Raw genomic sequence first — 72,089 nt, forward strand, 5'->3', positions numbered from 1 at the left:
ATCAAGGTCACCATTGACATAAATGTTGATTGGGATATTAATAAGTGGATTCTTCGCTAGTTAAACAAGAATACGAGGAGTATGTGCCATTTTTTTCACATCCAAATATTCCCAATTTATATATTAGGCACATAATTTTTTTTTTTCAAAATCAAATTTGTTTTATGGGAAAAAAATATGACCCTCAACAAGCCATTCAACACAACCCAAGTATATTGGAAGCTTTTCTATGGTCCCAAACATATGCATCTACACAATGAATATGTCACAAGAGTATTTAAGAGTACCATGTTATAAAAAGGAAGGACTACAGGAAGAATGCACTTCATCATCTGTTGCTATTGTTTAATTTTCGTAAAGTCCACAAAAGGTCACTAAAACATGTAAAATCCTTATTTTTAATATCACAGTTTAGGGTTAACTAAGTACTTATTAGCATGAGAAAATGGTTAATTTAATAACCTAATTTGATTGATGAGGTTTAGAAACACTGAGAATAATGATTGAAGGCCATACCTTTAGATTTTTTGAGTAGTTTTGGTTTTCGGGAATTTTCAAGGTCAAATAATAATATTTTTCAGTCATTCATTTCGCATTGGATATTAGATGTTCAAGCTTTTCAATAAATCCTAATATATATTTTTTGGTGATCTATGTAATTAATTACAAACTTTTGAAGTCAAGCCTCTTGCTGCAAATAGATGTTTTGAACATTCACAGAAATTTGTAATTTTTAAGGAAAATATGATAATATTTTTGAATGATTCTTTTTGCATTCAAAAATCTGATAATAAAGATGCATTTCAGCCTCAAAAATCAAAAGTTTTCGAGAGTTGGAGTGATTTTCCTCCATTACGGCTTCGTGGATTCGAATTTTGAAAGAATATTTGACTTTCTAAATATCGAAGTAATTGTTCTTAACTTGATTTCTCTCTTTTCTTAGATTTTCAAATTTAGGGTTTTTGAAACGTTAGGGTTCATGTGATTTTCTTAATTAGAGATGATTTCACCAAACTTTTTGGGTTTGAATGAGTTATATAAGCTAGATAAGGTGTTTAATCAGTTTAGTTTTTTTTTATATTGATATATTTTGTGATTTGATGTTAAGGTTTATTGATTGAAGATGGGTGTTGATGGAAATTAATAATGAAGGTTTGAAGTGTAGTTTAATGATTGAGTTATGTTTATATAAGTTAGATTAGAGATTTAATTGGTTTAGATTATTGATATTGGTTAAATTGCAATCATGGCCATGTTGAATGTTGAAAATTCTAAGTTGGGATTTGCTATGAAAGGATGTTATTGAGGTTAATTAATGATTTTATTGGATTATTTGAGTTGAGGAAATAATAATCATAACTTTGGATTAAGGAATTGAAATTGGGATGAAGGTTTTGGATAATGGGATTGAATTAATGTTGTGAGGTGTTCAATTTGGGAACCTTGTTTTGAATTCCTTGTTGAAGGTTACTTTATTTGTATTTATTGTAACCCACACTATGTATAGATTAATTGTGTTTAAGATGGTGAAAGTGCTATACTTGTTGCTCAAATTGGCAAAACAAACTTGGAGTTGAAGTAAGTGAGATTAATTTATTTTGTATACCTACTTTGGATTGTAAGGTGTTTTCTCTAACCTTATTTCTTAAAAGGTATTGCACAAAACTATGCTTACAAATAACACATGTATTTTCTTCTAATATGAATTTTGGTGAAGTGTGAAAGTTGTTAGGCTTATATGATTGTGATAACTTGCACTTTAAACAGTAATTGTTTTCTATTAATATGTTAAGTTGATACATATGTATTTATATTGTAATGAATATGTTGTGTAGTTTTGTTCAATATGTACTTGTTATTATATTATGAATTCTGTTGGGTTATAAAGGAGATGGGAAAAATTGTGTTGTGAAGGTCCTTGTTTAGAAGATTAGGCGGCAAGCTTTCACTATTGATCATAGTATTAGCACTTCTATTAAGATTAAATCTTGACCATGAAAATTTGATCCAAAGGTGATGAAGAAGGTAGAGGAGGGGAAGGGTAAAGGGGAGAAGCTGCTTTCATCCCCTCCTGCATTGCTTAATGCTAGATTATGGTTTAAGAGATGTCTACCCCTCCTTGCACCTACACCATTCTTTATTGAACTAGAGCATGAGGTAGGAGTGTTCAAGTTGTCCCATCCAAACCTAACAACTTACCTTATGTCTTGCAAAGCTCAAGCTCTAGAGAAAAAAGAGAGAGAGCCTCATGGTGCAAGCAAAAGAAGAGAGGACAAACTTAGACTTATGTGGTCAATAAGAGGAGAAGGAGAGAAAAGTGAAGGAGAAGAGAGAAAGAAGGAGGGTGTTGCGAAGGGGAAGAGGAGAAGAGGAAGAAGCCGTGGTGAAAGGAGAAGAGAAAAGAAGAACAAACGCGACTAGGGTCTTGACCTGTTTAAAGGAAGAGAAGGAGATGAAGATGCTTATGAAACTTAAAGGAAAAAAAATGAAATTTTCTTTTGTTACATATAGACTCCCTCCAGTTCAAAATATAAACTAAACTTTACTAGAGAGACTTAGTATTTTTTATAAGATAACATTCATTTTTGTCTAAGCATTTAATGGGTTTTTTTTTAATTTGATCCCCATACATTCTTTTTCCTCTTTGATTCATTTATTGCATCTTTTACTTATTTTCTTCATTAATAAGGGCATATTTGGAAAAAAAAATACATGGCTTACATATTTATTGTTTCAAACTGATTTTAACAAGTTTCTTGATAAATATAAATAGATAAAGTTTAACTTATATTTTAAACCGGAAAGAGTAACAGACAAGTATGAGCTACTCGTACTCATCTGTTACAAGAAAAAGACGAGTATGAGAGCTCATCCTTTTCTGTCTTGTTCAACAAACAAGTGAGTATGATATAATAGATGAGTGTGAGGGCTCATACTCATCTATTTTGTCTTAACAAATGAATATTGAGGCCTTTTTCTTTTGGTTTCGAAAACAACAATGAACGTTTTCCCTTTTTTTTTTTAAGTAGTGACATGAGGGAGCACATGTTAGTTGCATATATTCATGCCCATACGTCGCGTGGGGGGAGGTATTAGTGGGCCGGCCCAATGCAATTAGAAGGAAAACAAAAAAGGAAGAAAGCAATACAACCCTGAAAAGGCCGAAAAGCGTATTGGAATTTGTTTTTTGTATAAGCTAGGTAAATCCCCACACGACGTGGCTTATTAAGTCCAAAAACTCAGGTAAAAAAAAAGTCCAAAAAACCAAAACAAATCTGTTTCGGTCTTTTTGACTAAAGGGTGGCGATCTGGGGCAATTTTTCTCACAAATTAGCAATTTTTTTTGCCAACACAAATTAGAATTTAAAATGAATGAATACTGAAATACTTGTAAAGTTAAATTGCCACACCTAAAAAAAAAAATACTCGTAAAATTTTGTGGCGATTGTTATTATTTTTAAAAAATTAAAGTCAATATGTTAGTATTTAAAATTTTAGTGTCATATTTTTTATTAATGATATTAAAATTGGAGAACTAAAAATATATTTTAAAAAAATTAAGGAATTAAAAAATGATTGAGTGGTGATCATTTAATCAGTAAATCAGACTTTCATTAACATACAACATTGAGATTGAATACTTAGCAATTACGGAAGTTGAGGTCAAAACAATTACGAAAACTCCGATTTCATTTAAGAACTACAATTTTTTTTTTTTTTGGCATAGTAAGAACTGTACTTGAATGGGAGTGAGCATGACCATTGAGTGAGGTAAAAAAAAAAAAAGAAAAGACCCTTGAGGAATAAGTACCTATTTGATTAAGCAATGAGTGCTTAGATAAATGTGTTTGAATTTAAATAAGTGATTATAAAGTCTAATTTAACTTATTAGGCTAAATTTGTTGAAACTCCAATAAATTGTTATTTTATCTCTATCGCACATTTGAACATAAGTTATTAGGAGTTGTTTTTGCACTTGGAAAATCTCAATAGAGATTCAACAATGAGAATTTCTCCCATCTACCCTTGTTAATAATCACTATTAAATTAAAATTATATTTAAATAATAATTACTGCTTATAAGAATTATATTAAATTAGATTTCTCCTATCTACTTTTGTTGTTTTTTATATCAATTCAAACATAATCAACATTTTCAAAGTCATTTATTGGAAAAAGTATATAAACAAAAATCACAATTAACTAATATTGTTTTTAATTAGTGTCCTCGTAAAAATTATAATTATTTAAAATCACAGTTGTTCATTGTTTATCCAAACTACCATTAACAATTTGAAAATTTTCAAATAAAAAATTGCAATTTTTTTAAAGAAGATTTAAGTGGATATTTTCTTTTATCTAAAATCTAAAATTAACATATAAATTTGATAGTGGAAGTTTAAATCTCACCGTACTATATGTTTGATACACCCAGACGGATATAAGGAAATAAGAACGAGAGCAGAAATTTTAACTTTTTTACCCGGGTCATTTAGTGTAATCAATACAAGATCGCTGGTTCAAAAAAAAAAACAGAAATCAATACGAGATTCTCAAATGTCATTTTCTGCTACTAAAAGGTAACGTTCAACTGACTACACTTTAGACTACCAATACCTTAAATCTCATTTAGAGGGTGTTTAGATGAAAATAAAATCATGATTTTAAAAGTAATTTTACAGCATATAAAGTAAATATATAGAGGAGTTTACTTTAATTTATAAAAAAAAATTTTTAAAAAGCACTTTTATGATTTTCCAAACACAGAGGCAAAAATATTGTTTACTTTGTTAGTGTCTTTTATTTTATTTTGTCTGTATTTTTAACTTTTATGAAAAATAAAGAGTCAACCTTAAATAACGTCATTTTAGTTTTAAGTCATATCGTTTCATTTGATGTCAAGTTAACTTTAACTTTTAAATATATAGAGTATATATATATGTGTTTATATGAGTTGATGTTTTTGTTTCTCAGCGTGCAATGTGTAAATTCAGGACCTTGTCATTGTAAAAAAATTTTTAAGAAAAAAATTATTTCTATTCCAATAAAGTCTTCCAACTCCAAAGGCCAGTAGTTACTTAATTGTTCCTCTTCGATAATCTCCACTGTTGTTGGCAAACATTTACCAACCATTCCATGTTCACGGACGATTTAGTTCTTGCCAAGAAAATTAATGTCAAATCAAATTCCAAAAATTAAGTTAACTACAAAGAGGTACCTGGAGAATTAAAAAAAGAATCAGAAAATGAGGCGACAAAAACGGAAAAACGTGAGGTACAACTCGCGCCAGCTTTTGTACGTTATGCAGACCAACTTTTTTCTCCCTTCGTATTTTTTTAAGTCAGCTATCTCCGTAACAATTATGTGTATTAAAACTATTATTGCTAAAAACTCTCTTAACATGTATTTTGGGGAAAGCAATTATAAATTTAAAAAGCAAAGTAAATATTAAAATCTTATATTTAAGATCAAAATAAATATTTTGTTCATTTCTTATACTACCTCCTATCCTAAACATGAAATCTAATTGGTAGTACAATTTGCACTATGAATAGATCTTATATTTATAATTGAAGGGCTTATTAAATCTAAAATAACATTATTTAAGTTTTAAAAAGGCAAAGAAATTATATCTGGTATAGTAAAAAAATTTTGTGTATGTATATGTTTGTGTGAGGTGCGCACACGTATACACCCACACATGTTAATGTTTTATTTATTTTTGGATTAATGATTTTCTTATTGTTTTAAATTAAATTAAATTATTTTAATTATAATTAAATTGATTTTGATTCAAGTTACTCATCCAATCTTAAATATTATATAATTTATATTATAAAATAGGATATTAAGTTTTTCCTTTTATTTGTCTCATTCGGAGACTGTATGGAAGTAATATCGGGGGGCGTAGCTGGCCAAAAAAAAAATATTGTGGGGGGCATACAGGAAAGTGACAGAGACGTGGCAATGCAGTTAATGAGGTGTCGGCGGATGGAGAGACCAGGCGGAACGGAGTTCGGATCTAGAAGAAGGACCTCGCGAATACTTGGAGGGATGGGCAAGCCCTAAATTTAAATTTGCTTACTCATTTTTATTATTATATTAAAGTTTAAATTTTACATAACATAATTTTATGAATTTAAATTTAAATTGATTAAATGATCAATTGAGAAACTATTTAAATCTAATCTCTAATAAAATAAAATCAGTTCAAATTTTTTTTATATTTATAAAACTACGATCAAAATTGTAAACAAAGATAAAATGTTTTTAGCTTTGATCTTTAATTAATATTATTATAATATCTCACAAATTTTAAATTCTTTTAAGGTGAAACTTATTCAATATAAATATAGACTCAATAAACTTAAATATATAAATAATTTAATTCTCTGCAACATTAATGTTTTGACAATGTTTGTGACCTTTACTTACTATCTTGAAAATAAATTTCACAATACAAAGAATTTTTAAAAAGGTTTTGTTATATTACAAATTAAACTTATAAAGCTTTCTAATGATAAATCATTTGACCCATTTAAATTTAAGTTAAGAAGTGTATATGAAACAATCTAAAACTGATAAATTTAACTTTTGTAGATTAATTTCAAGAGATAATTTTTCCTATAACCAAATCATGCTAATAGCAAACTAAAATCTATCACAATCATATAAACTAATTTACTATATAATAAGGTTATCCGTGATAGAAAAGAACAACACCCAATTATACACTCTATTATGAATAAAGGAACTTTTTTTTAACTCATTCAAAAACAAACCATGATAGAAAGGACCAGTCTCATCTAACATAGTTATAAAATAATATATTATATAGCTCATAAATCAAAATAGTAAGACTAATAAATTCATATTAAACAAATCTAGGATCTTAGACCTCGGGCTAATTACCAGCATGCATACCACAATATATAGAACAAATAAAAGAATACAAAAACATGACTCATTCCAAAGCAAACCATGGTAGAAAGGACCAGTCTCATCTAACATAGTTATAAAATAATATACTCCCTCTGTTCCTTATTAGAAGAGACAAATAACCAAATTACGTTGATAAAAAAAACAGTTAAAATTAGTTGAGGACAATTAATATGTAAAAAGTATAATGTTTTTTCCAACAATGCCCTTATTAATAAGGAGAGAGAGTATGAGAGAGAACAATTAAATTATTAAAAGAAAGAGAAGTGGGAGGGAGAGTATGAGTTGGAAACAAAATAAATAAGGGTAAAATAGAAAATCAATACAAAAAATAGAGACAACTTTTAAGTGTCTCTTATATATTGGAACATGCCATAAGCATCAAATGTCTCTTATAATAAGGAACGGATGGAGTATTATATAGCTCATAAATCAAAATAGTAAAACTAATAAATTCATAATAAACAAATTTACAATCTTAGACCTCGGGCTAATTACCAGCATACATACCGCAATATATAGAACAAATAAAAGAATACAAAAACATGATAATGCATGAATCAATTACATACAAAGTGTCCTATAGTGGCAATATACAAGAAGCAACATAACTCATAGGTCAAGGAGGCATAACAAGTCGCTATTGTAGCTTTACTCCTCCTAAGTCTTTCCTGACGTCTCTCCTCTAAAGCTTTCACTAGAAAAATGTAAAACAACATGGATGAGACAACATCTCAGTAACTAAATCCCTACCTATCACACATATTAGCATGGGCTAGCAAGGTGTCAGGTGGGATATCCAAAGTTAATAGCAGTTAATAGACATTTATTTAACAGTTAAACTCACAATGACCATATAAGTCAAATATTTCCGCTAGTCTTATGCAGCTAATAATTTCATAAGAAATAACATATTTTTCATTTACTCAAAAAATATAAATATCAATGAAGGTTTCATGTCATATGCAATCCATAAACCCAAATCCATCTTTATATCCTTCTTATTTTTCGTCGATTGGACCTGTAGGCTAAGTTCTTTCCATTTGAATGGCTCTTCACACAAGCTCACCACACGAGTGATGTAAAACCCTTTACCTCAAAACATTATAAACTCGTCATAAAATCACTACTATGGTAGAAAAGGAAAGCTGTTAAAATGAACTACTATAGTAGAAAGAACTTTGCATATTTTTAGAAATTAACATTCAAACTTGAGTCAAACCCAAACTCTGTTGCATGCAACTAGAAATCATTCATTAACATTCACTAGGCCTCCAAGCCTCCGGCCCGGGTAACAACAAACATCACATCAGCCCATCTAAATGGTTTCCAACAAAATAAAATCAGAGTTTCATAAGACACTAGAAATGGCCTCTGGCCAACCAAAATAAGGAGATAGCATTATCTCCAGTTTACAACAAGGCCAGGTAATCAAAATATTTCCAAAAGGGATCTTAAATGTGGCAATATATATACTAGCCATACATATACAAGGGCTAGAGGCCTAAAGCTAACCAAGCTTAAGCCTCTGCGTCTCTTCCCGATGGCACTCGCCTAGAACCTTCACCTGAAAACATTGTAAACCATGGGGTGAGACAAACGTCCCAGTAACCAACCTTTCCAATTCAAGGTACTACTAAATAGGTGCTCGTGAGGTGTCAAGTGGGGCAGTTCACAAGTAATATTATAAATGATAGCCACAACAAGTAATGCAAGTGCAATGATGCAATCCCGTCAACCATATCCCTCACTTTGGGGAATTTTCAAGAGCCGAACTCGGTCTATCCCTCACTATGGGGGACGTAAGGAGCTATAAAAGGCCTATCCCTCACTCTGGGGGACGTAAAGAGCCAACCATCATGCATTAATGGAAGCCTTACCATGTGGTAGTAACAATCAAAACTCTCACCAATTCCCAATTCATGCATCATGCTCAAACTATAATCAAAGAGTAAATATTCATTTCACAATTAACCTCTTTCAGTGACCTATCTTTCACAAGTTACAAATTCAATCAATGTCAATTTAAACCCCACAAGACGGTTTTCCTTTTCAATATACGACATACACTTTGAACACAGTTGTTATCTGGAGCACAAAATATAAATCTACTCACAATACCACAAAAGCATGTACAAAGGATTAGAAAGTGGTTACCTCTCGCCTGAGCAAGGAAAAACAAACCAACAACACGGCCCCGTGCACTAACAAGGCTCACAACTGGTCTACACAAGCACACAAACACACAACCACCATGTATTAGCTTTCAACTAATAATGTGGCCAAAACAACAATTGGGGGACGTAAAATTCCTAACTCCAACCAAACTCTACCCAACTCAAAAGGGTATAACCACCAAGGCAACACTCCAAGGTCATAAAAATCCATTAAAAACCTTAATTCCTCTCCAAATATCAATTTAGGATTCAAGCCTCAAGGACCCACTATAGGAATTCAACACCCAATCACCCCATTTGAACAATTGAAATCTTAACAACATTCTAAACCGATTAAACATCCAATTTAACCCTCCTTAACATAACCCAAATCACAAAACTCAAAATCAACCTCTACATTATCATCTTCAATCACAAACCTCCCATTTCCATAAACCCTAGCTTCAAAACTGAAGGTTCTTTAAATCCAAGAAAACTACACCGATTAAATACTTAGACTAACCCAAAGCAATCAATTATACTCAAGACAATCGGTCAAAAACCTCAATTCCATAACAACCTAGAAAACTCTAGGGTTTCACCATAAATCCTCAGAGATTCCAAGAAAGAAAGTAGATTAGAGGTTAAAATCACTTACTTGAGGTAATGGATCCTTAGAAATGCCTTTCCCAAGCCACAACACCGAAACCCTAGCAGAGCTTCTCTCTCCTCCTTCAGATTTTCTAATTTTCGTACCAACAGACCCTCCCGCGACTATATAGATTCGGCACCTTTCACCATAGCGAACCCATAACTTCGCCGCGGCGAACTAATCCCGAGGGGGATTACTCGCCTGGAAACCTGACTTCACCGGGCGAACTCCAATCTTCGCCGCGGCGAAACCTTCCCGAGAGGGAAACCTCGCTCACTTGAACAATTTCGCCGCGGCGTCCCTCTGATTTCGCCGCGGCCAAACCTTCCCGAGAAGACACTCCCCCTGGAACTCCCTGTTTGCCACGGCGAAGTAAAACTTTACCGTGGCGAACATACCCTGAGAGGGGTCTGTTCACCTATTCCTCCAACATACCTCAATTCCAACCCAAACACCAAGATCAACATTAAATCACTATTCTATCCTCAAAATTAACCAAAAGAGGTTATTAAAACCCGATAAAACTTAGGATGTTACAAGTGATATGGACCAGTTAAAGACCACAGAGCACTCGGTGGACCATGAGCTATCCTCGAAGAACTAGTAGAGTAATGTAGTTCCTCGAAGAACTAATGGGACAATAATAGTGACCAATCATAAAGCTCCGTATGGTAGCCAACACCATGTGACGTTTATATCTGCATACTCCAATCGTCTCCTCCTCCACCCAAACCAGATGCACAGGATTTATAATCACATATTTATATGTATAATCAATCGAATTCCAGAATAAGAAATCATAGTCATAAGCTAGTAATTTCTAACAACACAAACAATTTCAACCTTTTTTAAAATAGCATCCCACAAGATAGTTCTACAAAACATAATACACGTATACAAAAATTGGTTATAAAACCACTTACCAACCTCACACCAGAGCATACAACAGATAGAAATTTAGTTATTTGGGCTCCTAGCTAAATTTTAAATATAGATGAGGCCTGTACTTAAAAATGCTATAGTAGTATTTATATCTACAAATAAAATTGAAACACTATCTCTACAATATTAGAGTAAACCATTCACAAATTTCTAGCCTTTAACCCTCTCTCTAAGACTTTCAACTGTTACTCAGAATTCTAGTTCGAAAGGCTTTTTTTCTCCTAAGGTTTGGGGGTAAGAACATATATATGAGGATTTAAATTCAATTCCCAAGTTCCGTTAACCTATATTATCCTTTAGTTACTAAATTATATCATTAGAATCATCAAATTTATAACCTAAATAAAGAACCCCTAATTCACAGCTTATATTTTATCCTTGAAAATCTCATATAAACAGATTTAATATGAGTTAAGTTATTCTCACTAAAGGAGTTTAATTATTGATCCCACCGTTGAATTTAATATCTTAGATATCATAAATCAATTCTCCAAATTGTAATCTGATCCAATGGTAAAAATATTTAAAAACGATAATTTACTATTCAGAGTTCTATCTACAAAATCTAGAAGGATGAGGCCAAAGTATACTTAATAACTCATACCTTAGAGATCATATTATGATCAAACCGTTGAAATTGATAGGTATGAAGTCTGGGATCAGTGGACAAAATAACATTTCATGAAATCGTAAATAGCACTTTACCAAGACTGTCTCAGTTTTGTGTGAAAATTATTGAACTTACTCTTAACTCTCCTTTATTACCGCCTATATATAGCCCCCTAAGAGCTCCATGTACCCATCATTTAGTTGATGTGGGGCTTCTTAATATTAGTATTTTAACTATCATTTCATCATTTAATTAATGTGAGACTTCTTAATATTGTCATTTTATTCATTTATTATTTTATATCTTTATACACATAATGAAATACATATTTAACCTCTATCTATTCTATTTTAATTAAAATTTACTTAAATCTTAGCAATACAAAAATTAGGAAGTTACACTATATACATTAAAAATTCACATTTTATTGACTTTACTTATGACCATTCCAATTTACAAATTGCGAGATCATATTTCCTTTTTCGCCTTTAGATGTATTTTCATTCCTTATTCAAACTTTCTAGTATATTTTGTTATTTAATTTTTCAATTAATTGTTTTGAATAACTTAATATTTATAGTGATTTTTATGTTTATTGTTTATATTCATAATTATTTATTTAAATCATCATATATTTTAATTTATTTTTTTGAATTATTGAATTTTTTAATAATATTATTATTGTATAAACTCAAAAAAAATTTATTTAATAATATTATATTCTTTTATTAAAAGTAATATGATAAAATAGCTCAATTTTTTAAGCATATTTTCATTCCACCAAATATAATATTTTTTTATCAACTCATTTTCAGTTTCAGCGCATACCAAACAAATTCTTGGCCGACAATTTTTCACTGGCTTCCTTTTAATTATTTTTCATTCATTTTCTTTTCAATGGATTCTGTTAGAATTCCATTTTGTTCTTCTGTATTAGGCTTAAGTTATTATTGGGCTTATTCTCAAAGCCCATTTCTTGTATCTGTTCCAAGGCCTATATATATGTGGATCGATTGGTTTGTAAGGAGATTAGAGGATGTATGAGTTTTAGTTGAATAATATTTTTTGTTCTCTCAATTTTCCTGGGCCACATTCAACATGGCATCAGAGCCTCATCTTTGCCCAACCCAAGAAAGTTAGCCCAAGAAAGAGTCTCAGGGTCTAGGGCTTGTAAATGCTTCGACCTTATGGACGGAGTCAGGCGTCCTGGAGCATCTGAGAAACCGTTCCTTGTTTTTCCGTCATTGAGGGCATATTGGAAAGCAAGATGAGTGAGTCGCCGGCCGCTAGTCTAAGTTTCACTCACCCTCTGTATCTCCATCCGTCGGATACACAAGGTGCAGCCATTATTTCCCAAATTCTCATCGGTAGTGAGAATTATAATGTTTGGAGTCATGCTATGCAGATCGCGCTCAAAGGGAAACAAAAATTGGGCTTCATCAACGGAACCTGCCTCAAAGAATCACAAGAACCAGAGTTTCAAGATCAATGGGAGCGGTGTAATGCCGTAGTACTATCATGGATCTTGAATTCACTTTCTAAAGAAATTGCCAATGGAATCATTTTCTACCAGAGTACCCATCTCGTTTGGACCGATCTTAAAGAACAGTATGACAAAATCACCGGTTCAAGAATTTTTTCTATCTACCGTGAAATCAACTCACTTCACCAAGGAGGACTGTCAGTATCCGTCTATTACTCCAAGTTAAAAGAACTCTGGGAGGAACAATCGGCGTTGATGGCAGCACTGTCCTGTGCATGATGCAAGTGTGGCGCTTCAAAAAGGAAGAATGACATCAACCAGCAACAGAAGTTGCTTCGGTTTCTTAAAGGTCTCAACGACTCGTACGCGGGAGCCAGGAGCCAGATCCTCTTAATGAGTCTCTTACCCACCATCAATCAAGCGTTTGCCATGGTTGCTGAAGACGAAGCATAAAGAACCATAGCCCAATCATCTAAGAACTCCCCGGTGGAGGGAATTGCAATGGCGACTAGAGGAAGAGGCCGAGGCAGGGGGAGGGGAAGAGGACCTCCTCCAGAGTGTGGCCACTGTCACAAGAAGGGCCACACGAGAGAAAATTGCTTCCAATTGATTGGGTATCCACCGGATTTCAAAGCCTCCAAGGGGAGAGGAAATCAGGATGCCACTGCGAAACAGACAAATTCAGATTCGAAAATTGAATCTCATTCGGCCAACACCGTTACTCCTTCATTCACCAAGGATCAATATGAGAAACTTCTCCAACTCTTAAAGAAAGATGCAGAAGAAACCGTTCACGCTCTTACTAGTACAGGTTTGGCTAATTCCCCTTCTCGTACACATCCACACACCAATTGGGTAATTGATTCGAGTGCCACAACTCATTTAGTAAGCGACCTTTCTCTGCTAGATGGTTATGAAATATACACTGGGTTTGTCAAAACAATTAAGCTGCCTGATGGTGATAGAGTTTCCGTGACTCATGTAGGATCAGTGACTTTTTCGGATGGAATTAGATTAACTAATGTCCTATATGCCTCTAGATTAAAATTCAATTTAATCTCTGTGTCTAGATTCACCAAGGAACATAATTGTGTTGTAGCTTTCTTTCCTAATATCTGTATTATGCAGGGCCTTCAGGTTGGCAAATTGAGGGCGACTGGTAGATTGGTAGATGGACTTTACATATTACAGACCACAAATCAAGAATTTGTTAGTTTTGTTGATGATGTAGGGAAGAATTTTAAGAACTTTGATGTTTCTTTGTTGCACAAAAGGCTTGGTCTTGCCCCTGTATCTGTCTTGAGACATTTAAATTTTGTTTTTGATAAAGAAATTAATAGCAATAAAGTCTGTGAGATTTGCATACAGTCTAAACAAATGAAATTGCCCTTTTCTCCTAGCTGCATTAAAACCCTTACTTGCTTTGAATTGCTTCACCTAGATGTATGGGGGCCTTATTGAACCCCAACACATAATGGGCGTCAATATTTCTTGACTATTGTTGATGATTTTTCCAGAAGTACTTGGATTTTTCTGATGAGACATAAATCTGAAACTGTGTTACATGTACAGGAATTTATAGCATATATTCTAAATCAATTTTCTGTTCATGTTAAGAGGATTCGTACAGATAATGGCCTAGAATTTTTGTGTCATGATCTGCAGCATTTTCTTAAAAGCAGAGGAATTATACATGAAAGATCATGTGCCTATACCCCTGAACAGAATGGCATAGTTGAGCGAAAACATAGAACATTAATGCAGATTTCTAGGAGTCTAATGATACAATCTAATATGCCTGTCAAATATCGGGGAGAATGTGTTAAAATGGCTACCTACTTGGTTAATAGAATTCCTTCTAAGATATTAGCCCATAAGACACCTTATGAGATAGTTTACCACAAGCTCCCAGATTATGATCTCATTAGAACGTTTGGCTGTTTAGCTTATGCATCTGATTTGACTGTCACAGATAAATTCAAACCTAGGTCAGTGCCTTGTGTTTTCCTTGGGTACCCCAACAATCAAAAGGGCTTTGTCTTGCTTGACATTTTCAGCAAGAGAATTTTTACAAGTAGGCATGTTAAGTTCATAGAAGATAAATTCCCTTTCCATGAGGCAGTAGGCACTGACCCAGGGGGAGTGTTTAAGCGTACAGATCTGTTTATGTTTGACCTTGAGATGAATGAAGAAAATATAGTAAATAAAAACACAGTACATAACAACAATGCGTCCAATGAGCAGTCTGTCAACCCAAATACCTTTGAAGGTGATGTTCTTGACCAGGACATGATTGAGCAGAGTCATTTTAGACCTATTAAAGAAAGAAGGCCGCCTGTTTAGGCCAAAGATTATGTCTGTAATATGTTGATAGGAGATAATACTGCAAAACAGAATCAACTCAATAAACCATGTGTATATCCCATTGAGCAATATATGTCTTACAAGCATGTTTCTGCTTCTCATCTTTATTTTTTACGTGCTATTGACTCCAATGTTGAACCTACTACTTACTTTGATGCTGTGAAGAATGCTAATTGGGTTAAGGCCATGAAAGATGAGATGAATGCTTTAGAAGATAATAAAACTTGGGATATAGTGCCTCTTCCCAAAGGGAAGAAGCCTATTGGATGCAAATGGATATATAAAATCAAGTATAGAGCTGATGGAACCATAGATAAATATAAGGCAAGACTTGTAGCTAAAGGATTCAGCCAAAGAGAAGGAATTGATTATCATGAGACTTTTTCTCCTGTGGTAAAAATGATAACTGTGAGAATTGTGCTTAAATTAGCTGCTGTAAATAATTGGAATTTATTTCAAATGGATGTCCATAATGCATTGTTACAGGGAGATTTATATGATGAAGTTTATATGTCAATTCCACAGGGTTTTGAGCGTAAGGGGGAGAACATGGTTTGCAGATTAAAAAAATCTTTGTATGGACTTAAACAAGCCTCAAGTCAGTGGAACTTTAAGTTAACCACTGCTTTAAGGCTTGGTGGTTTTGTTCAAAGTAAACATGACTATTCTTTGTTCATCAAGAGATTTGACACAGAATTTGTTTTGATTCTGGTTTATGTTGATGACTTACTGGTGACTGGTAATTCTGAGGACATAATAAGGGAAGTAAAGGATTACTTGCATAAACAATTTAAGATTAAAGATCTTGGAGAAATAAAGTATTTTTTAGGAATAGAGATAGCTAGATCCCAAAAGGGAATCATTCTGTCACAGAGAAAATATGCGCTTGATTTAATTGCTGATGCAGGATTAAGTGGATGTAAGCCACTATCAGTCCCAATGGGATAGAAACTCAAGCTGCGAGCCTATGAGAAAGGAAAGGATGATGATAAAGACCTGTTAAAAGAACCTGAACGCTACAGGAGGTTAATAGGCAGATTGATATATCTGACAATAACTAGGCTCCAACCAAGGCTCATTGGGCAGCAGGGTTGGGAGTAGTGAAATATCTGAAGCGGAATCCTGGACTGGGCATTCTGCTTAGCTCCAATACAGACTTGCTGATTACTTGTTTTTGTGACTCTGATTGGGGAGCCTGTGCTACTACAAGGAGGTCAGTGACTGGATATTTGTTGAAAATGGGAGACTCTCTAATTACCTGGAAGACTAAGAAACAGACTACCGTATCAAGATCATCAGCGGAGGCTGAGTATAGAGCACTTGGAGCTGCTGTGTCAGAAATAGTTTGGGTCAAAGGACTTCTTGGGGATTTGAATGTGTGTCATCCGCAACATGTAAAGATCTTTTGTGATAGCAAAGCTGCTATACATATAGCATCAAATCTAGTGTTTCACGAGAGGACAAAGCATATCGAGATCGATTGCCACTTCGTTCGAGAGAAATTGCAGAATGGATTAATCAGCTTGTATCATGTGAGCATTGGCGATCAGGAGGCAGATATTCTGACTAAAGCTGTAGGACAGGAGTGTCAGCAAAAAATGTTGAGCAAGTTAGGAACTATAAATATATATAGTTCCAAACTTGAGGGGGAGTGTTAGAATTCCATTTTGTTCTTCTGTATTAGGCTTAAGTTATTATTGGGCTTGTTCTCAAAGCCCATTTCCTGTATCTGTTCTGAGGCCTATATATATGTGGACTGATTGGTTTGTAAAGAGATTAGAGGATGTATGAGTTTTAGTTGAATAATATTTTTTGTTCTCTCAATTTTCCTGGGCCACGCTCAACAGATTCTATATACCAAACCGGCCATTTTTTTTTTTGCCAACAAACATGTATTACTAAGTAGAACAGGTACAAGTACAAAGCTTCAACAAAGCTCCAAAACAAAACAAACACAGGCAACCCAAACCAGAACAAAGAAAGTAATTACAGAAACAAGGAAAATTGAAAACAACATGAGAACAAGTGACGCAACATCCAACGACCATTGCTCCTGAAAAAAGGGTCGCAACACCCAATTTGACTGGTAAGGCCCCTTCATTGAAGCTTTAGCAACTCTATCAGTTACTAAATATGCTTATGTGGGAATCCACTCACGGGAATGATTCCTGAAAAAATTCCTTGAAGAGATAAAATCCTCAAGGAGGGGGACATAGCTCCAGCCCATAGATGAACAGTGATAATGGACACACTGAACAAGCAAGAGCCTATCCATAACAGAGAAGATGATCCATAAAAGGCCATTTGAAAACCAAAAATGAGAAACTCGAGCAACAAAGGAACCAGCCATACTCCCATCGGTAGGAGAAAAAAGGCAAACAACAAACACAAACCAGTCATAACTTCTTTCATAGTAGATCTCAATAGCCCTGCTATTTGAATTTAGGCCAACCATTCGAGTTCTTCCCCGCCTTTTTGTCTTCCGAACCTCATAACCCAGGACTCCCAAAATCCTCATCACTGAAATCCTTTGCTCAAGGAAATTCAGAACCACCGTTAGAGCAACAGAGAATCCCCAATTCCTAGTTTTCGTATCATACCTCACCGCCATCCTTTTAACTGTATGGAGAGAAAGCAACCATCTTGAGCAAATCCGCAGTACCAAGACCCATGGAGGCACCCACCGGAGGTCTGCTTCGAAGACCTTCACCATAGAACTTGACTTGCAACCCTTATCTCGTCCATCCACCAAACCTCCTTGATCATCACCTTCAGAGGATGTGCACCCAAACGGCACACACGATGGCCACGCCGTTGGGACACGAGAATAGACCCTCATTGGAAGAGGAGAAGAGACCCTCTGGAGAAGAGGGAGAGGCCGACGCCTGAGCAGCATCATAGCCGCAACTCGACGGAGCGAGAAACCCCAGGAGAGGGAGAGGAAAACCCTAGCAGAGGGAAACTTTTGAAGCAATGAATTATACCAAACCGGCCATTAGTGATTGAAGTCTTGACAATTACGGAAATTGAGGCGGAGAAGAACAATTACGGAAACTCCAATTTTAATATTTTATTAATTTAAGAACTGAACTTGAATAATGGAAGGGAAAATGGCATTTGACGACTAAAAGAAAAGTTTAAATCAGTTACTGCAATATTTTTCAAAAGATTTGCATGGAGTTTTTTTTAATCTAAAATTAACATAATTAACAATTTGAGAGTGGAAGTTTGAATCTTATGGCATGTTTGGTGTGCAGAAATGGAAGTGGAATTTTTTAAAAAATATTTTAGAAAAAGACTAGGGTCATTTAGTGTATTTTCTCTAAGATATGTGGTGGTATTTATATTTAATTTCTTTTGGGCCCATACCATTTTAAAAAAAAAACTTCAGTTCGAGATTTGAAATTTTCCAATCATTTGGTTCTCTAATAGAATTCATTTTTCTGATTCATAATGCATGCCATATTTCATATATGAAGGAACTAGAATTGAACCTATTAATTATTTTTTATATTGTGCTTCCAATTCAATGGTCGACACATCAAAGTCATAAAATTGTAGTTAGCCCAAAAAGATTTAATTATAGTGTCCTTTCGTTTTATATCCCCAAAACAGAGATAAAATTAAAAGTTCTCCAGAACAGAAGTAAAAAATATCTGTTGTAATAGTGTCAGTTCATTATTAAATTTTGTGGTGATAATAAGCTAAAGGGACCCCAGGTCCCAAGGGAAGGAGAGAAAAACTGCCAAAGCAAATCTACATGGTTTTAATCGCGGAAGTTAAGGGAGAAAATTAGTATGATAATTGACTTTTTTATATTGATATTATTTTACTTCATGAAAAACAGATGAAAAGAAAATTTTAACTATAAATGTTAAAAATAATTTTTGGAAGAGGAATTGGCATAAACTTTGAAACCTCTAGATATATGAATAATCAAAATCTTTATACTCAATTAATATTCATATAATTTACTGGAGAGTCCAACATCTAATAATTTGTTATCTACCTCTATTATTATGTATTAATTATAAACACTAAACATGTGAGACAAAGATATTATAGTACTCTTGTACAAGATCTTCAAATCTCATTTTTCTCCTACTAAAATGATTGATTTGTTTATTACATATTAAAATATGACTATTTAAATAAATTGATCAATCATTATTAACTAATTTTATTTTTCCAAATAATTTTCTTATTAAAAAATAATTTCTACTCAAATAAAGTCTTCCACGTTCCACAAGGGCGTCTAGAAATTATCCTCTAAAAACCAGTAGTTACTTGTTCCTTCTGTGCTACTTCCACTTTATTTGGCTTACAACAATGAAATACCATCCATTGACTGGAAGCTGAAAACCGACGAATCAAAAAACGCCACGAGGGTCATGTAATTAAGTCTCAGATCCGTCCAATCTTCGATCCATCCCACTATAACTCTACCTGGAAAGATCATTTCGGCAATATATAGAAGGCAGAAGCAAGAGGAGGAAGAAGAAAGAAAGAAAGAAAGAAAAGAAGCCATGGCTATCTGCAACATCCCAGTGATTGATCTGGAAGAATCTGCAGAAAAGCCACAGGAAGTGAAGAAGAAGCTGAGAGAGGCGTGTGAGGAATGGGGATGTTTCAGAGTGAAGACCCATGGTGTGAGTTCAAGTTTAATGGCGGAGATGAAGAAGGTGGTGAGATCTTTGCTTGATCTTCCTCTGGAGATTAAGATGCGAAATAGTGATGTTATTGCAGGAAGTGGGTATATGCCTCCAAGTGCAGCCAATCCTCTTTATGAAGGCTTAGGACTTTACGACATGGCTTCTTCTCAAGCTATCCAGGCTTTCTGTTCTCAATTAGATGCCTCACCCCACCAAAGGTTAGTTTACATTTTCTTTTCTGAGTATTAAAACTCAACTCGGGTCAATTGGTTGGTCAGACTACTGAACGAGTCCCTGATTGGTTAAAAGTTTTGAACAAATTGATTAAGTTGGACTTGGAGAGGGCTGTCCTCTCTTCTCTTTTCTTCTTTTTCTGACTGTTACATAGACAAATTCCAACAATTTAGGTTTTATTTTTAAAAAAAACTTTATTTATAAATTTTTTTTAAAAGTCTCTAGTGCATTTGTAAATTGTTGAAATTAAGTTTTAGTAATTTGTATTTTATTATCTATTTATTTTAATAATTTAATATTTCAATAATAATTTTAAAGAAATTAAAATATGAACCATTGAAATATTGATGTAATGGTTAGCAAAGGAAGAGGAGAGGCCCCTTAACTTTAATCTTTAATATAAGAGTGAAATAATTAATATACAGGTATTAAGTAAATTAGGCAATTATTAATCATTTGTAACAAATTTGTGTTAGTTTTTCTTAAATACTCTCTTTAATCATATGCTGACTTGATTAAAATCCTCTTAATATGTGCAATATGTAATATCATCACTTACTAACCAGAACTAACCATGATAGAAAAGATTAAAACTAGTAAACATACCCTATCATGGTTATTTAAGAGCAATCACATCATTAAAGGGCTAACCATAATAGAAAAACATTCGACCTTAATTAAGACTATCATGGTTAGAAAAAGAATAACCTATATTTGTAATCATGGCAAACATGGTTATAAAACAATACACTTTTGAATGATAAATTATAATAGCAGTTTAGACTTGACTATCTTAGTCAACACTAGCAACAACTAAACTTGCCAAAATTGCTATTATCACATCGTGGATCCACAGTAATTCAATCACGTGCAATTTAAGGGCCTCAGGCCCACTACCAGCACTCTAGTCCAATGTCCAGACAAAATAAACCAAAGATAGAAAGTATAATACATCCACTAAGTCAAACGACATGAAAATATAAGGAGGTAAAATAAGTTCTAAATGAATGCAGTCCTGATGTGTGGCAATATACGAAAAGATTACATAAAATAAAGTCCAGAAGCTCTATACTGTCAGCTACAGTTATTGAGCCTCAGGAGTCTTCCCCGAAGGTCCCGCTAACGTATTGTTTCCTGAAAATGGTAAAGCAACAGGAGTGAGACAACGTCTCAGTAACTAAATCCCTACCTATCCCACACCCTAGCATGGGCTAGCGAGGTGTCAGGTGGGATACACAGAGTTAATAATATTTGATAAACATTTATTTAAAATTTAAACTCACAATAATCATACAAGACAAGTATTTCCACCACTCTCATGCAATGGATACATTTCAAAAGAGATAACATACTTGTCATATATTTAAAAGATATAAATATCAATGAATATCTCATGTCATATGCAATTCCTGAACCCAAATCCATCCTTATATCCTCCTTATTTCCGCCGACTGGACCCATGGGCTAATCTTTCCATTTGACTGGCAACTCTAACAAGCTCACCACACGAATGATGTGGACCGGCCAAAGACCACAGAGCACTCGGTGGACCATGGGTCCCCCCCGAAGAACTAGTGGGGTGTCGCAGTCCCTCGAAGAACTAGTGGGACAATAATAGCAGCCAACCATAGAGCTCCGTATGGAGGCTAATACCACGTGGCAAGTATATGAATCTCAATAACTCCAATTATCTCCTTTCCCCACCCAAAATAGATGCACAGGGTTCAAAATGACACATTTATATGCATAATCAACAGAATTTCATAATAACACATTATAATCATGATCACCAATTTCTTGCAATACAAACTATGTCAATCCTTTTTAAAATAGCATCCCACAAGACAGTTCATACAAAACGTAATATACTTTTATAGAATTAGTTATAAAACTACTCACCAACTTCATATTAGAGCATGCAACAGATAGAAATTTAGTTACCTGGTCTACTAGCTATCAGTCAACTACAACCAGAGTCCAACCTCGAAAATGCCACAATAGAGTTTATATCTACAAACAAAATTAAAATATTATCTCTATAGTAATTGAGTAGGCTACTCACAAAATTCTAGCCTCTAACTCCTTCTCTAAAAGCTTTAATTTTACTTAGAACTCTAGCCTAAAAGACATTTCTCTAAGGTTTAGAATGAGAACACACATATATATATATATGTGATTTAGACTCAATTTCTAAATTTTCTTACTTAAATATCCTTTAATTATTAGATTATTTCATTAGAATCATCAAATTCATAATGGAAATAGACAAACTATAAATTTATAACTTATATTCCATCTTTGAAAGATTTAGACAAATAGACTTAGTACGAACCAAGTTATTCTCACTACAGAAGTTAAACCTATAATCTAACCGTTGAATTTAATTTCTTATCCATCATGATACTATCCTCCAAATTATAGCTCAATCTAACAGTGAATAAACTTTAGAATGCTAATTTACTATTCAGAACTCTATCTGCTAAATCCAAAAGATATAAGTTAAAAATGTACTTAATAACTTGTAACTCGAAGATCAAAAGGGTGATCCAACCGTTGAAATTAACGATTTGGATGTCCCAAATGGACTGACCAAATTTCAGTCCGATCCAACGGTTAATAAAATCAAAACTAGCACTTTTCTGAGACCACCTCAGATATGTGCGAAAATTATTTACTTACTCTAAGCTCCACCCACTAGCTCCTATATATAGACTCCTCAAACTCCTTCACTCTAAAAATTAGTCAATGTGGGACTTCTATACCATGGTTTAATTTTCTAGAATATCATCCACACATACACGCAATCACATACAAAAACATTATTAAAATAATAATAATAATAATTTGCCTATATCTAACTTCTTCTTTTTTTTTAACTTAATACTAAAATATATTTATTTATAAATTTAATTAAATACTGGATTAAAATAAGGATGTTACACAATAAATAAGGATACCTCCAAAAAAAAATTCATAAATTTGAAAAACATACAAAGTGGATTAAAGTTTTATGTTCGGGATTAAAGTAAGCCCCTTGTCATTATCCTATATATTTAGGATTGAAGAAAGTACTTTAAAGTATAGTTTTTCTCTTCTCATTGAGTTTGAAATGACATTATTTTGAGTTAAAAAGAAACAGCAAAAGCATTATATTTGTGCTTTAATATTTTTTTGTTTATATATATAGTATATCTGTACATGAGTAGTGTTTCATTTATTGTGAATTAATCATTTTCCTATTTTTTAAATATTATTTTTTCAAGTTTAACTAAATTATATACAATTATATTAATCGACCCTTAATCACTCTTTCAAACCGTCGCCTTTCTTCTCCCCTTCTATTTCTCATGTGGAAAACATTTTACATTTTTGTGTGGATCTTAATAATTATTAATTAAAATATGAATATTAATTGAGACATATGGGAAGTGATGGAGACATATGTTTAATTATAAGCACGAGATGAAATACGTGGATCTTAATAATGAAGTATGTAGGAAAGTGATAGAGACGTATGGGAAAGCAGTGAATGAGGTGTTGATGGAGATAGCAGAGAAGATGGGAGAGAGCTTGGGGTTAGAAGAAGGAAGATGTGAACATTATTTCAAGGGATGGGCATGCCAGTTCAGGATCAACAAGTACAGCTTCACACCACAAACTGTGGGGTTCTCAGGTGTACAGATCCACACAGATTGTGCCTTCCTCACCATTCTGCAAGATGATGAACAGGTTGGAGGCCTTCAAGTCATGAGCAAGTCTGGTTCCTTTGTGGATGTCCCTCCCTGCCCTGGCAGCTTCCTCGCCATTCTTGGTGATATTGCCCATGTAAGTTCTTTAGCTTCCTCTTAATTAAACCCTAATCAAGCAAATCAAATAGTACAATACTTGGTTTTTAAACTCAATTCAGCTGACTTGTTCATTTTTGTAGTTTATATTCAGAATAACGTATTTATTAATGAATTTAATTATCTAAGACTCGTGTTGAAAAAAGTATATATTGAAACTAGAATTAACTGGAATTTTATAATTAAAAACCACTAATAAGTCTTATCTCACTAGGTCAGATGAGCTAAGATCATGCGGCACTATTATGTTTTGTAACAATTAAAATTTTGGATAAATTGTTAACCGTTCAAACTCTATATTGTCTAATCTATCAATTTCACTGACACTTCTAATGGCCCTGTTTGTAATGTTGTATATGCCCAAATCATCTCACCTCTTTTTTCTCTTTAATAGTTGTCACACAAATTCTTCATCCTATATATTCATTATGAATCTTATCTTTTCTTATGATCATACGTCCATTTTAGCATATTCTCTTGGCTACCCCAACTCTATACACTAGTCATCTCTTTAAATTAATGGTAGATTGTCTTTCATTATTATGCTGATCCCTAAAATTGAAGCCACCATGGGTCCCCCCGGGGGGCACGGAGCCTCTCATATGTCTTCCTCTCCTCTTATCATCCTCTTCTTTAATCCTCATCCTATATTTCATCTATGCCTAACAACACACACTTAACACTGCAAGATCAATCTGGTATAAATTGCAGTATCTTATTTTTTTAATAAGAAGATTAATACAAATTGCTATATCTCATTTTTAAAAGAAAATTAATATAAGTTGCAATATCTTATATTTTCAGAAATCAATCTTATGAATTAGATGTTTGTTTTTTCTTAATTTGAAGCTTTATTAAGTGGTATTTTAAGACAAATTTTAATTTTTTATTATCAATTATAGAAAAAGAAAATCACATAAGGTCATCACGCACGACATCTGATGACTGAATTTGTAACTAGTCCAATTTAATATTTTGTGCATTATGTGAAATCTGAACTATGAGTATTTAAAAAGTAAGAATGGGTTATAAAATAGGATGTAGATAAAATGAAGGACGAGGATTAAGGAAGAGGATGCTAAGAGCAGGGCAAGGCATAGGAGAGGTTCTGTGCGGGATCCCCACAAATTGTCCCGCCTCCTTAATTACCACATAAAATAAAATCTAATCGGTACTTCACATATTATATAGATTGAACATTTTGTATGTTTGTGCATGTTATTAGACCAAACTGATTATTTAGTTTACTGGCTGATACAATTTTGATGAGCTTGAAAGTTTAATTTGTAACATGATAAAGGTATGGAGCAATGGAAGGTTTGGGTCCGTGAAGCATAGAGTAGAATGTAAGGAGGCGAGTGTTAGGGTTTCAATAGCTTCATTTCTACTGGGGCCAAAGGAAGAAGAAGTACGAGCACCCCAAGAATTGCTGGATTCTGATGATCGCCCTCCTCTCTTTCTTCCATTTGCTTATGAATATTACAAGAAGCTCAGATTATCTAAGAACATGCGTGCCGGTGAAGCCCTAGCCCTTCTACATGCCCCTTCAAATCTTGAATCCTAACTAATAAGAGGTTGGGTTTAGTGAAAAAAACTAGTCTCTCACAATATGATGAACCAAGATTCAAATTCTCACTGAGAGAAAGTGTCTACATTTAATACTTCACAGTGCTTCAAACAAGATTGCCTTTAATAAAAAGATACTTATAATCATTTGTATTCAATAATGCAGTTTAGATACACAACTTCTTTTTATTAAGTTATGTAGTAGAATCTAATCTTTACTTTTCTCTATTTTTATCTCTTATTAGTTTATTTGGATCCCTAATCCACACAATCAAATTTCTTCGTACGTAATCAGCAATGGTTAAATGATGCCTACCAAAAACATGATTGACATTAATTTATTGAAAATAAGCCAAGTGTTTTTTTATACGGTGATAAGGGTGAATAAGCTAAGTGATTTTTTTCCCCTCCTAAAATTCGTCCATTTTTGTGAAGGAGTAGACACTAGTGCAAAAATGCCTTTTCAAAAAGGTTAACAAGAGGATTTTTACACTGGTTTTGTAATTGGTATAAATTTCGTTGATGCTGAAAACAGATTTCCAACACCGATTACTTTTAATTGATGTAAAAAAGTTAAAGGATAACAAAATATTTCTTCACTTCCTACACCGGTTGTAATTTTAACTAGTTAGGAAAGGGTAAATTGTTCAATAACTTAAAGAATTATTTACTTTACTTGTTTGAAAGGGTATAAAAGGTCTTTTCTATAACAGTTGCTAATAGAATCAGTGTAGAAAGTCAACAATCTCAAATTTATTTATGAAAATAGTATTGAGTTTTTTATCCCCAAAAAAAAAAATACTATTGAGTTTTTACATCCTTCCCACCACAATTGGTGTAAAATGTCCATTGTAATTTTTTTTTTTGGCATTAGTGAGAAAATTAACAGAAGGGGAAAGAAGAGACTGAGGGGATTAAAAATACTACACCTCTAGTTCTAAATATATGAGCTAGACAAATGAGTTTATTTTGATTCTTAATATAAAACATCAATTCACTTAGCCTCTCAAATTTATAAGCTTTCATTAAAATATCTTTATTGATTACACATATTATAATGATTTTCATCAATACATAATTATAATACACATAATTAAAAAAAATATTATAAAAAAATAACATATATTTACTACAAATAACAAACTTGGCTAATTTTTTAATACGTATATTAGTTATTTAATTCTTGTATTAAGAACTAGAGGGAGTATAAGAAAGGAGGATGAGTCACGCATTTCCGTTATGCCGAACATTCTATAGTACAACCTTCATGGCTTCTTAATTCGTCATCGTTCATTAACAGGAAATAGTAAAGCTTTTGGAAAAATAGTAATACTGATAAGGTATTAGTCACTTTACAGTCTTTATAAACTCCATTGTCTGGACCCAAGACAAGGGCACAAGAAAAAAGATGGTCTCTCAATACTTATTCCTACGTTTCTTTTTTAAATATAACTTTTTTATGAAAAAAGTATGGACCATACTTATATTAAATTATGTATATCTATTATGTTAAGTTTTACAATCATGTATGACCATATGTCTTATTTTTGAAATATTATCATTTAATTATAAACTCACGTGAAAAAATATGACATATAGCCATATTTGGTTGAAAAACTTGAAATAATAAATATAAGAAACTTGACCAAAATATTTTTTAAAAATAACCTTTACGATTTAAGATTTAATAATTTGGTTCAACAATATCAATAGAGAGAGAGAAAATTGTAATGACAAAAAAAAAATAAAGAATAGTTTTGGAATAATGTTGGCCTAAATTAAAAAAAAAAAAAGAAAAAAGAAGTAGAAGCTAAATTAGTTTCAACAAACCTTTTGAACTCACGTGATTCAGTTAAATGGAACCATGGTGGGACCCCAGAAAAAACATAGAGGCCTGGTAAGAGAAAAACGGTTCAAGAAGAGGACAAAGCTATGAAAAAGTTCATCAGAAAGATCCCCAGAAAAGATGTGTTAGGCAAGAAAAGATGGGGATAAAAGCAGAGGGAGGTACCCGGCTGAGTGTTCATGATTAATAAAAAACCACAGGTGAAGAAGAAGGAGGAGGAGGAGGAGGAGAAGGCATGGCGGCAACCAACGACAACAACAATATCCCAGTGATTGATCTGCAAGAATCAGCAGAGAATCCTCAAGAACTGAAGAAGAAGATGAGAGAGGCGTGTGAAGAGTGGGGATGCTTCAGATTGATGAACCATGGTATTGATTGGAGGCTGATGGGAGAGATGAAGAAGGAGGTGAGATCTTTACTTGATCTTCCTCTGGAGATTAAGATGCGAAATAGTGATGTTATTGCAGGAAGTGGGTATATGCCTCCAAGTGCAGCCAATCCTCTTTATGAAGGTTTTGGACTCTATGACATTGCTTCTTCCCAAGCTGTGCAGGCTTTCTGTTCTCCATTACATTCCTCTCCCCACCAAACGTAACTCTCCCTCTCTCTCTGTATCACTTTTTCTTTGCATTCATTCATTGTATTGCCATGCAAGCTTATAACCATGCTATTATAAAACTCAATTCGAGTCGGCTAGTCAAATCAATAAACTGATAAACCATAGTCTCAGTTGACCGATCTAGTTAAGAACTTTGAATGAGTCAATTGAGTTAGATTTAATATTTTTTTCCACCTTCTCCTACTAAGGCTAAAACAATGTAAGTTTATTATCCATCATATATGAATGTTCTATTTACTTGTAGATTTATGTCTTTTAATTTAAATATTAATTTTTTAGAATTATATATGAATGTTTTTGTACATTTTTAATTAAAATATTTTCTCATAATCATGATTGGGTTGACTCTGATTTAATTATGGTTGGATCACTGATCTTTGAACTACTATCTCGATCAATTTAATTAAACAATTCAGTTTTCAGTACCTTGTCTATAACATGTGGTATGCAGGAAAGTGATAGAGGCATATGGTAAAGCAATTCAGGGGTTGATGATTGATGTATCACAGAAGATGGCAGAGAGTTTGGGATTGGAAGGAGTTGAATATTTTAAGGGATGGCCATGTCAATTTAGGATTAACAAGTACAGTTTCACGCAAGAAAGTATAGGGTCAATTGGTGTACAGATCCACACAGACTCGAGCTTCCTCACTATTCTGCAAGATGATGAAAATGTCGGAGGCCTTCAAGTCATGAGCAAGTCTGGTTCCTTTGTGGATGTGCCTCCTTGCCCAGGAAGCCTCTTTGCCATTCTTGGTGATATTGCTCACGTAAGTTCTGATATTTCTTGGCCTTCAATATTAAATCATTATCAACTGGAGATTGAAATGTACGATATAGTTGTTTGATTATAAAACTTTGATAAATGATTTTGTTGCGCAAAAAATTACACTCAGAAGAATGATACTCCCTCTGGTCTATTTTATAAAATTGAGTTAGGAGTTGTCTGAATATTAAATGTATTTTTACCTTATATTCTTTTTTATATTTTTTCTTACCATTTCTCTCTCTGTCATGCTTACTCTCTTATAAATAAAAGTATATTTGAAAAAAAAAAATATTCTTTACATACTTATTATTTTTAATTAATTTTAATAGGTTTCTTAAAGGGAGAATCCTAAAAAAATACCTTTGAATTTCAAAATTCCAAATCAGTCTTATTCACTACACTTTAATAAACACTTGATAACATTTGAAAAGCAAATAACAATATATTTTTGTAGTCATTCTTGATTTGAGATTTTGAAATTTTATAAATATTTTTTTTTGAAATTTTTCCTTTCTTAAAATACATAATTTAATTATTTGAATCTTATAAAAAGAATCAGAGGTAATATAACTTACAGCAATTGATGAACTATGTTACTTTTTCCCTTCCCAAGGAGAATGCAACAATATTCGTTTCTTTCATATTTTAATTTAGTTAAATTTTTATAAAAATGATGAATCTAAAATGTGAAGCATATGTTTGGCTACTCAGTTTTTTGCTATAACAAACTATTGTTTGCCTTAAAGAAATGCTGGTGACTTGTGTTTATGATGAGACTGCAACTTTTAAGATATCCAAACACGTGTTTATGATGCATAATCAAATTGTATTATTTACAAATTATGAAATGAATAAAACATACAACTTGTATTTTAAGCTGTATGTAAAACACGAGTTCAATGTGTGTAGGTATGGAGTAATGGCAGGTTCGGGATGGTGAAGCATAGAGTAGAGTGCAAAGAAGCAAGTGTGAGAGTGTCAATAGCTTCATTTTTGTTGGGACCAAAGGAGGGAGACATAGAAGCACCAGAGGAGCTTGTAGACTCTGATCATCATCCTCGTCTCTTTCTTCCGTTCTCTTATGAACATTACAGGGAACTTAGGGTATCCCAGAAAATGCATGCCGGAGAAGCCCTCGCCTTCTTACGCGCGGATTAAATTTGGATTATTTAGATTTCAAATAAATCAATAAATAATCTAATTATGAGTTCTTAATGCCCTCGATGTAGTCTCAAATCACAACAGACATTTGCAGGGAAGTCATCCGTATAAATCATCTTATTTCTAGAGCCCATCAAGTTATATGTATTCAGAATCATTCTCAGTTTGATGATTGTGATGAAGAATTTTATACCTAGCATATATATTTATATATTTATATATATATATAGAGAGAGAGAGAGAGGGTGTAAACTTTGAGTTTATACTCATACTTCATCCCAGAAAAAAAAATATATTTAACATCATTCATGGTTTATTTTTAATGAAGAATTTCATGTTTAGTTATTTTGGTTTTTTTTTTTTGGCGTCTCAAGTTTTAAACTAGATAAATCATTTTGATCTCTTTAAGTAAAGAAATAAATAATTACTGCTAACAAATTTACACTTCCAAATTCATTATAAAACCAAACTTGTTCGGAGTAGGGTTATTTTGTAATACTACTATAAAATTAAAAGAATATGAAGGTGATGTAAGATGAATTATTGTTTAGTATTTTATTGATCCGTCTAGTTTTGCTTTATAAATTAAAGGAGAGTCTTACTTTACTTTGGGGTTTCTTTTGCTAATTTCATTTTTTCAAAACATTATAAAAAGTCAGAGGCTTTGAGTGTATGATCAGTGATTAATAAAACACCACTAACAAATCTATAGGGATTAAACTCCCTCTGCTAAATTTCTTTGATTTTCATTACATTCAAAAGACAATGGAAATTGGGACGTCGCGGTTTGGATGGAAATTAGTTTTACAAATTAAAAAGACTATCCTGGCCCCATACCTTCATGTTAAGTTGCCTTCCGTAAACGGTCAGTCCTGCAGGGCTAGCTTTCACAAGCCATGGGCCTAAATGGGTTAATTTTAGAAAAAAAACAAGGTCATTTTACGAAGCCCAACCCTTATATGGGCTCACTTACCATTTGAATAACAAAATTTTAAATTCCGTCCCTCACAATTTTCCTAAACGAGCTCGATCCAATTTGCAGCTGGATACTTTCATTCCTGGTGGACACTTATGATTAGGAATGTTGAGGTTTTTTTATGTCTGTCCATTTTCATTACTTTCGTGTTCATTATTTCCAATTTCTATCATGCCATAGGTAAGGAAGTGCTTCCTCGCGTTTTTCAAGCATACCAATAATTTGTTTTATATAGATATTTCTTACTCGGCTCCATTTTGCCACTCCTATCAATTTTTATCAGTTTGATTTTCATTCCGCCAAATTTTTATAAGGATAATTTTGCAAAATACTGTTACCAATTTTTAATATAAGAGTTAGTAGTAGATTTAATTTGATCATAAATATAAGATATTAATCTACTTTGTTTTTCATATTTATCTTTTGCCCATAAGTAATTCTTATGATGATTATACATGTTAAAAGTTTTCTACCAAGTAAAATACACATAATTAATAAGAATATTTTGAGGAATATAACTCACACTCATTACAAATAAGTGAATCACTAATTTAACTAATTTTTTTAATATTTGTAAATTAATTATCTAAGGTAGTATAACTTTATGGCAAATAAGCTAACTTTCTTTTACCACTGGGAGAAAAAGAACTCATAGGACAAGGTACAGAAACAAGGTTTAGGAATTGATAAATATAAGATTAAGGTACAAACTTATCCATAAAATATTCTACTAGGATCACCAAGCACCATAAAAATTTTTTAGGTGCAAAAAATACCTAGAGTTTTTCAAAGAAAAAATTTCAGATAAAGAACTTTGAAATTATAATATTCATAACATTTCAAAATGACAAAAAAAATGTAAACCCAAATTTAAGTTTTGAAATTCAAAGGTAATGACAAAAATTCCATTTTGTTTGTTTTAATTAAAAAAATTTTGAACCCCTCACCGAAGCCCTTGCAGGTGAGAGGGATTTTTTTTTTTTTTTGGGCCAGAGGAGGGAAAATTTTTTAGGAAAGTAGAAAAGAATTTGATCCCACAATCTAATGGTCACTTGGACCAATAAAATTAAATATAAGTTAACCCTTTTATCTTGATTTCAGATTATGACAATATTTCATTAGGAAATAATAAATTTTAATTGAAAAATAATAAGTTTTGAATTGAAATTAACAACATTTTTTTTTCCATACATAAGTAACTATATCAGCCAATGCCTCTCTCACATTCTCTTAGGCACAATTTTTGCATCTCTTATCATCCTAACTCTAACAGCTAATGTCTCTCTCACATTGTCTTGAGCACAACTTTTGCGTCTCTTATCATCCTCTGTCTCTTAAATTTTTTTTTCTTTACCCCACTCATCCTTTTCTCATAAAAAGGACTTTCACACTTAACGCGCACCCCACACTGTGTATCTGTTCGGGGATTTGATCTTGCTGCCATAAGATTATAATTTTAAGGTCCTGTTAATGATATTTAAAGGTTTTTGTTTTATTTCAGTGAAACATGTTAGGAGAACCTTATATACAGGAGTAGAAGAATAAAATATAAATTAGGGTTTAGTGTCATTTTTACTTTGGAAGTATTTACAAAAGAGATGCGAGCATCCTATGAAAGTGTTAAAAAAAAAAAAAGAGCAATGTCACCTTAAAAATTAAGAAAAAAACTAATTATTAATCTTTTTAACCATAAAAGTGATATTACCAAAAAGGTCAAAAAAACATTGTCCAATAAATTTGACAAGCATCGGCCAACTGGGAATGTGGTGGGACCCCTATGGCCTCCATATCATCGCGCTTTGTTCTCGGTCAGGACAAGAAATTGAAAGCAAGAGCAGGCAGAGGAGGAGGAGGGAAAAAGTCGTGGCAAAGATGAGCGACGTGCCAGTGATCGATCTGCAAGAATCTGCAGATAATCCTCAAGAGCTGAAGATGAAGAGGCTGAGAGAGGCGTGCGAAGATTGGGGATGTTTCAGAGTGACGAACCATGGGATAGATTCAAACCTAATGTCTGAGATGAAGAAAGTGGTGAGATCGCTACTTGATCTTCCTGTAGAGATCAAGATGCGAAACACTGAACAAGTAATTGCAGGAAGTGGCTATATGGCTCCAAGTGCGGTGAATCCTCTCTACGAGGCTTTGGGACTCTACGACATGGCTTCTTCTCACGCCGTTCTATCTTTCTGCTCTCGATTAGACGCCTCTCCGCACCAAACGTAATTTCTATCTATCTCTTTTCCCTTACAGTTGTATATATAATATCATCAATTAATTTAGGAAAAGCTTTGTCTCGTTGCAAGCAGCCACAGTGGGGGCAAAAATGTCAGTGTGTGTCTATGTAGTGGTAGTGGACACCACCAATTACAAGGCCTGTGAGAAAAATTCTAAACAAACCAAACACACTTCAGAGAGAGATCATGTGTGGTTTGCACGAAGGTGATGTGTGCTTTTTGATGAAAACGGGTCTTGGGAATATTTTATAGATAGTTGGGATGAAGCTGGCGTGGTCTTGTGAAGTTGCAAATGGGCAGTTGAGATGGATTCTTATTGCCTTTTGCTGCATCCAAATTCACACCGAAAAGAAAATGCTTGTTATAAGTGTCACTGGCATGGCCTTATGTGACTTTTGTGTTGACAAATGGCCTTTAAGCCCTATGAAAGGACGGTATAAGGGGAATTTAATGAGGACATTGTAAGGAAGTTCCGAAATAGGATCTCATAGTGTATAATAGATCTAACTAGTTAGTTATTGATAGAATCTAATGAAATTATATTTACGTAGTTGACCTCATTTAGTTAGATAAGGCTTGTTGTTGTTGTTGTCGTCGTCCAAACTATGTATGTGTTTGTGATGTGTGGGATGCAGGAAGGTCATAGAAGCATATGGGAAAGCAATTCATGAGTTGTTGATGGATATATCAAAGAAGATGGCAGAGAGTTTGGGATTGAAAGGAGTTGAATATTTTAAGGGATGGCCATGTCAGTTTAGGATTAACAAGTACAGTTTCACACCAGAAAGTATAGGGTCAACTGGTGTACAGATCCACACAGACTCAAGCTTCCTCACCATTCTGCAAGACGATGAAAATGTGGGAGGCCTTCAAGTCATGAACAAGTCTGGTTCCTTTGTGGATGTGCCTCCTTGCCCAGGGACCCTCTTTGCCGTTCTTGGTGATATTGCTCATGTAAGTTATAATATCTGTTGGCTTTCAATCTTAAATCATCATCAAGTTCTGAAATTTGTTAGGTCTTGACAATTTTTTATTAATGGAAGAAGATTTTCCAAATTAAAATGATTGAAAGTATGACTATTTTTCGTAAACTTGCCCGAACGCTATGCTTATGGAATTTGCAAATTCCCTCAATTTGTCTGGTTTTTAATTTTTAACAGTTGATTCATCAAAATGTTTACTCTGTTCTTTCCTTCCTAAATTAGGAGGATGCAACATCGATATCGTTTTCCTACGTTATTTCGATTAAAAATTTAAATTGTCCCCCCCCTTAAAACAGGGAAATATAATATTTGTTTCTTTCTTATGTTGAACTACAATGTCTATAAAAATGACAAGTTTAAACTGTTCAATCGACCCAAACTATAACTTAAAATTGAAACAAATTGAGGGGTTGCAACTTGAGCGGATCTAAATTCATATACGTATGTATAAGAAAATATTATCATTTACAAATTATGAAGTGAATAATACAACTTGTATTTTAGACTCTCTGTAAAACACGAGCTCAAATGTGTGTAGGTATGGAGTAATGGCAGGTTCGGGACAGTGAAGCATAGAGTAGAATGCAAGGAAGCTAGTGTGAGAATCTCAATAGCTTCATTCCTGTTGGGACCAAAGGAGGGAGATATAGAAGCGCCAGAGGAGCTTGTGGACTCTGATCATCATCCTCGTCTCTTTCTTCCTTTCTCTTATGAACATTACAGGAAACTTAGGGTATCCCAGAAAATGCATGCTGGGGAAGCCCTTGCCTTATTACGTGTTTCTACATGTGCATCCTCTGATTAAATTTAGATATTCAACTTATCATCTAAATTTAATCTTAATGGTCTGGATGTAATCTTAAATTATATTAGTTCCAGTCCTTAATATAAGAATTAGTTTAACATTCAATTTAATCCTAAATATAAGACCCCATCATACCTTATCTCTTATATTTATTTTTTTTTTTTTTTCTCAAAGTGGTTCTTGTAGTAGTTGCACATATTACGGGTTCTAGCTAACACATAATTATTAAGGGTATATTAAGGAAGAGAACATTTATCGATTATAAATAAGTAATTTAACTAATTTTTTCAATTTACTTAAATTAGTCAACTAGTTTTTATATTAAGGATTGAAGGTAATACATCATTAACCAGATGTGCAAGGAATTCATTCATATAAATCATCTGATTTCTAGAGCCCATCAGGCTATGTATATTAAAAAACATCCACAAGGTGGTTCTTGTTAACCTCAATAGTGAAGAATTGAAGTGCATAAGAGAAGTTTGAACATAGAATCTCTCTAGTACCATTTTATCTTTGACCTCTTTTAGTTAACATCAAGGTGTTTTTTCTTATCCCCTCTTTTCGGCGAATCCCCTACCCTATGTTTGGCTAGCCAGAAAGGGGCAACCTAGAGTTGGAAAGATGTTTAGATATTTTTATATTTATTGATTTCAATTACTCTCCTGGTTTCATGGTAAACAAAGTTTTAAGTATTCTCTTTCATTTTTCATGGATATTGAAGATTAATTTATATGCCTATGTTCTCTTCCAGTCCACTTTCTCAACATACCAAACATGTCCTTATTATTATTATTTTTTTAGTTGTGAATTTTTTTTGGGGTATATTTAGCTACAAAATTTAAATTATGATTTTTTTTCTTGGTTGAACCTAAGATATCTATTATCAGTGGCAGTAACTGTTCTTTTGTCAGTAATAATGTGTTTAAGGTAGAGCCGGGAAAACGGGTTGAACTCGTCGGGCTAGCTCGTTTAGGCCTTGAAATTATGAGGGCCGGGCTTTATATTTTTCCCTTCAAATGGGAAATAAGTCTTGGAGGGTCAAGGGCTTAAAAGGGCCGGCCCTGGAGGGCCACGGGCCGGCCCTTTTAAGCTCTTTTATAATTTTTTTTGTTTTTAAAATTTTTTTATAATTTTAATATTATTAATTTTTTACATTGTTAATAATATTTTAAATATTAGTTATTATTATCATTTTAAAATTAAATTTAGTGTTAGACAATAATTTATCCAATTAAATTTTTAAAAAATGGGTTAATTTGGACTTTAATAATGATTTGATTTATATTATATGCGTTGATATTTTTAAACTATATATATATATTTGATAATAGAGTATTTTTATACTTATATAACTTGTGATTCTATATTTTGAATTAGAAATTTATGAGTTTCAACAACAATGTTTCTCACATTAAAGTAAAATAATAGCTAGATTGTAAAATTTAAAAGTAAAATTCCTATAAAGAAGAAAAACTTGATATTTTTGTTACGAAAGGAAAAGCATACTTATGAAGAAGAGTAATTAATTATAGTGATGATGAGGTTTCAAAAGATTAATGATAGTGTTTATTTATTGCACAATTACACTATAGATAAAACTTTTGGATGTTGTTATCTTGTTAATGTATGTTTTAGATGTTCTTGGATGTTGATGGATATTTATATATGATGATATTTTATATTTGTGACTTAATTTTATTCATATTTATGTCTTTTTTTAATAATTTCATTAGTTTATTTTTATTTTTTATAAAAAATATGATAAATATAAAAAAATATATTGGGGTATTTTTAAAATTTCAGTCTTGGAGAGCCGGTCCTTTTAAGCCCGCCAGCCTTGAAGGGCCGACCCTCCGGCCTTGATTCCCACCTCTAGTTTAAGGGCAACTTTGTTTTTTGGGCCATGGCCCAAACAACCCCAATTTTTTGTTTTGTTTTTGGACTTCCCACTTGACTCTCATTGCTAATGCCAAACTATCCTAGTGTCCCCATGACCTATTTTGAATAAGGTTTTGGATTTGAATTTAAACATGTATGTTTGTGTGTAAGATCACTTTAAAAAAACTCTGATACTGTGTGAGCTTTTCATGTTACCAGAGGACATATACCCCCACAATCTTCCACCTAATTGTTCGATAGATGATGGAGTGGGAATGAGAGGGGAAAATAAGAGTGAACCGAGCGCACAAGACGAATTGGAAAATAGGAGAATCCTAAACCTCCTAAAGAAGCTGAAGGGAAGGGGAAATATGAGATAAACTTTGGGAAAGGCAAGCTACAAAGGAAGGATGGATGCTTCATAAGGGAAGTATCTTTACTACCCAGGATTGAAGAATGGATGGATGCGAATGAGGAGATGGTGGAAAATAGAACTGAGAAAATACTATCCTATAGGGAAGTACTGAAACCAAGGAACGTAAACGAAGAACCAACAAGGAAGCCAAGAGACTAGAAAGATATTGGGATGGATGTTTACTTTCTCTAGACCCACAAGAAATGGAGAAAGGAATCAACATCAAGGAATCGGAAGGGGGCATAGCCATTGAGTTTGTCGAGAAGGAGAAACGAAGATTGGCCAAAGAATAGGAAAATTCACTCATCATAAAACTGCTAGGTGGAACGATTGGATTTATGCCACTATAGAGGAAGGTGCAATGATGTGAGGAAAGTCTAGGAAAGTTGATCATTCAGATATTGGGAATGGCTATATGATTGCAACCTTTCAAGAGCTGGATGATTACTACTTTGCTCTGGAAGGAGGACCATGGATGATTCAAAACCACTATCTCACTGTGAAAACGTGGAAGCAGAATTTCAATCCATGGGCTAAGAAGATACACAAAGAGGCGATATGGCTAAGGCTACTAGGACTCCTAGGAGATTATTATGATAATAAATTTTTTTTATCACCTGGGAAATAGAATCTGTAAAGCTATAAAAGTTGATGAGATGACATTAACAAAAAGGAGAACAATGTATGCTAGAATGTGTGTGGAGGTGGATTTACACAAACCCCTACTTCCAACATATACAGTGGATGGAAATTGCTTAAAGGTGGAGTATAAGGGTCTTCATCTAATATGCTTTGCCTGTGGCAAATTCGATTATGCATCAGAACATTGCCCAACTTGACGACACCAAAATGGCCCACCAAGTAATAAAGAGACCACCAAAGAGTAGGAAAATAGTCGAAGTAAGGGCGCGTCATTGGCAAAAGCTCCGGTGTTGAAAAAATTACTAGGGAATGCCTATGGAGGATAAATGATAGTACAAGATTCAAGGAGAGGACGAAGGGTAGGAGATCAAGGAGGAAAAACAGAAAATCAGTAAAAAAAAAAAAGGCTAAAAGGACAGGGAAGGAGACAGGAGTCAACTCAAGATTTGCAATGTTGAAGTCATCAGAAGCAGACGCGGGGTTCGAGAAAACAGAAATAGCAGGTAGAACCCCTCTGTAGAACATCTCAAACACCCAGGAGGAAGAGAGAGAGAGAGTTAGAAGATAAAAATACTAGGAAACTCATCACAAGGGGGAAAGGAAATCTGCGAGCAAAGTATTAAAAGGAAGAGAGAAGGTCAGAGCAGAAACTAGTAAAAGAATAGGCAAACAGGAGAAGCAACAGGAAAAGCAGGGATTAATAATACAAAAAGTTAATGAGACACAGGTGGAGAATAAGAGGGGAAAGGATATGGGCTTTAAGGTGGACCAAGAAGAGGAGAATAATGTGGGCTTGAGAATTGAAAGATATAGTCCTAAGGATGGTGAGCACAACGTGTAGCAGCAAATGGGCCAAGGGTCCAAGACTACAGTAGGCAAACAAAGGGACAAGGGGTGAGGGAAAATCCAGGAACTGGGCCTAGAGGAAATACTAGAGGACCAGCTTCATGAAGATCAGTCCAAAACCAATGATGGAAGGATGCACGTCGATATGAAAACGCCACCAGACCCATCTAGTACAAATGAACCGATGGACCCTTCTATTATTGAATGCCAGATACAAGACAACAGGGGTGAAGAGGTTGGCAACATGGAGATTGAGAACAGCAAGGGTCTAATGAATACCTCGCTTGTTCTAAAGTTGATATAATAGTGAGTGGTTCCTTTGCTGCCTTTTAGTTATCCAATGATAGTAGTTTGGAATGCTAGAGGTACTGCCAGAAGTGTTTTCGAACAGATGGTTAAAGAATTTAAAAGGAAGTATAGGCCAAAATTAATGGTTCTTGTTGAAACACGGTGTAGTGGTGATTTTGCTGATAAGGCCATAAAAAGAATGGGATTCCAAAATAGGGTGATAAAGGAAGTAGTAGGAATGTCTGGAGGAATATGGATCCTTTGGGATGACCCACAAGTCTTAATCTCAATAATTGAAACAAAAAAGCAGTATATTCACTGTGAAGTGGGAGGAGTAAGAAGTAGGAAGTAGAAACTAGTTGTTCACTACGATCTATGCAAGTCCCAGAGAAGGAGAATGAAGAGAGATGTGGGAAGATCTCTCAAGGATAGCAAACAGGACAAAGGACCCTTGGCTGGTAGCAGGGGACTTCAACGACATACGAAACAGTTCAGAACAAAGAGGTGGTGGACAAGTACAGGAAAGTAAATGTAGAAGGTTTGAAGACAACATCAACAAATGCTATTTTATAGAATTAGCTTCAGAGGGGCCCATATTCACTTAGATGGGGCCTATTGTACACCCTACTTGCAGACTGTATAAAAAGCTAGATCGTGCGTTATGTAATGGTAGTTGGAGAAATGAATATAATGAAGCCACGGTAAGGGTGGGGCCAAGACTCAACTCAGATCATCATCCACTATTCATCAAGCTGCTAAATAAGAAAGGAAAGGTTTAGAAAAACATTTCAAAGAAACTTGGGAACAACATCTTTGGATATAGAACAAAAAACTGGAGAGAGAGAGAGAGAGAGTTGATAAGAAGAATCAATGGGATCCAAAGAAACAAGCAGAATTATTTTAGTCAGAGATTGGAGGACTTGGAGTGGGACTTGATAGAAGAACTAAACCGGATTCTTCAAAGAGAAGAAATATTATGGTACCAGAAAGCTGGAATAATGTGGGTGAATGATGGAGATAGGAACACAAGTTACTATCATATTAAGACCACGATCAAGAGAAGGAAGAACAGAGTGACAATGCTAAAAAATGAAGATGAAAATTGGGCTGAAGGGAAGGAGAAAGAAGGCGAAGTTATCAATAGTTTCTTTAAAAAGCTCTTTATGGAGGAAGAGATGGATAGAGGATGGATTAACATAAAACAGTCTTGGCCAGAAGTAGTAGAAGAGGAGTGACAACAATTAAGAGGGAGGGTTAATGATGCAGAAATCAAAGAGGCCATTTTCTCAATTGGAGGATTGAAAGCACCAGGGGAGGATGGATTTCCTGCCATTTTCTATTAGAAAAATTGGGAAATTGTGAGAGAAAGCGTTTGCAAAGCAATCAAGAAAATACAGGAGGATGCAGAAGAAATCGAGAAACTGAATCACACTCTCATATCACTCATCGCTAAAGGGGATAACCCAGAAAAGGTTAGTCAATTCAGACCAATCTCTTTATGTAATGTCATCTATAAATGCTTAACCAAAATCTTGGTCAAGAGATTAAAGAGGTCGATTACCAAAGTTGTTTCTCCAGATCAAGTGAGTTTTGTACCTGGAAGGAACATTCATGATAATATTATCATTGTAAATGAAATGGTTCACTCAATGAGAAAGAAAAGGGGAAAGAAATGCTTTATGGCTATCAAAATTGACTTAGAGAAAGCCTATGACAGAATAAATTGGAGATATATAGGGAATGTCTTAAAGGAGTTGAAGTGTCCAAACGAGGTGATTGAAAGAATTATGGGCTGTTTGTCTCCTACCCCAACAAAATCCTATGGCATGGAGAAAAGCTAGAAGCGTTCAACCTTCTAGGGGACTTAGGAAAGGCGATCCCATTTCCCCTTACCTTTTTGTGCTTGGAATGGAAAAATCACACATATGATTCTAGATAGAGTAAGAGAGAAAAAATGGAAAGGAATTAGAACGGGTCAAAATGGTCCTTTTATCACCCATATGATGTTTGCTGATGACCTTGTGCTATTTGCTGAGGCAGGAGAAAACACATATTTACTTCTCGGCGAATGTGAATACAAGCACAAAAAAGGAAATATGCAGGAGACGTAACTTCAAACAGGTTGAAGAATTAGGGAGATATTTAAGCGCCAATATTACTTTCCCATGGAAGAGAAAAGAAAAATATAGTAGTATTGTGGAGAGGGTGAAAAGAAGATTGAGTGGATGGCGAACTGCAGCTCTTTCCTTGGCAGGGAGGATGACACTAGTGAAATCTGTTACCAGTTCAATGGCACTGTATCTGCTACAACATGACACACTCCCAAGAGGGGTTGTTGAGAAAGTAGAGAAAATCCAAAGAGGATTCATATGGGGTGACCAAGAGAATCAACGATGTTGGCATGCCCCAAATTGGGAACTCTGGGTAAACTGAAAGAACAAGGGGTTATGAATATCAAATCTTTAAAGCTAATGAATGAAGCATTCATGTTTAAGCTGCTGTGGAGGATGAAAAAGAATTGCAAGCACTTTCAGTTTAGGTTGTTACAAGGGAAGTATGGCAGAGGACAGGATGACAGCCAACCAATAACCACTAAAGCAGGTGACTCTCAACTATGGAGAGAAATGATCAAACATTAGGACTCCTTCAAAGAAAACCTAACAGAATACCCCATAAATAGGCATAATGCAAGAGAAGAGATTGATATAGGTAGAGATGCACGGAAGGTAACAAGATGGAAGCTAACCATAAATGGGGAATTTACTACGGCAAGCATCTATAAATGGTTGAAAAGGAAGGAAAACACGAGGGAGAGAGGACTGTGGAAAGCAATATGGAAGTTGAAAGTACCAGAACGAATAAGAGTTTTCATGTGGAGACTAAAACACTAAAGACTAGCAACAAAATCTTTAACAAGTAAATGGGATGGTAGCAGTGACCTTTGTCCTTTATGCAACCAGTCAAGAGAAGACTTGATACATGCCATAAGAGACTGCAACTATGTTGCTATGATTTAGCAATGATTGATACCTGTAAAGAGGAAAACAAAGTTTTTTAGGCAAGATGGGATGATTGGTTAATTCACAATATCATGAGAAGAGGAAAGAGGAAGAAGACATAACCTGGTCGAAGTTATTCACGATGGGATGTTGGCAAATCTGGAAATAGAGAAATCTACAATTACACGCAGAGGATTTCAGGATGCCAATTAGACCAGAGGAAAACATGCAAGAGCAACGAAATACGTATAGAAGACACAGGGATGGGATCAAATGAGATATGTAGAAAATGCAATCATATCTATTAAGTGGCAATCACCTGAGAAAGGTTGGTGTAAACTTAACACAGACGGAACAAGTACAAGAGATCTATCAGGATGTGGAGGAGTAATTCGAGGGGATGAAGGTGAATGGTTCAAAGGGTTCTCCATAAAGCTAGAAGAGTGCGGAAGGTTAGCGGCTGAAGGATGGGGGTTTAGAAGGAATGAGGCTATGTTGGGAACTTGGGTTCAGAAAGGTAGAAGTGGAAAGCGATTCAGAATTGCTAATGAACGGGGTTAACCGAAATCAAACAATACCAGGATACCAAAATATCATCTTGGAGATTTCGGAGCTGATGCAGAGAGACTGGATGGTCAAAATCAAGCATGTTTATAGGGAACGAAACAGGTGTGCGAACGCCTTGGCCTGATTAAGCGGAACGCAAACCAGACGAAAGTGCATTTGGATGGCACCACCAAGTGAAGTCAAGTGACAGTATGATGAGGACCTGATAGGGACAACAACCTGCTTCATAGTGTCACTAACTAGGTTCCCTGAGTTTTCTCAGCTTTTGTCAACCAAAAAAAAAAAACAAGAAGATCACTTTAAGAGAACTAATGTTTAATAAAATGCTTTGGATTAATGTCATTTTTAATTCCTAAAATTTAAACTTATTTTGGTTTTGATATCTGAAATTTGAAAGAAGTGATTTTGGTTCTTGATGGAACAAGGTTTAAGAAGTCGAAAATTTTTAAACAGACCAAAATGAGATCAAATTTTAAGAACCAAAATCAAAATGAAGTCAAATATAGATCAAATTTCAAAGATGATATTAATTTAAATACATATTTTCAAAATGTAGATCTTCAATGAAATCAAAGAAATTTTTAAACGCAAAAAAAAAAAATTTATGGTATCTCTTTCTTTTTGAAAAAATAAAAACAAATAGAATTAAAAGGCCAATCCGATTGGAGGGGTTATACTGGCCCAATATTTGCCATACAATTTAGAATTAGAGTACTGTTCAAATCTCAAAATCCCAGAAACAAAGGCTCAATATTCCGAGACAAGTGTCGCGCGTGATAACGCAACTTTCTTTCACGTCAAGTCCCGCGTATAACTAACAGGAGTTGGGTCTAGCACAATGAGCTAGTCTCCCACAACGTAGTGAGCTAAGATTCAAATTCTCGCTGAGAGAGGTGCCCACATTTAGTACTTGATGGTGCCTTGAATGAAATTGCTTCTAATAGGAGGATACTTATGCTTTAGCAAAAAAAAAAAAAAGTCCCTCATATAACGTTTACAAAAAAAAAGCCTCTTATATAACTAATGAGAATTGGATTTAGTAAAAAAAAAAAAAATAGTCTCTCACAACATAACGAATTGGAAGATGTGTTTACATCTAGTGCTCAACAGTATCTCAAATAGAATTGTCTAAAATAGGAGGATACTTATGCTTTAGTAGAAAAAATCCTTTATATATATATATATCACACACATATATATCAACAAGCTATTGTCTAAGATATAAGCGGCTTATCCTCATAAAGAATAGAATACAAGTTTTAAATTTCAAGAAGCGTATTTAGTGAGAGAAGCGAAAACCTTTTGCGCTTTAAGTCCAAATTAAAAAGTCCTTTAAATTTTTTTTTTGGTCAAATAAAAAGTCCCTTATATATATGTGTGTGCGCGTTTATGACAACCTGCATATTCAAGCGTCACCTTAATTCCCCTACTTTCTTTTGTAAAAGTAATAATGGATCATTCTTTCTTTCAACCTCAAGATCATTCTTTATTGTTTAAAAAAAAAAGATCATTCTTTATTTTAGTTTTTTTTCCCTGCAAATTATAAAAAATTATTGTTGGAAAAATGATTACTATTTCACTTAATGATCCTTTTATATTTTTAATCATCATTAATTTAATTTTATGCTCATCTGTATACATCCCTATCCCATAATTGTTTTGAATTAATTTAATATTCAGATTGATCTATATTTATAGAGTAAATATTTTCTAACTATCCTTCTAGTTGCATCAATTACATAGGCCTCCCTTCTATTTTAAAAACATACAGTTTAGTCCAATCAGTTAATATCGTTAAGAATATTATAAAAAGATTCTAAAACATTATTTTTAACTAAAAATTATATTAAAATAAAATTTATTTACTATTTTACCCCTCATTCTAATAAATTCTTAAATTCTATTTTTTTAGTTACAAGAATTTCGTTCCGTTAAGGCAAATATAAAAGGCTCGATAAAAAATTTAACTAATTTTTTTAATAAATATATATATACTTGACTAAATATGTTTATAAATTTTTGTAACAAAAATATGTTTAAAAAAGTTAAAGTCTTTCAAACACAAAATCATTTTATGATAAACACAAACTATCTATTTGAAATATGGTTTTACAATTTAAAAGAAATAAAAGTAAATAATTTCTAATGAATGTGATAAAAATTTAAGTTATAAAATTTTAAGATTTAAATCAAAATTAATAAATTTTATAACATATTAGAAATTTTACAAATATATGTATTAGAATTATTTTTTGATTTTATAAAAAACATTTTTTTTGAAAATATTTATGCCTAAATAATTTTAAAGTCAAACTTAATTAATGGTTTGGGTGGATGGAAATGGAATTTTAAATATGGAAGGGAGGTTTGTGCAATATATATTTTGATTTTGAGGAAAATTTATAACGTTTTTAAAATAGAAGGAATATTTATGTAATTAAGGTAAATAAAAGGCAGTTGGTATATTTTACTCATATTTATATAAAATATTGACTCTCTCCTTTTTTCATCAATCATTGACCCTCTTCATTAATAATGTACATCGTTAGATTCCTAAGCAATATTATGTTATAAGTATTCTTATAAAGATTGGGTATGTGGCTATAATGAATCATTATACTATTAAATTATGAATACTATTATCAAAATATTCACAAATGAAATGAAAAAAACTGTTTTGCGAAATTGCGATATGCACTAATATTTAAATAAACATAATGATATTTTAGCTCTTAAAAATTAGTTAATAAGAAAGTTAAATAAATTATTTAAAGAAATTTATTTCATCATTTTCCTCTAAACTATTTATTTTTTAAAATTATTATTAAAGATAAATAATAATTCACAATATATTAATTATATTTAGATAGAATATATTATATAATAATAAATAATTAGATTTTTTTAATTATCAATTAATATCCAATTAAAAAAAACTGAAATTAGAATGTATGATGAATCATTTAGTAAAGATAATGAATTCTTAACAAAACAAATGATGAAGCAATGATATATCTAAGTCATCAATATATAAATATCAACTAATATTAATTACGAGTCATAATTAATGCCTTCACTTCTTCAAAACTTTTTGCCATCATCAGATAAATATATATTATTGAATATCTAAAATACTCACTTTTTTATTTCAAAAAATAAACATTTCATTAATAAATGATACAGCATCGATTTTTTTTATTTTTATTATTGTGGGAAATACCTTTGAAATGTTTGAGTTTTAATTTTTTCCCCCCTTTTATACGATGTTGAGAAACATAGCATGCCGTATAAAATAGATATATTAAAATTTTACTTTTAAGTTATTATTAGGAAGGGTGCCATCATTCCTTATTGAATTAATCTAGTTTTTAAAATAAATTAAAATAAAACTATAACATCATTGTAATAATTAAAATAGAAAATTACGTGAACTCAATTAATGAGGGAGGAAATGTTGTTATTTTAATAGGACTTTGATAAATGACAATAAAAATTACATATAAAATTATAAGTGTTATGAATTTATCAAGTGGGATGTCTATCTCCTTTTTCTCTTCAACTTCATCAATTTCTACTACTCCACTAGACATTAATTTCCACTATGTCTTTAATCTAGCTCACCCTCACTCATATTCATGTGTTTATTTTATACTAGTACTCACTATCATTTTATGTGTTTGTTTGCTATTTCATATATTAAGTAGAATGTCTCTATTAAGTATTATGCCTATAAATACCATAATTGATGATGTGTAAGTGAAGCAAGGAAGGAATATAATATCATTCTCTTATTTTCTTGTCTACATCTCTTCTGTAATTTTTTTTTTTTTAGTTAATTTCATAATACGTTATCAGCATGGGACTTATTTATAGTAGTTCATGGCTTCTTGTTGTTACACGTATATGTTTATGTCGTGATGATTAAAGTAGTTTGATTCGATTATGTTTGATAAGATGATAGCCTATATGTAAGACTATGTATAATAAGAATACCATTGTATTGTGATAGTGAAGCAAGTGAGGAATATAATATCATTCTCTTATTTTCTTGTCACATCTCTTCTGTAATTTTTTTGTTAGTTAATTTCATAATACGTTATCAGCACGGGACTTTACCATATGAGTTCATGGCTTCTTGTTGATACACGTTGATGTTTTGTTCGTTGAATAAAGATAGTTTGATTCGAGTAGTTTGATAAGATTATGTGTAACCTATATGTAAGACTATGCCTATAAATAAGACATACCATTGTATTGTGATGTAAGTGAAGCAAGTGAAGGAATATACTATCATTCTCTTATTTTCTTGTCTACATCTCTTCTGTGATCTATTTTTTTGTTAGTTAATTTCATAATACGTTATCAGCACGGGACTTTACCATATGAATTCATGGCTTCTTGTTGATACACGTTGATGTTTTGTTCGTTGAATAAAGATAGTTTGATTCGAGTAGTTTGATAAGATTATGTGTAACCTATATGTAAGACTATGCCTATAAATAAGACATACCATTGTATTGTGATGTAAGTGAAGCAAGTGAAGGAATATAATATCATTATCTTATTTTCTTGTCTACATCTCTTCTGTGATCTATTTTTTTTGTTAGTTAATTTCATAATACGTTATCAGCACGGGACTTTACCATATGAGTTCATGGCTTCTTGTTGATACACGTTGATGTTTTGTTCATTGAATAAAGATAGTTTGATTCGAGTAGTTTGATAAGATTTCTCCAATTTATTTAGAAGAAATGATGGTTTTCCATATTAACCTTATTGCTTCATTGGCAATCAAATATTTTATTCGCCGTGTTGAGCTATGAAATTTTTATTTTTATTTCTTACCTTTCTTATATTTTTATGATTATACTATCCCTGTACTTAATTTGCTATGAGGTTTATTTTTCTCTATAACATTGCTATATATGATTATCATCTCCAATATTAGTTAATTGTTGTCTTCAAAAGTAAAATGTTAAATACATAAATGAATGTCTAATAGCTATTGTACTCTTGATTTTGTGATTAGATGGTCAAAAGCCATATCATGTTTTGATAATTCTTTGATAAAAAACCATCTTTGTGGTTGTAACAGATGGCATGACAAGATTATCACAATTTGATAATCTATATCAAAATCCTGACATTTGATGGTTTAAAAATCAAACAATATAAAAGAGTTTCGTAGTTCTAAAAAATTTCGCTATGGTCCAAAAGACTGATATTTGAGAAAAATAATAGTGTGCTATTGAAAGTAAGGAGCATATCCATAAGAGTGATAGAGAATATGACCACATTGTATCGGTAGAATTGATAACTAAAAACACAATAATCTTTGGGCCTGATTATTGAATCATAACATAAGAAATAGTAATAACCTTATGATCAAGATGATAAAATTATGACCAAATATTATAATATGACCAGAAGTGATATAGACAAATATGTATCAATTCATTAAAAGTAAATGTTAAAAAAAAAAACTGTAAAGCGAATAAGACCATGTGATATTATAAAAATATCGAAAGTAATTCTGATATCTGAAGGCAATAAGTTGTGAAGAAATATGCCCAAAGTATTTATAAAAATAGAAAAGATATAACCATATGCCTAGAATGGCATATATATAATGTTTAATTTTTAATGGTCTTTAAAGTTATTGTGATTTATGAGAAACAAATGTTATAAGAATTTGATATTGTGATATTGATAAGTGTGTGATATAAAATTAAATAGATCAAATAGACCAAAAGGTTAATAGTTATATTTTGTTTATTTATATCTTATTCATATGATCTGATTCAATATTAGTTTTAAATATTTTAAATGTCTATAGTATCTTGATTAATATTGAAAAGTTTTAAACATTAAGTTTGATTTATACTTTATTTTCAAAAATTCATTTTAAAAGTTCTTCTACATTTTTGTGTTTTCTCTATGTGTATTGCAAGTTAAATCTATAATACTCATAATTATTTGTTATTATGTTAATGATATATTGAAATAAAGTTGTCTTTTAAATTTCTCTTAAATTATATAGTTCTTGAAGAATTATATGTAATAGCATTAATATGGTTCCAGAAGAATTAATACTGAGTTTTCTTTATTAGTAGAAAAGCATTGATAGTAAAAAATATGACCTATAGATCTATATCACAACTTTGATGCTCCAAAAAGTGTAAATGTGATAGCACAATTGGATTAAAATTCATAATTATATATAAACAAGGAAATACTTGGGCTTCTAAGCAAAAAGTAGATTATTGGCCTTAACCTATTATATACTAGTAATTGTTTATGAAATATATGAATAAAGAAATCATGTTTGAATGACTCATACTTGAAAGGGAGACTATTGAAATACAAGTGTGAGTTGATATTAAATATATTTTTCATATAACTCAATTAATTTTATAAATGGATGTCATATAAAATCAATTATATATTATATTGAAAATTTATTGTTTGTAAAAAAACATGGTACAATAAATTAGAAGCTTACTGATCTAATTAGCTTTATTATTGGTGTAACATCCAGACTTTTAGGCCTAGAAGTTCCAAAAATAGCCTAAATTAAATAGGTTACCAGACCCCTGTGAGCAGAAGTCCCAAAGACGAGAAAGGAAGTTAAAGCAATTTCAGGGACTAAACTGCAAAGTAAAAGTTTTCAGGGGCTCGAGTATAATTAAGGTTAGAAGCTCCAGTAAAGTCTCGAAGGCCCAAAAAGAGAAAAGAGGCTAGATACAGGCCAATGGGTAAGTTAGAAACATCAAAGAGATGGTTCTATGAGGTTAGGCTTAAGCAGGGGTAAAACCGTAAATTCAAAAAGTTATGACCAGTAAGGGCAAAAATGGAAGAGTGTACAGAAAATTCCAAGAAATCCCAGAAAATGGGAAATAATATTCTAAGACTTTCTACAAAGAGAAAAGATGAAAATAAATACCCCTGAGGCAGCTTAAATGGAATTTATGAGGTTGTGACCAATAAAAAAATATACCGTTTGAGGTAATTATTTGAAATAGCAAGAGACCTCAAAAATGTATACAAAAATGAGGTTAAATGGTTGAAAGGTTGTACTAATTTATAAAATTAGTCCCACAATCAAAAGGCCAGTAGAGTGGCTTTAGAAATTAAAGAGCCGTTTTGCCGATAAAAGGGTATTTTAGTAAATGAATTTTATGCAAGGCTTAAAGGAAGTGTTATGGGCTAAGATATTTCATAGATACTCTCTAGAATTAAAGAGAATTTATGGATCTGACAGAAGAAAATAATTACAGAGGCCAGAGCACTGTAATTATAGAAAAGAAGTTAAGCCCGGAGTAAAAGTGCACCGATAAAGTATTAATCAGAGTCTTGCACTTTACTTGGGTCACAAGTCGCCGCTTGTCAAGCCTTTAATGGATGGTAATCAAAGCTTTCCAAGTGTCAAGCTACCAATGGAGAGGATCTTGACTTTGGAATTTAATTACATTATGATTTAAGTTAATTAAGAGAGAGGATTAAGATTAAGTAGGCTAATGACACTTGGCATAACATTAATGATGGTTGGTGGGATATTTTGTACACATTAATGAGCTTCTTCTCCCCCTAATTGCTGATGGAATTTCGTCCAAGTGAGAGGAAGAGGGAAAAGAAAGGGTTTTGAAGGAGAACCAAGGAAAAGCTATCAACTTTGGTCATCAATCAAGGATTCAAGGTGAGATCTTGGTTCTAGATGTGTTCTTGTCTTTGTTTCCTTCTCCTTTAAGGTTGAAAAATCTGTCTTCTCTCCCTTTTGATGGCTGGTTGAAATGGTTGATGAGTGGGGAAGGGAGTTTGGTTGTTAGATTTTGCTAGAACACCTCAAAGTATGGTAGATCCAAGTGGATCTATGTGAAATTGGAAGAATTACATGCTGATTTGATGGCTTTTTCGAATTAGTTACTGTTCATATCTGATTCTGAAATTCGGTATGCTTAAAGTAAACTCTGTGAGCTTTAAATCCATGGGTAGAACACTTCATTTGGATATGTGTACGATTTATGGTGATTTTTCAAAGTTAGGGTTTGAAATCTGAAAACAATGTTGAACTTTTGGGAGAGTGTCGAGTTCCGTACAATTTCGGTACTGTTCAGAGCAGAATTGGTTCCTGAAACTATTTTTCCTTTAAATTTACTTAAGTAGCTTTCAGTGAGACTTGGAAGCACTCAATTTGGATTTTTCTAGATTTAATTATGAATTTTCAAAGTTGAGCAAAAATCTGGGGTTTCTGCATGAACAGTATCCGCGAACCAAAATTCCATATTTGGTATTCTTGAATCTAAGGCCATCTAAAGTGGTCTTAATTGAAAAGAAATGGATCTTAAGGATGGGAAATAATAAGATTTATATTAGAAAATTTAGAAAGAAAACCCTAAGACTAAGAGAAAGGGTTGAGGTTCAAGAAAGCTAGTCTTGAACTTTATGTAATCTAATGGTCCTAATGGATTGTGTGATCATTATGGTTATGTTTAGGACCTTTGGAACATCCAAGAGGATGTTTGGTGATATTGACTGAATGCTTACATGGTTGGAAAGTCAAGGGAGTCAAAGGAAAAGTAAGAGGAAAGCTTGAGGTGCAAGGTAGTGAACTTACCCTTTATGTGCTTGACACGGTATGCTCATGTGTTGGTTGGTATTTGTTGTTTGAATGATGTTGTGACATGATGATTGTTGCTGGAAATGCTGTGTTTTTAATATGTTCCTATGGCCATGCATTTTTATACCAAGCATAAAGTATGATGGCATGTCACTAGTTAACTTAAGTTTATGAAAAACTACACACCATACACTAGCATCCATCTTGTGCATGTATGTGGTGGTAATGTTACTACTGAGATTCCCCCGAATCTCACCCCTTCGTAACCAACCATTTAGGTCAATCAATGATGGGCACTAATGGCATGAGAAGCAAGGAGAAGAAGTGGAGAATTATTGATGCTAATGATTGATACTAATATTCAATGTATAATTCTCCTATGTTATAATTATGTTGTGAATGCCATGTATTTAATTATAAAGCTTATGGCATGTATAGGAATGCATGAGCATGAATGGGAAAAAGTAAGCCCATGTTAGGCATGCCAAAGAAATAAAAAGAATTAAAGTAAAGAGATGTTAAGGGATAAAACATAGGTCCTGAAGCAGTTAGTTTTGAGCTTCAGTTTTGACCTATCAAATGAATGAGTTAAGTCACAAGATTTGGTAGAATATAGTACACATCCCAAGCTTTAAAATGAGAGGTAGATCACCTCATTTGGATGTGTATACGAAGAGATATGAATTTTTCAAAGTTAAGGCGCAGAATCTAGAGAGTCCAGATTTTACCAAACGAATAGTAATCTTAATCTAATAAACTGTACGTTTTCAGTGAGGATGAGTTCAGTTGAATATTTTTTCCTTAAAGATCATTGAAAGAGATTCCCGTAGAATTTTGGAACACCTCCATACAATTTTCTAGAATTAGTTATGATTTTTCAAAGTTGGACCTGTAATCTGAAAACTGGACAGTGAACAGTAATTTTCCGAAAATTAACGTCCAAAGTGAAAATTTAAGTTTGAGACCATCCAAAGTGGTCTGGAATGGTTCTAAATGACTGCTAAGGTACTATATAAGTAAGGTGTGACATTTTTGGTATCATAGCAGAGGTTCTGGCATAGGAAGAAGAGAACTATCTGCAAGAATTTAAAAAAGCCCAGTTCAAGTTAGAGCTAGTAGTGGAATACTAGCTAAGGTCCAACTAAGGTTATGGATTGGAGGTGAATGCTCTAAGGAAAATAAGTAATAAGGATATTTAAATGAAGTTGGGATCCTCTGTTAGAAGGGTGCAGATAAAATGATGATGAGAAGTTATACGCAGAGGAAGGTAGCCACTGTGTAAAGATAAAGAGACTTCCCTCTAAAGAAAAGGGGATAATGGCTCATAAGTCAGATATAGGTATGAGTCTAAACCCTAGATGAAAAGGGTCAAGTGGCAACCTAAGTTAGATACAGTTATTGTAGCCTTGATACGAGGTTAAGGCAGAACGATCAAAATAATTATCTTTGATTCCTAAATAGATATAAAAGGTCAGAAGAGCTAAAGATCACTTTCTGCCGTCGGTAATCCTGAGGATAAGGGAAAGCAAAAGTGCTAATGGCCTAGAGTTGTGAGCCAGACCCTTTCTTTATTGCTTGAAAGGAAGTAGTTTGACTTAGTTGGGGATTACAGTGAGGCTAGGACATGGAAGTCCTTCAGGCAGCAGTTAAGGTTACGATAAACAAAGCTAAGTAAAACTAGCAGAAGTAAGAGAAAGTATGTTTTGTCATGATGAACCAGAGAAAGTGGTGGTGAATAAGAATTCTGGTCATGACGAATAGAGATAGTGACTTTCAAATGCGGAGGTGGCATCTTGGCACCACTTGATGGACTATGAGGTCCCTGAGAGTAAGACTTATAGAGCTCAGAGAGAGGGTTGTAGCCACTATTAAAAGCTATCAGATTCCCTCTCAAGAGGAAGAGCAATGATGAGTATTGTTGAAAGATGTTAGGGGTTGAGTCAGTACACCGGGTCTTGGCTACCAGTCTTCCTAGAGAAAGCGGGGAACTAGTCCTCCAAGTCAGAATTGACACTGCTCTAGATAGAGCAATATACCCTGTACGAGCAGGAAAGGGAAGCAGCCGAGGCAAGGCAAGCGGAGTTGACTTCACCCCATGGAAGCATGGCTAGCCAAGAATAAAGCTAGGGTTCAATGTCCCTGAGCTTAGCAGAGAAGGGCAAATAGAAAGAAAAAGAACCTCAAAAGTCCTCTCCCTATAACTTTGTAGAAACAGCTACGAATAGAAAAAAGGCTCCCTCTTGTAGGGATAAGATATCCGGCTAGCATGCTACAGACATAGCAACCAGTAAGAGCTTACACTCCTTGCATTAAATGTCCGACATTATGCATGTTAGAGTATGCTCGTACTGAAAAGTAAAGTAGAGGAAAGAGAAGTTGCATAAGTCCTCTCTATGTACCGTTCTAAAGTAGTAAAAGATGGTAAGAGCAGCTGGAAGAGTAAGAGAACTCCTAAGACGGATTTGGCTTAGGCCCCTAAAGAGACAAATAGGTGGCCTGGAGAATTGACAGGAGGCTTAAGAAATAGTATTGGTTCTTGGAAGAGTTTTTGGGAAATTATTAGTATGGTGACCAACTGAGTGGAGATGACTTCACTTAGTCCTATGGTCTAAGTCTCCCAGAGATTGGTACCTATTTGGGAAGATGAGGACCAGGGATGAGTTGAGGATGTGGAAACCTCCTTCAGTTGTAACCAGTACTGAGAGAGTACCCATGATTTCCTTCCAGATAACCTTATCATTAATTAAGTTGGATTCAATTTCCTTCCGATTAATAGAGGAAAGCCAAAGTTAGAGGAGTTAGAGCCATAAGACTTGGAAAAAGAGACAGTCAGGCTAGCTCTAGATACAGGAAGAACCCATGTGATATAGAGACAGACTGAGTATTGACAGGTAAATCCTTAAGATGAGGCAAGAGACAAGAATGTAAGCTGAACAGACCTGACTAAAGGTAGAATAAGAAGGGCCTAAGATAGCAAGGTACTAGGGTTCGAGCCTATCAGCACTATTTAGTTAAGCGTGCTTAGGCGAAAGTAACCCAATGATAAGTAACCGTTGGGAAGTTCTTGTAGAGGTCCTGACTAAGGTATAAGCAGAGTATTGGTTCAAGCAAAGCCCGGTGTGAGAGAAAACCTAATTAGAAAAGTAACGGGTGACTAGGATTGGTCCAATTGAGATTATGATAGTGAGGTGTTTTCTTCAAGGGAAATAGATATAGAAGAGAAGTAAGGAATGACAAAGAGTAACCTGAGAGATAGGTAGTCACTGCTAAGAGACTCCCCTCAGGAGAGGAATGGTTGGGCTAAGAGAGCTTGACCAGGGAATGAGTCAAAGTTGAAAGACGTCTCCAGAGGGTAATGGCTAAGAGTATGGTAAGCCAATAAAGAATAGGAGTCTAAACCTTAATAGGGAAAGCAGGGTGACAACCTAAGCCTCGGGTAATTAGTTAAAGGTGCCTGACTGGAAGGTCACACAGCAGAGATGTTTTAATGATTAATGCCTGCTGTGTAATATGGTCACTTTATGATTAGCATTTGACCATATAAACAAATGGTTAAGGATACAATAAGCAAGTCAGAGGTATAAGTCAATGCCCTAGTAAGGGAACTGAATATCAACCTGTACCTTAAGTAATCGATATGACCTCGATAGAGGCATGGTAATAGAATGAGATGTGTTGAGGTTTGTTCAAATCCTTGAATAGAGGTAGAAATTCCTAAGGGATAGTGAACCAAGAGGGACAGAGATTATATGACAATGAATGAAGGGTCAATGATGACATTGGTGCCAAACCTAGATACCGCACAGCAAGGTGATTAAACATTTACTATGTGATGTGATGTGACGAGGGTATGGTGATCAATACTGGACCAGAAAAATAATTGGTCAAAAGGTGAAGAAAGTCAGAGAGAGTAAAGTAAGGCAAGATCCCTCTTGAGGATGGAGATGAAAGGAAATGAATAAAAACATGATAGTGGATGGTTGCATTGGGAACTAATGAACAAAGAGAGATAAGCAAGTTCCTTGTGATATCTAGAGCTCGATGATGCTTAGATATATGATAATGTCAGGGACTAAAACGATATTCTTTTATGTCTCTAAGGTATCCAACAGTGTGCAACCATGGCAATTAGGCCATTAAGGAATCTAAGAAATGAGATTCCTATAGATAGATGCCACTACTTATAAGATTGAGTAATCTAGTAGAGAGGCTCCCTTTGATAGGGATATGGTATTCGAGGAATGTACCCTGGCCGAGATTGCATATGAGGAAAGTCTTGACCATGAATTACCTCTCTAAGATTGGGAAGTGGTTCTCCGGATCAGAGTGACACTGCTCTAGTAAGAGTAAGCTATCCTCTGAAGAAATGAAACATAAAGCAAGTGGTTGAGTTGACGATGCTCCAGTTAAAGCAATCTGTCCTTCCACAGGAAAAGTAGAAGCAGCCGAGATAAGGCACAAGACAGACCTTACCCCAGAGAGAGAGAGTGAAACTGGTTAAGACAACAAAAGTGTGATATGCAAACAGGTGCTCCTCGAGCTTAACAGGGTACTACGAAATATTGAAGTATAATGAGAATGTGATGATATAAGTCCTCTCCTGATGCTGTCTGAATTATTAAGAGACAGTAAGGACTACAGAATCCTAAGACAAGGCAAGCCGGCATTAATGCAATGGCAAGTTAGTGGGCTCTAGAGATGAGCCAGTGCCTAGGGATTCGAAAGATACCAGAAAAGGAAAGTGACTTAAGGAAGCTAAAACTAAGGGCTAAAGAAATATGGAAAGGCTAAGAATTCCAAGAGTTGACAGAAAGGATTGAGTAAGGCCTAAGAAGACAATACTGATATCTGTGATTAGTCTTGGGGCATAATCAGTCAAGTTACTAGCTGAGTGGAGGTGACTTATTTTATTACTCAACTTATGGTCCAGAGTCTCCTAGAGATCCTAAGATGGCTCAGATGGATGATAGTATTGTTAGATATGATTAGTTTTGATGATGTCAAATAATAGAGCAAAAAGTTTACATAAATTATTTATCTCATATTTTGACTAACTATCATACTTACTATCTTGTGTAGTTTCCTCAAGAAAAGAAAAGAGTTATTATGTTGCACTCTGAGTTATGGAGAATGATCAAGAGGAAGAAGAAGAAGAGAGATTGAGAAAAGAAGAACTTGCAAGATCAAATGAAAATATCAAGATTCAAGTTCATAGATTTGATGTTAAATGTTGCTATACTCAATCAGAAGTTTGAATGGCTCAGTCGGAAGCTAAAATATACAACCGGGAAGTTATACCATCATATATTGAGTCACCCTTCATATAAACATGGAAATTAAGCTTCAGAGGTGATTTTCATGGGCAATTATCGATCACTTGATCGATCAAGTTATCGATAAAATACATCCTCTGTTATGCTCTGTTCTTCATTCAGCTCTGACATAGGTTTGGTATTTCTTCAATATCTCTCAAATCACAAATCAGTTTGAGGTGAAACTTGATTCCTATGAAACTAGACTCAGAACACGGTTCATGGACACCAAATTCACCTTCAAAGAGTTTCATATGAGGGAGATAGGTTGTTCGAAACATTGCAGTAAGGATTAACGCCTTGATTCCGACCTTCAGTCACTGTGATGAAGATAACTTTGCAACTACAACGAATTTTGGGGTGATTCTTATTGCATTAGAAAGTAGACTCAAAGATATCTCTGGGGATAGGTCATTTGAAAAATTTGGAGTTGAATTGGAAGAGTTATGATCACTCAAAGTTGACCTTCGTTCTGCTTGAATCAGAATTCGAATTTATTGAGGCAAAGACCAGAAGTTCTACATTGATTGATTAAGCTCTCGAGCAACATGCTACTCAAACATGTTATTGAGTAAAAGCACTAGAAGAAATGAGGAAATGAAAAGCCATTATCAGATGTTACTCGAGCCTGATCAAGCAACTACATTCTCGATCACTTTATCGAGTTCCTGGTACTATCTCCTCAATTCTTCTCTTTTATCTTCATATGCATTATTGAGATTTTATAACCTGTTGGATAAATGGTTTTCGGATAACGTTATGGATAAATGTATTTATCGATCACTTGATCGATAAACAAGGTTAACGTTATGGATAAATAGGCATTTATCCATAACATGATCGATAAATAGATTATCGATGAGAAGACAGATAAATGGTAATGCGGTCTACTCATTCTATGTTTTGCTTTAGTCTCCATTTATCGATCACCTTATCGATCAGTCATTTATCGATAATATGATCGAACATTGCTTCATAGCTCTGCATGCAGATAATTATTTCAGTAGCTTATCAATCACCTGATCGATCACATGATCGATAATTAGCACATCGCTTTTAAACCATGATTCTTCGATCACTGGATCGATAATCTTATTATCGATAATATGATCGATCACCGCACTTCATGTTTACCTTGTTTTCACATAACGTGATCGATAAATCAGCTTTTTGGTTTTACAAGAATAGATCTTTTTATCGATAATATTATCGATCAACCTTTTATCGATCACCTATTCGATCAACTCACATAGCTTGTGTTTTCACTAAATATACTTTTGCTTATTGTTTATCGATAAGGTTATCCATCATTCATTTATCGATAATGTGTTCGAAAATTGTAGCTTTAAAATCTGTTTTGTAACATCTTTGTTTATCGATAACCTGATCGATCAACAAGTGTTCGATCATTGTACAAGTTCATTTCATAACAGCATTTCACGATGATTTCAAAATCCTTTATCTTTTTATCTTCAAAGCTTTTCTTAGCCTTCTTTTTACACATAACTCTCTATTAAAAGGATACGAAGGCAAACGTAACTTGAAAAGGTTTATTCTTGCATAAATCATTTTTGGGTCACTGTATTCATGCTTCATCATTTATCGATCATTTGTTCGATCATCATATGATCCATAATCTATTCGATAATTGCATCTATCTGCTATATCTTTTCTTCATGTAATTAATTGATAATATAATCGATCAAAGCTTTATCGATCAAGACATCGATCAAGTAAGTTCATCTTACTTTCTGAATATCTGAATATTTGATGACTGATTCCATGTTTTTCAACTTATTGTTTCTAAGATTATCAGATACTTATCACTTGATCTGAGGAAGATTATTTCAGGTAAAGAGCCACAACGAATTTATGAGGTGAAGAATCGACTTTCGTCAGAAGCTTCCAACGGCTAGTTTCAACGGTCATATTCTTCAAGCCAAACAGGAAGAAAATGCTCAACGGTCAAGTACCCAACATCATCTATAAATAGAAGAACATTCAAAACAAGAAAAGAGAAGAGCCTGAGCTTACAACATCAAATGCTAAAATGCTAAATCAACATATTCTCATTTAGAGCTCCGAGAGAAAACTCCCTGTCTCTGTACTTCATAGACTAAAACATATGTATTCGTGAGATAGAGAGGAGAGTTTCCCAAACGTGCTTAAGATTCATCTATCACTTCTTTGAGAGAAGAAATATTCAATCTTCATTATCCTTATCAGATTGTATCCTTACGGTGAGTAAGGGGGAGTATTTACCTCGGTGTGAGGTTGCTGCTGAATAGACTGGTTAGTCTAAGAATTGTAAGTGGCGTCACAAGTGCCCGGATCAAACTTGTGATTGTAGTGGTTCTCAAGTACCCGTGTTAAACTTGAGGGAGATAGTCGATTGAAAATCTCAGGGGGAGCCTGGGGACTGGACGTAGGTCAGTGAGGACCGAACCAGGATAAATCACTGTTTGCATTTTCTCTTCCCTTACCTCTTTATATTTTCAGCTAAACCATTTTACTATTGTGATTATGCTTATCTCGATTCATTGTTTTTTATACTCAGAATTTCTTATGAATTTCATTACATTGTGAAAAGATTTTTGTTTTTAATCAACACCCAATTCACCCCCTCTTGGGTGTTCAGCCATTCCAACATTTGGTATCAGAGCAGGTCACTTGTTTAAAGGATCTAACGATCTCAAGTGCAAAGATTATGGCTGATTTTGAAGGTTTTGATTATACGATTCCACCATTTCTCAAAGATATTGATTTTTGGTTCTGGAAAGCTCGTATGCCACGATTTTTGAGAACCATTGATTTTAATATGAGATATATTTTAACAAATGATTTTGTTATTAAACGAAGAAAGGATTGGACCAAAAAAGAAAAGAAAATGTTTTCTTTAAACATTCGAGCAATGAAAATTCTGTATAGTACTTTAACTGAAACTGATTATGAGAAAATCAGATTTTGCTCTACTGCCAAGGATATTTTGGATACTCTTGACTCTTGTTATACTTCTAACACTTGTGTTGAAGCTAAATGTGATGGCAGTTCATTTGAGACTAATCAAGAAGAGGATACACAATCATCCACTCTCAGTGAACAAATGGAAGTCGAGATCGAAGAAGGTGAAATCACACAATACTTCCATAAGTCTGTCAACACAAAAGAACAAGAGAAGATGAGCATCAAGAAGAGCTCAGTATGGACGAATATGATGAATCATTATTTGGAGCTCAAGATGCACTTAAGGTAAATGGTTCCAATTCTTCTCCTACACTACTTATGAAAAATGATTTTGAAAGTTTGCATAAAACTGTTGTTCAACCAGTCCTTTATTCTATTTTCAAAAGTAAAAATATTTTTAATCATGTTGGAAAATTTATTGGGAAGAAAGAACTTACAAAGAGAAATCATTTAAGATTGCAATCTTTTAACCAACGCAATATTTGCATAAAATCTCATAATGGATATCATTCTGTTATTTGCAATTATTGTGGTAAATCAGGTCACATTTCTCACGCATGCTATTTTAGAAGAAATCCTAATGTGAGAAATAAATTTGTTTGGGTTCCTAAAGGATAAGTAAGGTCCAATGCTAACACTCAAGGACCCAAAGCAAAATGGGTACCAAAATGTTCTTCTAGTATTTCAATTTTGCAGGATATTTCTAAGAACGGACATATTGGCCTAAAGAAGAAGAAAGCGCCTAAGAGAGCTATTCACATGATCAATAAGAAAACTCTTAGAGCACCGATTGCTGGAACTACAAAGTCCCATCATAGGAAGCAATGGATACAAGCCAAAGGAGTACGTTGCACCTCAAGGATGGACTACCACAATGTAAAATTTGATTACCTTGAGAAGAACAAGAAAAGGAGGATCTCAAGCATTAAGTAGAAGACTTCTTGAGTCTACATTTTATGAGAGGATATTGCAAGCACCCAAAGCGAGGAATCAAAAGTCTCAACCTCACAGAAAGGTGCATTGGGTATGCAAAAGCAATCCTCCAAGTACTTAAGGAAGAAAGGAGAAAGCCTTTCCTCAAGATTGTGACCACAAAGGAATTGATGAACAAATCTTGAGAAAGCTTATCTGATATGAATTTGGTGCTGAACGGGGAAAAAGAAAAATCAACACTAATCCATCAAAATCAAACAAGCTGTCACAAGGACAAGAGAAAATATGGTGATATCTAATCTTTACCCTTTACTATGCTGATATGAAATTCATATTTGGGTAATGAATACTTGTTCCTTGTTGCATTCCATTAGCAATCAATCTTTTATGATCTTCAAATTATTTTCCGATTGCTAAATGGACCGAAAATAGAATTGTGCAGAGTTTTCGATGTGTTTGTATTTTCAAATGCACAATCCAAATTTTTTTAAAAAACTCATTGTGAAAGTGCATACAAATGATTTGGAAGATATTCATTTTTGTTTCACATTCAAATGATTTTCAAAATTGGAAGTTAATATTTTGAGTGCTAAAAGTCAGAAATGCTTCAAATCCTTCTAAAAGAGTTTTCTCTATCTCTAACGTGTTAATTCCTGATCTTAATGTGCTATCCTATACTTGAACTCCTAAATCCTATTTTTCAACTAGTTAGACCTTCAGTCTAACAAGTTAACCATCTATGTGAGTTTCAAGTCTATCTTTACAGAAAGATTCCAATACGTCAAAGCCTTATGCTTAATGTGTTTATCCTTATTGACTTGTATAGTTTCTGGAATCTATTTAACCTACTAGTCATTTGGACTAAAGAGTTAATGTACTTCATTATTCAAAAATCCAATATTTGAGTGTGAGCAAAGTCTTTGAACCTCCATCGTGAAAAGCATTTCGGCTAACATCTTATCCATATGACTTTTACTCTCAGAAAAACTCTCTAATGTGTTAATATTGTTGTTTTACATGTTATCCGATCTGATCTTACAAATTGAAGCTAGATGATATTTTCCCTCAATTTGTTGACTTCCATATTTTTTTGAACAAAAGTATTTACTTTTAACAAGTTTTTAAAACTTTGTTTTCAACATTCGTGTTTTAAACAATTGCGTTAAAAACCTTATTTCAAAGGAAGCATTATTTATCTTCTAGCTTCATGTGCATATTTTTACATAACACTCATGATTTGAATAAATCATCGTTTTCAAATTCATGATCATTCATGGCTAACCTGTTTTCACGCAAGCTATTAGTTTTTTATAAAGTTGATCTGATCAAATCTGATTTCAAAAGAATTTATGATTGATGATCTTTTAGTTATAAAAATCTTTTGATACCTTCCTTGCTCAGAAATCATTAATCTATATAAGAGCATGAGAGTCATTGTAGCTAACATGGTGTGGACCCAAGAGAAGTTGGGTACCGAATAACTAATATTTGTGCTGTAGGCATCCTAAAGAATTATAAGATAAAATTCTATTAATGGAGATGTCAATGATGGGAGAATTGAATTTCTTCCTTGAGTTACAAATCAAACAGAAGAAGAGTGGGATCTTCATATCTCAGACAAAGTATCTCAGAGAACTTCTAAAGAAATATGATCTGGAGCAAGCCAAGAGTGCAAATACACCTATAAGCTCAACCATATCGTTGGACGTAGATGAGAATGGCAAGGATGTGAACTTGACTAAATATAGAGAGATGATTAGATCACTACTCTACCTCACGGCAAGCAAATCAGACATTTAGTTTAGCATGGGAATGTGTACCAGAGATCAATTAGCTCCCAAGCAATCATATGAAGAAGCTGTGAAGAGGATTCTTAGATATCTTATCAGAACACCAAATCTGGGAATATGGTATCCAAAGAAAGGAGCAGAATATTTAATGGGATACTCAGATGCTGATCACGGAGGATACAAAACAGACAGAAAAAGCACCAGTGGACAATGCCAATTCCTAGGAGGCTATCTTGTTCGTGGTCTAGTGAGAAACAAAACACTGTGGCCATATCTTCTACAGAATCAGAATACATTGCCACTGCCAGCTATTGTGCTCAGATTTTATGGTTAAAACAATAACTACAAGATTTGGGAATCAAGTTAAGGGAAATCCCAATCCTATGTGACAACACAAGCACAATCAGCCTATTTAAGAATTCAGTTCATCATACCCGAACCAAGTATATTGATGTTCGACATCACTTCATACGGGACCATGTTCAAAAGAAAGATGTAGAAGTAGAACTCATTCCTGTCGAATATCAAATAGCTGATATTTTCACAAAGCCTCTCGACCTACAAAAGTCCAAATACTTCAGAAGAGAATTGGAAATGAGGATAGAAATTTGTTTTGCAGGAAAGCTCTGTTTTGACATTGAAAAACAGAGGTGAACAGAGTATGGAATGATCGATGATGACATCGATAATCATGCTACAAGGAAAGGTTAATTTATCGATCACCTGATCGATAAATAAAGTACGTAAGGTGAAAGAACAAAATTGGAGGGAGAATTATCGATAAGCTGATTGATAAGTCAATTATCGATCAACACATCGATCAGGAGCAACGAGGATTTGAAACACATCACTCAATTTGGTAAGAATTATCGATTAATTGATTGAATAACTGTTAATTGATCACATGATCAATCAACTTAGACAGGTATGACCTCTCACTGCATAAATTACTCATAACATATTCAATCAATTGCTTTTTTGATAATTTGATCTATAATTATGCATTGTGTTTCTACTATTCTTATTCGATCATCCTTAGTCTCCACCCCATCAATTTTCTGATTAAAGGGGAACTTCACATTCACATGTGTCTTATATCTTAAAAGCTCATCTCCTTCGTCAAAATAGTATACTCATCTACATTCACTGTCAATTGATTAGTTTTGATGATGAGTTGCTTTTACATTTTCCTTTCGTGATCCAATTTGAAAACAATTTATAGAAAGGATTATGTATACATTTGATATTTGATTGTACTAACTATTCTCCTTGCAAGAAGTTGTTGAATTCGTAACAGGAGAATTTATGCTATGAAAGAAACTCCTCACTGGACTACAGAATAAATTATCCAATTTGAGGATCAATAATTTAATGCGCAATCAAGATATGGAGAAAAGAGAAAGTGATTGAAGATAGAAAGATTATTGGCATCAACCTTCAAAGCATAATCACCAATGCCAATACGAATGAGCATTATGCCTAGCAATGGACTTCATGAATCAATTTATCAACTTGCCGAATTCAAATGAGCATTTCTAAACCCTCTCCTTTATAATTTATGAATATTGATGCATTACATGGTTTGTGCGTACTGAGAGACGAGAATGATATAGGGGGAAAAATTACCCCCCACACAGGAGCTATGTCGTTTAAACTTTTTGCTGATGTCAAATAGGGGGAGAGATAGGCATGAAAAATATGTTGCATCTGATTTGATTTCATATCATCCATATTTTTCACAAAGGATTTGACATCATCAAGTATTCCAGGGTCATAGTGGATCCTGAAGAGCCTTACGGTAGAGCGCAGTAGCTCCCAAGGTCATAGTAGACCAAGCCTAAGAGAAAGTAGCTGAGTCATTAAGGGTAAGAGTATAGTACCTCTTTGGGAAGACAATGACCAGAGATGAGTTTAAGATACTGAAATCTCCTTCAGCGGTGGACTAATATAGAGAGAGTACCCTTGACTTGTTCCAGACATGTCTATTGTCGTTTAGACTAGGCTCAATTCTGTTCTAGTCAATGAAGGAAAGAAAGGAGATATGCCCTTAAAGTAAAGAGGAATGGCAGGGTATACAGCAAAGGATAGATAAAGGTTATATTAAGAGAACCCAAAATGCCATGGTATAGTAAAATACCAAGAAGACAGGTATACTGTCGTGGTATTATAATGAAAGAATGAGCCTAAAGTATAGGAAGATTATGAGCAGTGGTGACAAAATACTTAAAAGCAAAGACCATGCTCATCTGAATGACAGAAAAGTTTAGAACGACGAGTTATGTAAGTATGAAGCCCAGGGTGGAAACTCAGAAATGAGGTATAATGAAAAGTTGCAAAGGTCAGAGTTAAGTAAAAGTAAGGATACTCTTTCAGGTAACCTCTCATTAAGGGTAAGAATAAAGGTTTGACCCGAAATTTCGAGGACGAAATTTTTTTGAGAGGGGGAGAATTGTAACATCCAGACTTTTAGGCCTAGAAGTTCCAAAAATAGCCTAAATTAAATAGGTTACCAGACCCCTGTGAGCAAAAGTCCCAAAGACGAGAAAGGAAGTTAAAGCAGTTTCAGGGACTAAATTGCAAAGTAAAAGTTTTCAGGGGCTCAAGTATAATTAATATTAGAGGCTCCAATAAAGTCTCGAAGGCCCAAAAAAAGAAAAGAGGCTAGATACAGGCCAATGGGTAAGTTAGAAACCTCAAAGAGATGGTTCTATGAGGTTAGGCTTAAGCAGGGGTAAAACCGTAAATTCAAAAAGTTATGACCAGCAAGGGCAAAAATAGAAGAGTGTACAGAAAATTTCAAGAAAATTTCAAAAAATGGGAAATAATATTCTAAAACTCTTCTATGAAGAGAAAAGATGAAAATACCCCTGAGGCATCTTAAATGGAATTTATGAGGTTGTGACCGGTAAAAAGTATACCGTTTGAGGTAATTATTTGAAATAGCAAGAGACCTAAAAAATGTATACAAAAATGAGGTTAAATGGTTGAACTTTTGGAAGAGTGTCGAGTTCCATACAATTTCGGTACTGTTCGGCGCAGAATTGGTTCTTGAAACTATTTTTCCTTTAAATTTAACTTAAGTAGCTTTTAGTGAGACTTGGAAGCACTCAATTTGGATTTTTCTAGATTTAATTATGAATTTTCAAAGTTGAGCAAAAATTCTGGAGTTTCTGCGTGAACAGTACCCGCGAACCAAAATTTTCATATTTGGTATTCTTGAATATAAAGCCATCTAAAGTGGTCTTAATTGACAAGAAATGGATCTTAAGGATGGAAAATAATAAGATTTATATTAGAAAAGTTAGAAAGAAAACCCTAAGACTAAGAGAAAGGGTTGAGGTTCAAGAAAGCTAGTCTTGAACTTTATGTAATCTAATGGTCCTAATGGATTGTGTGATCATTATGGTTATGTTTAGGACCTTTGGAACATCCAAGAGGATGTTTGGTGATGTTGACCGAATGCCCACATGGTTGGAAAGTCAAGGGAGTCAAAGGAAAAGTAAGAGGAAAGCTTGAGGTGCAAGGTAGTGAACTTACCCTTTATCTGCTTGACATGGTATGCTCATGTGTTGGTTTGTATTTGTTGTTTGAATGATGTTGTGACATGATGATTGTTGCTGGAAATGCTGTTTTTAATATGTTCCTATGGCCATGCATTTTTATACCAAGCATAAAGTATGATGGCATGTCACTAGTTAACTTAAGTTTATGAAAAACTACACACCATACACTAGCATCCATCTTGTGCATGTATGTAGTAATGTTTACTACTGAGATTCCCCCGAATCTCACCCCTTCGTAACCAACCATTTAGGTCAATCAATGATGGGCACTAATGGCATGAGAAGCAAGGAGAAGAAGTGGAGAATTATTGATGCTAATGATTGATACTAATATTCAATGTATAATTCTCCTATGTTATAATTATGTTGTGAACGCCATGTATTTAATTATAAAGCTTATGGCATGTATAGGAATGCATGAGCATGAATGGGAAAAAGTAAGTCCATGTTAGGCATGCCAAAGAAATAAAAAGAATTAAAGTAAAGAGATGTTAAGGGATAAAACATAGGTCCTGAAGCAGTTAGTTTTGAGCTTCAGTTTGACCTATCAAATGAATGAGTTAAGTCACGAGATTTGGTAGAATTATAGTACACATCCCAAGCTTTAAAATGAGAGGTAGATCACCTCATTTGGATGTGTATACGAAGAGATATGAATTTTCAAAGTTAAGGTGCAGAATCTGGAGAGTCCAGATTTTACCAAACGAATAGTAATCTTAATCCAATAAACTGTACGTTTTCAGTGAGGATGAGTTCAGTTGAATATTTTTCCCTTAAAGAGCATTGAAAGAGTTTCCCATATAATTTTGGAACACCTCCATACGATTTTTCTAGAATTAGTTATGATTTTTCAAAGTTAGACCTGTAATCTGAAAACTGGACAGTGAACAGTAATTTTCCGAAAATTAACGTCCAAAGTGAAATTTTTAAGTTTGAGACCATCCAAAGTGGTCTGGAATGGTTCTAAATGATTGCTAAGGTACTATATAAGTAATGTGTGACAATTGGCGTGACTTATTTGATCATCTTGAACTATATGATGCAACAAATTATTGAGAATTATGTATTGATATCTATTAAAGAACCAAAAAACCTTCTGAATAGCCAACATATTTAAGAATTCATATTTGTTGCTTTTTCTCAAAGAAAATTAATTATAAAATATCACTAGTTATGTTTTGTTTTGGAATGGATCTCTACATTTCTTGAAATATATTAAACTCATCTATATGGCCCTATTTGGAAGCACATAAGCCATACAAGTATTCAATATTTGATAGATGTATCTATATAAAAAGGTAACATATGTGATTGACATTAGTTTACAACCTGAAGTTTGCAAGATTATTTATATAAATATTTCTAGACTATGTGATCCTTAAAACTTGATTTTAAAGATGTTGGTAAATTTATATATTAGGCTTTCAATGTTGAAAAGCTTACTGAAGAAACTGACCTAGCAAACTCACATGTTAATGACTCTCTGAATAACAGGATCAATACTTATCGGAATAAGTTTTTTTTTTCCATTTCAGTGCCACACCTCTCTTTATAACCTATTATACGTCAATTGAAAACTATTATAACGTGTTTCGCAGCATTTCCGAATGAAAAATTTCAACTTTAAAATTTTACCTTTAATACTGCTCGTACACTATTCATATGAAAATGGGCCAACTTTGAAAATTCGTAACTAATTCTAGAAAAATCAAAATAGAGTGGTTCCAATTTTCACATGAACCTTGCTAAGATTTATATGGAGGAAAATTATTCATTAGCCTCAATTCCATTTAAAACAGTACCAGAAAAATTGACAAGATGCACTATTTATTTGGTCAATTTTCCAATTTTCAGTATTTTTGGCCAACTTTGGGAGGGCATAACTCTTAGCACAAAACTCCAATTTTAATGGTTTACCACTTGTTTTAAAGATAAAAATGAGATCTATTTTCCTACAAAATTCCAAGTCTAAAATCCAACAATTACTCATTATTTTATGTGCCACGAATTTGGCATTATTTAGGTAGATTTCATCTCCTAATTCCCTTTTCTTTAATTTATTTCCCCTTTTTCTTTTTCCCACATTCCTTCCATAATGTACCATGCATAATTTCAATATTAGGGTATGAGAATAAAGTAGAGTACCCATCATAACTTTATCCATATCTAGATACAATCATAACATAAAGTTCATTACACATTACATAACATTCCACCATAATACAGTGTTCATAAAACTCCCTTATCCCAAGACCATTTCCTTACCCTTGTTATTGGATGAATCATTCCCTATTTGAGGCATAATTTAACATAGCAGGAATAAGATTTATATGAAATCTCAGTAGCATTTGAATTACAATTATCATGCAAATCAAGCAAGTTATCATGTGACATGTTATCATACCTCAGCATAATCAACCCCATAAAATCATGCTTAATGCCATGTTAAAAGAGGAACATCAACACTTCCATAATGGCATAATTTAATGCATTTGGCCAAAGCATAAACCAATGTTATTCTACCAATCCATACCACAACACAAGTTCCTCTATCCAAGCCAAACAACAAATCACATTAAATAAGCAAGATTAACAATCAAATCATACTTCAAAGCTACTTTTTTAATATTTGTTCAATTGGTTACTTCAAGAACAAAACTTCCGCTTGTTTCCTTCTCACAATGCCTATTAAACCAAGCATAAACATAGGCCACATTAATCCCTAAACAATTTAAACATAATTCTTAAACATTAACTCAATAATTTCCCCTTTTTTCTTTGATTTTTAACAAAATGATTCCTCCTTTAGAATCAATAACCTCATGACCATTCCTATACAATTTTTCATAAGAAATCCAAATATGGAATCAGATTTTTGAAATTCAAACTTCTCCCCCATGAACAGTGACTGGCCGAATACGGGGTATTTATTTCCAACAATTCTTTTTTTTTTTATTCCAATGATTTTAAACACTTTCCAACAACATGTTCCTACACAAAAACATGTTTTAAAGCCATTAGAATCATCAAACCAAGCCAAAACAATCAGCTTCTGTATGAACAGTGATAGGCCGAATTGAAGCTTTAAAACCCTAGGGGATTTTCTTCCAAAATCAATCCATACACCATTAAATTTCACTTGATATTTAAGGTCTCTATTCTTCCCTAAGCATCACATGGTTGGATCGAAAATTTCGCAGCATATACCCTTTATTTTGCAATTCAAAACCCTAACCAAAATAGTGTAGAACTTAAGGATAAGGAGGCTCATATATACATACCTTGATGTTCTCTTAATAAAAGCTGAGTAATTTCTTGCCCAAAACACTTAAGGATTTCGATTGGTGAGTGTTGGAAACAAAGTAATAGAACCTCCCCTTATTTTTCTATTTTTCTAACATTTTTTTATATTTTAGGAGGGGGTATTTATAGAAAATCTGATCTTCCCTCCCCTCCCTTAATTGGCTGAAATTTGGGACACCTCAAAGGTGTAGGTGGCAGCCATCAAGTGCCAAAACAATCAGATCATCCCAAGTGACTTTTCTCTAGATTTTTCCACACAAATATCCCTTAATTTCACATTTTATTTAATAAAAATAGAGGGGCCTGGAAGCTGCAAGAAATTGGGCCCTTATTGGGCTCAATTTGGGCCCCACAATTGGTTTTGACTGGTCCAAAAATCTGGCCCACAAACCAAATCACTATCTCAAACCAATTTGAAACTTTATCGATTACTATTCACTAGTAACATTCTATAATTTTTCAGACCTCCAAAAATTCATTTCTCTCCATGATAATTCACCTTTTAATATCATAATATGATTTGAAAATTTTCAGAATTTTTTGCCACTAGATATTTATTTTGAATTTTCTCTAATTAGGCCTCTATCGGTAAATCTGAGGGGAAATAAATTCCCTAAAATTAATTCCTAAACTTTCAAGGCCTAAAACCAATTTCATAAATTCAAATAAATATTTAAATGAATTATCCATCTTTTTTTCAAATTTATTGAGGCCTACAACTACTTAAAATAATTATTTTTCTTTGATTTTCTAATATTTTCTCGAAAAACCTCTGTTTACGGGAAATTCGTAATAATTTTCTTTCACCTTAATTTCGCCTTTCAGGCCTCAATCAATTTTTCAAAACTTCCAATTTATACTTTTTTCATTTTTTAAGAATTTTCTAAAATTTTTCTCAAATTTTCTCATTTTGCCCTTCCTAGACTGGTCATTACGAAAATGCTAGCCTGGACTTTATCGGGGTTTCACATCAAAAGTTGTTTCCTCTCCTTGTCTAGTTCCTACATTGACCCTCATCCCAATTTTTAATCTCCTATAGTCAGGTGAAAATTTTTGGGATATGACATTCAGTGTTGGCATATTTAATTTGATATATTGCAACACTTATATACATTAAGACAATAAAATTCTTCCAATAAAATTAGCTCTTGGTCAGGGGTCAGATAGTTTCCATCTTAAAAATATAAATGTGCAATGTTTATTCTTATTGATCCACCATAATGCATATGTCTGGATATTCAAAGAAAGTTGGGACATATGTTATGTAAGAACCTCCTTTTTATTTGTCTCTAAATGAAACAAAATGATGTTTCTAAAAGAAACAAATAGATTTAGGAGACTTACACTGCATAATTAGTTGACTATCATTTGACAAAGTTTTTCCAACGTGAAGGGGAGAAATTAAGTAGTTAGAAAAAAGAAAGCATGGAATGCATTATTATTATCAAATATAGATATTCAAATATATTAGTATGGACTAGAAGATCATCGAACATTGCATTCATGAAATGTTACAAAATATCTTACTGGTCTGAATGAAATTTTTTTAAATCTCTTATTCCAGCTGAAAATATTCCAATTAGTATGAATAAAAATGAGACATGCTAGAAGCATGAGAGGTTAATCGGTTCCAGTATAAATATATTGAATAAAGAGGAGCATACAACTTAGAAGTTATATTGAGAAGGCATGGACTCTAGAAGAATGTCAAGACATGACTAATTGTAAAATCCCAGAAAAGGCTCAGGTACCGAAAAAGTAAGAAAGATATCTCAATAAGTTATGTCATAGGAGGAAAAATGGAATTAAAAAGATAAAGTTGTCGATAATGATTTTGATAAGAATATCACGTGATAAAAAGAGGATCTTACACGTAGATCTATCATACAAAGTAGACGTAAATTTGGCCAAGAAGAAAAGTGAAAAGGAACATGATGAAAATATTATTTCAATATGAGAAAAGTATAGACTTATGGTGTCACATCCTAAAAATTTTCATTTGGCAATAAAGGATCAAAAATTGGGATGAGGGTCAATGTAAAAACTAGATAGGGAGATGAAACAACTTTTGATATGAAACCCTGAAAAGGTCTGAGCTGGCATTTTCATAATTATTAGTCTAGGAAGGGCAAAATGGGAAAATTTGAGAAAAATTCCAGAAAATCCCTAAAAAATAGAGAAAGTATAGAGTAGAGGTTTTGGAAACTCGTTTGGGACCCAAAAAGTAGAATTTTGGTAAAAATAAATTATTACGGAATTTCCCGTAAACGGAGATTTTTCAGAAAATTATTGGGGAAATGAAGGAAAATAATTATTTTAATAAGTTATAGGCCTCAATAAAGTTGGGAGATTAATGAAAAATTCATCTAAATGTATTTTTGAATTTATAAAATTGGTTTTAGGCCTTGGAGGCTCAAGAATTAATTTTAGGGAATTTATTTTCCCTCAGATTTACCGATAAAGGCCTAATTGGAAAAAATTCAAAATAAATACCTATAGGTGGTTAAAAATTCTGAAAATTTTCAGATCATGCTCCCATATTAAAAGGTGAATTATCATAGAGAGAAATAAATTTTTGGAGGTCTAGAAAAATTATGGAATGTTACTAGTGAATAGTAATTGATAAAGTTTCAAATCGGTTTGGGATAGTGATTTGGTTTGTGGGCCAGCCCAAACCATTTGTGAGGCCCACAATGGACCCATTAAAGGCCCAATTTCGTGCACTTTCCAGATTCCACTATTTTTATTAAATAAAATACAAAATTAAGAGATATTTGCTTGGAAAAATCTAGAGAAATGCCACATCGAGTGATTTGAATATTTTGGACACTTGATGGCTGCCACATACACCTCTTTAGGTATCCAATTTTGTGCAAATCAGGAGGGAGAGGGCAGACTTGAATTTTTCTATAAATATCCCTTGAAAATACAAGAAAAATGCTAGAAAATTGGGAAAAATAAGGGAAAACTATGTCACTGTCCATCCAGCCACCCTTGCACGTAATTTTGTGGTATTTTAGGCAAGAGATCATCCAACTCACTTCAAGGAAACACTAAGGTATGTCCAAGCATCAATATCTCTAAGTTTTACATTGATTAAACAAGGATTTTTGCTTGGAAAAATACTGGAAAATTC

At 33.5% G+C, this 72,089-nt stretch overlaps 4 protein-coding genes across 4 annotated transcripts; all 4 read left to right on the plus strand.

The window, feature by feature from the left end:
• The first annotated feature begins 13,283 nt into the window (after nucleotides 1-13,283).
• On the plus strand, nucleotides 13,284-15,125 carry LOC114755258 (uncharacterized). The gene is made up of 3 exons (XM_028944123.1): nucleotides 13,284-13,763; nucleotides 13,911-14,072; nucleotides 14,355-15,125. Exons 1-3 carry the CDS (start codon nucleotides 13,284-13,286, stop codon nucleotides 15,123-15,125), a joined length of 1,413 nt encoding a protein of 470 aa, XP_028799956.1.
• A 4,495-nt stretch (nucleotides 15,126-19,620) lies between these two features.
• On the plus strand, nucleotides 19,621-25,671 carry LOC114755274 (2-oxoglutarate-dependent dioxygenase DAO-like). The gene is made up of 3 exons (XM_028944142.1): nucleotides 19,621-20,016; nucleotides 23,530-23,857; nucleotides 25,178-25,671. The coding sequence occupies exons 1-3, from the start codon at nucleotides 19,673-19,675 to the stop codon at nucleotides 25,439-25,441; spliced, it is 936 nt and encodes a 311-aa protein (XP_028799975.1). The 5' UTR covers nucleotides 19,621-19,672; the 3' UTR covers nucleotides 25,442-25,671.
• A 1,853-nt stretch (nucleotides 25,672-27,524) lies between these two features.
• LOC114755259 (2-oxoglutarate-dependent dioxygenase DAO-like) lies at nucleotides 27,525-29,835 on the plus strand. The gene is made up of 3 exons (XM_028944124.1): nucleotides 27,525-27,880; nucleotides 28,360-28,678; nucleotides 29,587-29,835. The coding sequence occupies exons 1-3, from the start codon at nucleotides 27,525-27,527 to the stop codon at nucleotides 29,833-29,835; spliced, it is 924 nt and encodes a 307-aa protein (XP_028799957.1).
• A 2,761-nt stretch (nucleotides 29,836-32,596) lies between these two features.
• LOC114755267 (2-oxoglutarate-dependent dioxygenase DAO-like) lies at nucleotides 32,597-34,938 on the plus strand. The gene is made up of 3 exons (XM_028944129.1): nucleotides 32,597-33,030; nucleotides 33,681-33,999; nucleotides 34,567-34,938. The coding sequence occupies exons 1-3, from the start codon at nucleotides 32,687-32,689 to the stop codon at nucleotides 34,831-34,833; spliced, it is 930 nt and encodes a 309-aa protein (XP_028799962.1). The 5' UTR covers nucleotides 32,597-32,686; the 3' UTR covers nucleotides 34,834-34,938.
• Nucleotides 34,939-72,089: the final 37,151 nt, after the last annotated feature.

Source organism: Neltuma alba, unplaced genomic scaffold, assembly GCF_004799145.2.
Source record: "Neltuma alba isolate B1F8T4 unplaced genomic scaffold, ASM479914v2 tig00010245_pilon, whole genome shotgun sequence".
Lineage (NCBI taxonomy): Eukaryota > Viridiplantae > Streptophyta > Magnoliopsida > Fabales > Fabaceae > Neltuma > Neltuma alba.

What these genes read in the sequence shown, in the direction of transcription:
- LOC114755258 (XM_028944123.1), top strand. Translation starts at nt 13,284, where the DNA reads ATGGCGACTAGAGGAAGAGGCCGAGGCAGGGGGAGGGGAAGAGGACCT. An exon ending in ATAGAGTTTCCGTGACTCAT is followed by an intron (nt 13,764 to 13,910) that starts GTAGGATCAGTG and finishes TGTATTATGCAG; the next exon opens with GGCCTTCAGGTTGGCAAATT. An exon ending in AAAGGCTTGGTCTTGCCCCT is followed by an intron (nt 14,073 to 14,354) that starts GTATCTGTCTTG and finishes TTACATGTACAG; the next exon opens with GAATTTATAGCATATATTCT.
- LOC114755274 (XM_028944142.1), top strand. Translation starts at nt 19,673, where the DNA reads ATGGCTATCTGCAACATCCCAGTGATTGATCTGGAAGAATCTGCAGAA. An exon ending in GATGCCTCACCCCACCAAAG is followed by an intron (nt 20,017 to 23,529) that starts GTTAGTTTACAT and finishes TGAAGTATGTAG; the next exon opens with GAAAGTGATAGAGACGTATG. An exon ending in TTCTTGGTGATATTGCCCAT is followed by an intron (nt 23,858 to 25,177) that starts GTAAGTTCTTTA and finishes AACATGATAAAG; the next exon opens with GTATGGAGCAATGGAAGGTT.
- LOC114755259 (XM_028944124.1), top strand. Translation starts at nt 27,525, where the DNA reads ATGGCGGCAACCAACGACAACAACAATATCCCAGTGATTGATCTGCAA. An exon ending in CATTCCTCTCCCCACCAAAC is followed by an intron (nt 27,881 to 28,359) that starts GTAACTCTCCCT and finishes TGTGGTATGCAG; the next exon opens with GAAAGTGATAGAGGCATATG. An exon ending in TTCTTGGTGATATTGCTCAC is followed by an intron (nt 28,679 to 29,586) that starts GTAAGTTCTGAT and finishes CAATGTGTGTAG; the next exon opens with GTATGGAGTAATGGCAGGTT.
- LOC114755267 (XM_028944129.1), top strand. Translation starts at nt 32,687, where the DNA reads ATGAGCGACGTGCCAGTGATCGATCTGCAAGAATCTGCAGATAATCCT. An exon ending in GACGCCTCTCCGCACCAAAC is followed by an intron (nt 33,031 to 33,680) that starts GTAATTTCTATC and finishes TGTGGGATGCAG; the next exon opens with GAAGGTCATAGAAGCATATG. An exon ending in TTCTTGGTGATATTGCTCAT is followed by an intron (nt 34,000 to 34,566) that starts GTAAGTTATAAT and finishes AAATGTGTGTAG; the next exon opens with GTATGGAGTAATGGCAGGTT.